This window comes from Brassica napus, chromosome C6 (assembly GCF_020379485.1).
Source record: "Brassica napus cultivar Da-Ae chromosome C6, Da-Ae, whole genome shotgun sequence".
NCBI classification, from domain to species: Eukaryota; Viridiplantae; Streptophyta; class Magnoliopsida; order Brassicales; family Brassicaceae; genus Brassica; species Brassica napus.
The window spans coordinates 37,037,054-37,107,659 of record NC_063449.1 but is presented as its reverse complement, the minus strand read 5'-3'; the positions used below and the strand labels follow the sequence as shown (position 1 = coordinate 37,107,659).

General features: G+C 33.3%; 4 protein-coding genes and 2 long non-coding RNA genes across 6 annotated transcripts; 3 read left to right on the top strand and 3 right to left on the bottom strand.

Annotated features, from left to right (window-relative positions):
* Positions 1–25,642: 25,642 nt before the first annotated feature.
* On the bottom strand, positions 25,643–26,610 carry LOC125588614. The gene is made up of 2 exons (XR_007324748.1): positions 26,045–26,610; positions 25,643–25,973 (listed from the first exon to the last, which is right to left on the bottom strand). It is a non-coding gene; the product is annotated as an uncharacterized LOC125588614 (long non-coding RNA).
* A 1,716-nt stretch (positions 26,611–28,326) lies between these two features.
* Positions 28,327–31,586, bottom strand: LOC106397816 (myrosinase-like). The gene is made up of 12 exons (XM_013838441.3): positions 31,381–31,586; positions 31,237–31,297; positions 31,105–31,166; positions 30,937–31,012; positions 30,673–30,838; positions 30,311–30,566; positions 30,108–30,223; positions 29,383–29,609; positions 29,232–29,266; positions 29,018–29,129; positions 28,815–28,917; positions 28,327–28,735 (listed from the first exon to the last, which is right to left on the bottom strand). Exons 1-12 carry the CDS (start codon positions 31,555–31,557, stop codon positions 28,480–28,482), a joined length of 1,647 nt encoding a protein of 548 aa, XP_013693895.1. The 5' UTR covers positions 31,558–31,586; the 3' UTR covers positions 28,327–28,479.
* Positions 31,587–44,943: 13,357 nt separating this feature from the next.
* LOC106399789 lies at positions 44,944–45,523 on the top strand. Its single transcript, XM_013840242.3, has one exon. The coding sequence runs from the start codon at positions 45,092–45,094 to the stop codon at positions 45,362–45,364; it is 273 nt and encodes a 90-aa protein (XP_013695696.1). The 5' UTR covers positions 44,944–45,091; the 3' UTR covers positions 45,365–45,523.
* A 1,985-nt stretch (positions 45,524–47,508) lies between these two features.
* On the top strand, positions 47,509–48,892 carry LOC106400068 (E3 ubiquitin-protein ligase AIRP1-like). Its single transcript, XM_013840481.3, has 4 exons — positions 47,509–48,077; positions 48,194–48,281; positions 48,373–48,482; positions 48,568–48,892. Exons 1-4 carry the CDS (start codon positions 47,967–47,969, stop codon positions 48,610–48,612), a joined length of 354 nt encoding a protein of 117 aa, XP_013695935.1. The 5' UTR covers positions 47,509–47,966; the 3' UTR covers positions 48,613–48,892.
* Positions 48,893–49,223: 331 nt separating this feature from the next.
* On the bottom strand, positions 49,224–53,313 carry LOC106399896 (floral homeotic protein APETALA 1 A). The gene is made up of 8 exons (XM_013840341.3): positions 52,967–53,313; positions 51,553–51,631; positions 51,395–51,459; positions 51,157–51,256; positions 50,908–50,949; positions 50,769–50,810; positions 50,015–50,169; positions 49,224–49,596 (listed from the first exon to the last, which is right to left on the bottom strand). Exons 1-8 carry the CDS (start codon positions 53,149–53,151, stop codon positions 49,494–49,496), a joined length of 771 nt encoding a protein of 256 aa, XP_013695795.2. The 5' UTR covers positions 53,152–53,313; the 3' UTR covers positions 49,224–49,493.
* Positions 53,314–65,894: 12,581 nt separating this feature from the next.
* Positions 65,895–67,722, top strand: LOC125588613. Its single transcript, XR_007324747.1, has 2 exons — positions 65,895–66,279; positions 66,958–67,722. It is a non-coding gene; the product is annotated as an uncharacterized LOC125588613 (long non-coding RNA).
* The last annotated feature ends 2,884 nt before the right edge of the window (positions 67,723–70,606 follow it).

Sequence of the window (70,606 nt, the reverse complement as noted above, 5' to 3'; positions counted from 1 at the left end):
TCTTCTACGTCAACCTCGCCAAGGTACACACTTTTCTATTTATTTCTGGAATCAACGATCTGTTTCGATCGAGGAGATCATTGTCTGACTCTTATCCATCAAAAGGTTCAATCTTTCTCGAAATTTCTATACTTTAGCTGTCTTGTGAGAATCACAAAGGTGTAAGCTTTGATTGGTGTGTTGATTACTTATGTTATAGGATCTGTAAACGGCTATTTTCAGAGATTGTGCAACTGGGTTTTGTTTTTGACTTTTGTAGAAGTCGGTGGAACCAGATGGTGAATCATATCGGATTACCTGGAAGCAACGTTTGCAGAACAAGTTGAGATTTTGTCTCAAAGGTATTGCCCTGACATAGCTGAAGCAGAGAAGATTTTGACAACAGACCTTTTGATCCTGAAGATTAATCGAGTCTAGTAAGAGAGTTTCTTGTTCCTTTTTTGTGTTCTACTTTAAGGTCAACTTATGTTTTGTTAGCTTGAAAAACTATGTTAAGGTTTTTGATCGTGTTCATCTTTTTTTTTTCTTTGTGCATTAATGTTTATCAATCATAAGAATATCTAGTGGATATATCCATAAATTATTTGTGTTCTAGATATGTCGCAAGAGTCCAGCATTGATGTTGCAGTAAAAAGATATATGAGTTTCGTTACTTGTACTTTGCTTGGCTTGGAATACAGCTAATCGTCTTCTATTAGAAGGCATCTTCTAGTTCAAATTCTATCTATTTGGTTACAGGTCGTGAGGTTTGAGTAACCTTTGAATCTTGTTGATCGTTGAAAAAGAGAAGCGGGATAAAGATCTTTAAAACAGATTGGGTTTCTGCTTTCGTCCATAAACAAACAATAAACCAAGCAAAGAAGTTGTATTATTGATAAGATAAGTGAATAGTATAAATGATTAAACAGATGAACTTTTCGTGAGATATCAAGAAGCTTAGGTCCAGAGCTGAACATAGCTTACTCCTTATCTCTGATGCCTTTGTGTTTACTCATCCTCACACTCAAGTAGTGTCTCCTCCCCTTTTCTCATCTCACTCACACACTCTCTCTCGTTGCAGAACCTTCTCCTTCCATCTCTCTGGTTAGTTGATTTCATTACTTGGTTCTTTATAATAAGTCCTTTTAAGTGACAGTTCTGAAATTTCTCACTCTTGCTTCTTCATTGTCATAGATTCAATCATGCATCTGTTTACTCCTCTTCACTTGTTTTGGATAAGCTCTAGATTTTCATCTTATAGAAACTTCTACCTCTATGATCATTTTAATATTTTTTTTTTCTAAAAACCCTTAAGTAAGAGACTTGCAATGGAGGATATAAAAGTTGAAAGTTCTTAACTAAGTCTCTTAACCAAATTTACTACTTAAATAGTATTAAAAATTAATTAAGAGACCTTCAAAGGATCTCTAGGATAATGATGATCTTAGATACTCCATTGGAGATGGTGTTAAGAGACCTTCAAAGGGTCTGTGCATTTTTAATTTACTTTGTAACAATTAGCATTGCGTTTTTAATTGTAAATTGTTCATTTTTGTTACTTTTTAATGGATACTGCATTTTAAATATACTTTATAACAATAATTATATTTACTTTATTTTGTAATAATAATATATTTTTAAAATATGCATATGACACAGTAAAAGATAATACTGTAAATATGTTATGGAATTTTTTTTTTTAAATGAACTGTGCATTTTTTGGTGTAATGGACTGTACTTTTTAATGGACTGTGCATTTTGAAAGACAGATTATTCTCTTTCACTAAAAAAAAAATTATTTGTATATAAGACTAATAAATCAAGACAACTTTCTTGCATTGTAGTATTATGCTAGCACTAAAACACTTAACAACTTTTTGATGTAGTTATAATTTTTAGTGGATGATTATTAGATAAACTAGGAAACAAACCCGCGCGTTCGCACGAGCATATGGATTAATTAATAAAAAATTAAATTATTTTAACAATATTAGTAATATGTATCTATACTTAATATTTAGACTTTTTACTTATTAAATTTTTTTATTTATTTATCTCATGCATTTATTAATTTTTTATCTCATACACAAAAATTGAGAGATATTTACGTATTAATTATGTGATAAAAATAAAATATTAAAATCTGAAAGTTTCTCAAAATAATATTTTTTTTGAAATAAATGGTATTGTAAACAAGTAAAACAATAAGATAAAAAATCTCTCTCTCTCTCTCTCAAAAGGTGCGTCCTTCAGGAACCTAAATTTTTTGAAAAGGTGTGTCGTTCATCAACTAAAAGAAACATGTGAAATGGTGTGTCATTCAAAAATTAAAAAAGGCGTGTAAAAAGGTGTGTCGGAATATGACACATCCTCTGCTAAAACAATTTGATGATCTGTCTCTCTCTCAAGTGCTGCTCCATTTTTTTCCCCAAAACACTCTTTTTCAAGCTGGGGCTTTATAACTACAAAAATGTGTTTCATTCAGAAATTATCAGTTAGAGAATGAAACATCCTTTGCTAAAACAGTTCGATGATTTCAGATTTTATAAAACGAAAAAGATCTTGTATGTTCAATTACAAACTGTGATAAATATAACCGGTAAATAAAACTTATTTTTCTATAAAATAATGATGTTAGCGGAAAATAAAATCAAGTTTGTTATTATAGTACATAGACGATATGACCTTTCTGAGATTATGTAAATTACTTCAAACAAAAAATTTTATATCTGTTACGTAATGATCAGCCAACAAATATGGTTAATAAACGCTTCAAACAATAATCAAGAACTTTAGTGTCACAAGACAATTAAAAAAACTATCTACAATATATGCAACCAGCTAAATGCAATCTCTATATAACATGGATAACCAATTTGATTTAGTAATACAAACTGTCAAACAAATGATTTAGGCATTGATAGACAACCAACGACATTCCCCTTCAAAGTTTTCTATTAACAGAGCATCAAAATCTTTATTATTAACTTTTGTTAAATGAAATAATTATAGAAATTAAAAACATTCATTCTATTCCTTGCCGTTTTATCAGCGACTTAGTGAAGACATGTACCTTTTTATTTGGAGAACTTTGAACCAGGGATCCAGTAGATAAAAAGACTATGATATTCTGGATTGGTAAGGACAATAGCCGAGATCATTGAGTTTCTGAAAAAGATGATATTTTCTGATTGTAAATAACTCCATAAAAAAATAAATTTAAAAAGAAAAATAGTGAGGAAAGTATGAAGAAACCATATATGAGATTTTAATCTATTATGAAAACATAGAATGATTAATCTTTTGAAAATATACAACTTTTCTGTTATGAAAGGGTTCAGTGGTCAAGCTTTTAAAAAAATACAACTCTTCCAAAATGTGTAGACTTTTGTAAGTGAATTTACGGCGTCATACTCTAAATCCTCAATGAAATTGTGGTCGTTAGATTATAGATTAGGAAAAAATACCACCATTACTTTTTCCTATTAAAATGATGATATACTCCAATAAACAATTAATTAAAAACAAAACAAGTGGTGAATGAAAGGATGAAAGGAACCATATATATATTTTGTAAAAAAGTCTTTAATATCAAAGAGTCCCATGCTTAAACCTTTTAAAAATATACACCTTTCCAATATGAAATAGTTCAATCAAAGGCATGTTCATTAATACATTCGCGCAAGCAAATAATTTCTTTACTAAAAATAATTTATTTAATATTAATAGAATGTATATCCTTTTATTTAATACTTTTAATTTTTTCATTTAAGTATTGAATATATTAATTTAAAATAACAAAACTTAATAACTTAAGAATGAGAATGTGAGATGTATGTAATAAAATTAACCATAAATTGACTGCTCAGATTATAGAAAGATAAATAAACATTTTTATTAGGAATATCGGGTTGAGACAATGGCAAAAACTGGCCGATATCCAGTATTAGAAATATCAACCTCTTTGATTATCCTTTGCGCAGCTATTTTGACATGGTGCAACTCTTTATATACAAAACAAATATTGTTTATATATATATATATATACAAAGCAAATGCTGTATCAGTTAAACATACAAAACTGTAATAGTTGAATACCAAAAAATACAAATCACCAAATGTTGCAATTGTTAATCCTTAAAGATTGTAATGGTTTTTATAAATAGTTGTAAATGTTTATCTAAGCAACTGCAATGATTCATTTAATTGGTTATATCCATTAAATTTCCAACGGAATACTTTATTTTCTCACAATTAAATTATCAACTTTTTTCTTTAAATATAAATTTATTTTCTATACATTATAGTGATATTTATATTTTTCAATAGTTTTAAACTATTTTTGAAAATTCTATTACTTTCAAATTATTAAGATATAATATAATGAATTATATATCAAAAATTTACCTGGGAGCATTTTTTAAATTAAAATTTAGGAAATGTTTTTGTACAATGTAACACATAGATTTGAAAAATATTAGTTTTAAAAGATGCAGCTTTTCAGGTAAAAAATGCAATTATAAAAGAAAAGGTATATAATCTATACTAAAAATAAACAATCTTAAATGACATTATTGAATAAGTTACAATATAGAGACACATTTGTAAAAAATTATTTGTTGGGATTTTATGATTGTATTTGATAATTTGACCATTCATAATGCATAAGCATATGTACGGTATAACATGAAGAGTTATTGTATTTGTAGTTTACTAATTTCTAACATTATATATAAAAGTGTAATTTTCCTAGAAACTTGCCGATGAAGTATCTCAACTTCTTTTTCAAGTCCAAACTTCCCCACTTAAACACATGTACAAACAGAAGAGTGAGAATGTCGTTGAGGCTGTGTTAGACCATAGTAATTGTTCTGGTCCTCCTAACCAAATCCCTCATTTACAAATTCTCAGGGATCTAGATAATTTATAAATTATACATACAGGTCTAAAAAGAGAGATGAGACATAAATAGAACTTGGAAACGCTAACAAACAAAAATTCAAAAAAAAAAAGCGCTATTTGAGATTCTCAATTCAGTTTTTGGGATGTGTCAATTACAATGTACAAAAAATAATTTAGGAGTTAAACTTTTTGAGAAAGTATCATTTTCAAAGACGAAAGATGTCAGCATTTATAAATAATCTGAGAAAAAAAGCTAAGTGAATTGTCGATCGTTCGTTGGCCACAAGTAGATGCAATTATTCGCTCTTCCTCCCACGCATTCCTAACCATTCAAAAAGAGTTACATTTCTTAAAATAAAATAACCACTGAATTGATTTCTTTTCCTGTTAATATGTAAACTCAAAAAATGAATATTTATGAACAGTGAACAAAAAAAGATATAATTTGAACCAGTTAATCGGCTACTTTGCATATATCTACAATTTATGCTATCGATGCATTTCACGTTTGTCAAGATCTATTTTTTTATTATTTTTCCTTGCATGAAAATTATGGGATTACCCTCATCTGAATGCCTTTTGGGTGGTTTATGCCGTTGTTTTGGGTTATGCTTTGAACCTGCCTCAGTTCGTACTTGTTCGGGAGTTCGTACTTGTTTGGGGTGATCTGTATGTGCATTGTTTGTTGTTGCTTCAAGTGGTGAAGAAGTGAAACTGAGGAGTGCTTTCTCGTGGTAGTCTTGGTTCAACGGTTCGGTCACGGTATTGATCGTCGCTAATCTCCGGCTCCAGTCTAGCAGTTTGAAGCTTTGCCTCATATTTACCTGTCATGGAAATTTGCAAGGATTAATAGTTTCTCTCCTTGTCTTCCTCGATTGATTACCAAGCTTTTGATCTCGGTGACTCCTCAGTTCTTTGGAGCAATATAAAGAGTCAAGCTTGTGTTTCAAATCCTAATAAAGTTCAGCTTTAAATGTGCAGAACTACAAAAATTACATCATGGTTGTTCTCCTTCAGCTGCATTTCATCTTGATGAAAATCCCCTGAATCAAGGATTGAAGTTTATTACATTCTCCTTTTTGAATGGTGCCTACTGGCATTGATTTAATGTTCTTTCACTTTTGTACTGCTGTAGTTATGCAGTTTTCATGCATCTATGTATGACATCATGAACTTATTTCTTTTTTAATAAAATACATGATTCAGTGTTAAAAAAAAAAAAAGGCCGCCGTCAACTTCTTTCAAACGCTGCCGTCATCATTTTTCTTGTTTTTTCTACTGGATTTAGTGAAACTCCACTGATTCATAACATGAAAAGCTACATTTTTTATATAGATTCGATTTCTCAACCGTATAACACCCAATCTGTGCGTATGCTTGCCGCCGAACGCCTGTCTGCCGTAAACTTGGCCGCGTACTTGGTGTTTTCAAACATAGGTTTTAACCCCTTTTTACACTATGTCTTTTTTCAAACGTTTGACTCGGTTATTTAAAGAGAATTATTCATTTCTTTCAAAACCTAATTAGGAGTTGTTGATGAACAGATAATCGAGAAACAGTGAGCAAATTGATTTAGTGGAAAGGAGAGAGGGTGAGAGGAACAACGATCGATCAGCAGCCACGAGTGTCCAACGAATTTTTTCCCGACCAGGTTTGGATGTGGAGGACAAGAGACAATGAGCGAGAGACAATCTGATGAATAAACTACAATCCATTCTATTAATAAGTTTATGAAAAGAGATGACTTTTAAGGCAAATGACGGTTCTGCCGTTTCTGTAAAGCGGCACCATTGAAAAGCTATGAATTGGTGACCATTGCTCAAAGGGAAGATGACGTCATAGTTTTATCTTAAACAAAATCTTATTCGTTAAATTATAAATTCAAAACAAACTACACCTTTGGATCTTTATTTTTTTTCCTATAAAGAAGAAATGACGTCAGAGGTTTGGAAAAAAACGGATTGCTATTATATATAGATTAGTTATTTTAATGTATTTACACGTTAGCACTAAACCAATTTTGTGATAAAAGACTAACTAATCCTTATAAACTATTTATAAAGATATATAAAACATCTATACAATGTTTCGAAAATTGAATTCAGCGTTATAAATGGATCAATGGTCGACCGGTCCAACCGACTCAACCGAATTTTATATTTTAGTCTTAACTTTAAATTAACTAAAGAAATATATATGTATGTATAACTATAAAATTATTTTCTTAAGAAAGAATGTAAAAAATCTTTTTAGCTCTCATATGTTATTCTTATTTTGTTATACTCATAAAATTTAGAATTTTAATTGTAAAAGTAAATAAATATCGTAATATTCACTTTTTTATTACATATAGCTAGATTTATACTTATTAATTATTTTTCTAGTTAATAAAAGAAAACATAAATTATATTGATTTTATTGATATTTTTGTTTAACATTATTTTTTTTAATTTTTTCAATTCCGCACTTGTCCCATAAACCGCACGAGCCGCACTTGGACTGTACCACACTTAAATTCCGTCCCGCTAATATTACCAATTCCGCGGTCACCATTCGGACCCTAAATCCGACTGGCTCTATTAATCAAATCAATGTACTGTACCAAGTCATAACGTTTATTAAGCAAGATGTCTTTCCACAGTCTCGTCTAAACTTATTTATGTGGTCTCATATAATTGCGTTATGATTACTTCTTTAGAAGGTTATGAGCACAACTAAGAAAATCTTTGAAAAAAAGAAAGAACAATTTTAGTAGAGAATTCCGAAATCCATAAACCAATATTCAATTATTGCACTTTGTGGATACCATGATACAGAAGAAAAAAAAACACAAAAAATGGCAGAGAAATATAATCGAAAGTTATGATGTAACATCAGAGTTTTTTGTCATCTTATCTAAGATGGTAACCAAATCATGAAAAATGGTTTTAAGAAGTATAGTGGTGTGTCTAATTTAAATGAGGGAACATTCCAAAATATATACACAAAAATACAATAATATATGCAATAATTTCACATGGGAGACTTATGAGTAAGAGACAAATCAATCCATGGAGAAGTATACCTCACAGAAGCAGGCATTTGAAGTAAAGCGAAAAGTTTGGTGCAAAGGGACATACCCACTTAAAAAAAATTTTAACAGCATCCAATTAACATGACATTTATGGTTTAGTTTTAAGAAACATATTAGCATAATTTGTTCTAAGTTTATAGACTCATCATCATTTACCAACAACATGGGGAATCAATATTCTAGAACCCATCGAAGCCCTTTTCAAAAAAAAAAAATTCTAGAACCCATCAATAGAGAGTGAAATAGAAGCAAATTCAAATTCTCTCTTTTTAATCTTTTTCTCAACTACTCACCCACCTAAGTGTCGAAAGGAAGTTAAAAGTTAAGAACTAGTTCTTAAAACTCTTATTTAAGAGCCGGTTCTTAGCTTTTTTAGTTAAAAGTTAAGAGACGAATTCTTATATTCTGTTAAGAATTTTACCTTAAGAACCCCCAATAATCACGCTGTCGAAAGGAAACAATATCAAATCAACAAGTTATTTATATATATATATATATGTAAATTAAGCGAGTTGATTTGGATCAAGGGACTTCTTAAGGACTTGCAATTGAAGTTACAACGCCAATCACGATGCATTTTGATAACCAGGCTGCTACACACATTGCTAGCAACTCAGTCTTCCATGAAAGGACCAAACATATAGAGGTAGATTGCCACAAAGTGAGACAAGCCGTGGAGCAGAAGATCATATTGCCGTGCTACACAAAGAGTGAAGATCAGCTAGCTGATATCTTCACCAAGGCAGCAAGCACTAAGGTATGTGAGTCCATTCATCCAAAATTGGGACTCATAGACCTATCATGTCAATGATCTCTCCTTCATGAAGTGTTCTACTCTTTTTCTTTGACTTGGGTTTTCTCCCAAAGGGTTTTACCTAGTTGAGGTTTTAATGAGGGAATACTTCATGGCTTCCAAGCTTGACTTGTTCCACATGGTCAAGCTTGAGGGGGAGTGTTGACATGAAGCAGAATTAAGCAGCTAGACTTGAGAATTAAGCAGCCAGACTTGAAAATTAAGCTGCCAGACTTGAGAATTAAGCTGCCAGACTTTATAAGGTTTTATAAGGCTTTATAAGGGTTTTATAAGCTCGATTTTATTGAAGAGAAGAAGAAGAGAGAAAAAGATATTTTCTTATATTGTGTACTGAGGTCACTTGTTTTTAAATACTTGTACCCAGATCCACAATTAAATTAAGGAAACTATTTTCTCCTTCTTTCTCTTACATCTTGAGATCTACTTTCTCTCTCTCTATGTTCTTCATGTTCTTCATTCTCCATTCTCCATAAATAAATTCTCAATAATTCTCTCATTGTAACAGTAAATTATCTAACATTGGCCAAAAGGTTGTGTAAGATTAATCCCATTACTAATGAAATAACGATGTTATAGAGAGAAACAGTAGTCACACGTGTAGGATCAAGGATGAATGATAGTACAAAGACCCACATGAGAAAATACAAAAGTCTCCCAAAGAAACAAGCTTGGAGGCATTTACGATGTGTACAGTTTCCTCATATATTTCCACTCATGAGACCCACAAGGCCACAATGCGTATTATTATATGTACTGTGAGGATCAAATTTCGTAAATTTCAAAATTGAATTACTTAAATGCTCAAAAGAAGGGTCGTCAAAGTCTTACTACACCATCCCCGTCGTTGATGTTATATATGGAAGCTACCACACTTGATTTGCTTAGCTGTAACCAATATGGATTCCAAATGACTGATAATATGAATTTTCTACAGTTTTCACATATATATTAAAAATATACTAAATATTTACAATTAAATATATTATTTTTACTATATATTTTTCAAATAACTATTAATAAACAATATTTAATCAATTCAAATATTTTCAATTAATATTATTTTAAAATTTATGTCTTATTAATGTCAATTTATGAAAATACTTAAGAACTTAAAAATTATATATTTATGAAACAATTTTTGAATAGAAAATCTATCTTTTGAAAACACCAAAGGAGATCAATAGAAAATCTATCTTTTCAAAACACCAAAGGAGATCAATAATCCGTTGCATGACCTTCAATGCAAATGTAAGCATTTCTATATTTTGGGAGGGAGAGACACCAAAAGGCTGCAACCCTTTTATGACCAAGACAGGACTGGGAAAGAAGAAGAAGAGTATTAAAGGAATGAAGAAGAGGAACAGCTCCGAACCTAATTAAGAAAATTGGTTTCATATTCCTTCTTGTTTCTTGAGATTTTTTTTCCACCCCAAGAGCTGAATCTTTTTACAGTTGTGAGATTGATTACAGGTAAGACCATCTGAAAAAAAAACTCTATTTCGAAGTTTCTCAGACTCTATATTTGAAGTTTAAAAGTGTTCTTCTCCAGAAGCAAAATTTTAAACTCAACTTCAAAACTATTTATATTTTATAATATGGTCCTTATAATTGTCATAATCAATTTGAATTTATAAAAAATTTGTAAATAACTAGCACATGTATAAACATATTACAACAATATTAATTAATAAAATATTATATTACATATATAAACATATTACAGCAATATTAATTAATAAAATATTATATTAAAATATAAAATTTTAAACATAATAACTTAATTAATATGAAACTTCAACCAAAATACCATATTATTCCATAAAGTGTTTTCGTAATGCATATATGATCTACTAATGCATTTCGAAGTAAAAATGGTTCTCCTCATTTTTAATTTGTAGATTAGAGATAAAAATTGTTGAAATCAGGTGATATTAATACTTGTAAATACATTAGATCAGAACAAGAAAGTAAAAGAGAAACATAAAATATTGCTAAAAGACTAACTTTTACCGATGATATTAATATATTAATACTCGTGAATATATTCAATATGAACAAGAAAGAATTATACGAAAAGACATCATCAACAACAACAACAACAACCATCTTCAGTTACACAAAACAAATTGGACAATATTTAGAAATTTTGAAGGTTGCGGATCAAACTTACATGACTATTAGTATTGTTGTAATATTTAAATATGTGTAATAGTTATGTCTTCATGTAATTTCTTAAAAGCTTTTTTTGTTAAGTTTGTTTTGTATATTTTTGTTATTTAAATCTAGTTTTAAATATTTTAAATCTTCTTTTAAAGTTTTATTTAATTTTATGTGTAAACTTAAATTTTGTAAACAAAACTTAAAATATTTATGAGTTATAATTTTTATAAGGATTAAAACAATAAACAAGAAAATATTTATGAATCATAAATGTGATGTGTAATTGTAGGGATCAAAATGCAAATAAAAATATGGAACTTCAAATTTGAAGTTTTAAAGTTCTTTTTTGGAGAGCAAAAACACTTTTTATTTGAAGTTATAGAGTGTCTTTTGGAGATGATTCAAGCGAATGAAACATAGAGGGAGATAGAAGGAAAAACTAGTAAATGTTTTGTCAACTTTCAATCCCGTATAGATATCTGTAATAAAAGGTTTGGGAACTCTAATATTCAATCCCGTATAGATATCTCCAATAAAAGAAATGGGTAAAAAGAATTAAAATTTATAGAAAGTGTACTATTTTTATTTCAAGAAGGCTAACCTTTCTCCTTCATATATATCTGAAAATGACTTGTCTTGTAGTTCTTCAATTGAGAAAAAACAATGGTGCTAAGTTTGCCATGTGGTGATACTCACTTATGGTATTCATTTATATGAGTGATTCCATACGCTCCAGCTTTTCTTGATTCAGAAACACAAGAAAGGAAATAGAGCAGACAAAAAAAGACAGTTCTTCAAAGCCAAAGGCAGCGAGAGACACAGAGGGTAAATAGATTAGAAGAAGCCGAGGTCGTAAAGTTATAATAAAGAAAAAGCTTAGTTAACCTTTTGTGTTGGCAATGGAGTCTCCTAGTATCCATGGAGGTGCTGAGGAGAAGAGTAGTTGTGAATCAGGATGGACCATGTACATTGAAGACACCTTCCATGGGAGCCATCTGTCACGGCCCGTTTTAACCCAAAACGTCCTTGAAGACAACCAAAGATCGGGTCGGGCCAAAGGGGAATCAAGCCCACTCCACTAAGTATTTTCTTAAGTTTTAAGACTTTTGTAAAATATCTTAGGGATGGAGAAGTGTAGAGAAGTGTAGAGAAGTGTAGAAAAGTCTAGAAGGTTGTGGAACACTTGAGAAGAAGCTTCACAACCGTTAGATCGGTTTGATCTGAACCGTTCGTTGAGGAAGAGAAAGTGTATATAAAGGGGATCATCCCTCACTTGTAAAGACACCAAGTTTTAATAAGAAAACACTTCTACAAACTCTCTCTAAAACGTCCATAATCTCTCTCTAAGTGCTGAGCGAGTTGTCCGAAAGGCTGACTTAGCAATTCATAAGGGCGAAAGTTGCTAAGGCCGCACGTCCTGATTACCGTGAAGAAATCAGTCCGTGACAGTTGGTATCAGAGCCGGTTTACGATCCAGACAAGGGGAAACTCTGGCCGAACGGAGAAAATGGCTAAGGGAGACAAACAAAAAGAGGTGAGTTCACAGTCCGGCGTGGAGGAGCGTGGAAGGGAGTCCACGGCCACACGTGCTGGCACCCAGCGGGAAAAGAGTGTTTCCCGTGAGGCTTTGGGTGTGGCTGTGGGTGAGATGGGTGATAAGCTCGAGAGGGTCGAGCATACCGTCACTGAGCTGGAGAGTGTGGTGTTCGGTGGGCTTGAGGAAGTCAAGCAAAATGCTGCCGACTTGGACTCTCGGTTCATTCGGCTCGAGGAGCTGGTGACGGGATCCATGCAGGCTTTGCGTGATGACATCGAGGGGATGAAGGCACGCTTTACTGCGATGGAGGAAGACATCACGCTGGTCAAGAGGGCAAGCGCAAACGCTGAAGCCGTTGGCGGAACCAGTTTCGGTAAGGTTGAGCTGCCGAAACCAAACCGGTTCAACGGTGTGCGGGACGCCAAGGAGGTCGAGAATTTCCTTTGGCAGATGGAGATATACTTCGACAATCTCAGTGTGGTGGCTGAGAATGCGAAGGTGAAGACGGCGACGTCCTACCTGTCGGACACAGCCATGCTATGGTGGCGAAGGAAACATTCTGAGATCGAGCAAGGAACATGCCGGATCGATACTTGGGATGATTTCAAGAAGGAACTGAAGCGGCAGTTCTACCCGGAGAACGTTGTATATGAGGCCCGCAAGAAGTTGAGGGAACTTCGACAGCGTGGCTCGATCCGGGACTATGTGAAGGAGTTCACAACTCTCATGCTTCAGATTCCGAATATGACCGCGGAGGATCTGGTGTTCTACTTCACTGATGGACTGCAATCCTGGGCCAAGCAAGAGTTGCAGCGTCGGGGAGTCAAGACGGTGGACGAAGCCATCGCGGTGGCCGAGTCGCTAAATGACTTCCGTACCTCTGGTCCGTCCGAGTCCTCAAAGAAGAAGGAGCAGGTCATGGCCAAAGGTGGGGGAGCAAAACGGGATACTGTCCGGCCATCGAACTCAAGGATTTTTGAGAAGGGTGTTCGTCGGGAAGACTTTGAGGCAAGGAAAAAGTCCTTTGTTCCTAAGGGAGGATGCTTTGTGTGCAAAGGGCCACATGCAATGAAAGACTGCCCGAAGATGGGGTCTTTATCGGCTATCATGGAGAGCCGGGACACCGAGACTCTAGAAGGGGAACCAGGAAAGATGGGGTCGTTGCAGCTTCTCAACGCCCTAAAGGCTAACCCGGTAGTGAAGCCGGTGAGCAAAGGGCTCATGTACGTGGAAGCCTGGATCAATGATAAGCCGACCCGAGTGATGGTGGACACGGGCGCCACTCACAACTTCATGGCGACAGATGAAGCAGTGAGGCTTGGCGTCAAGTGGTCCAAGAAGGATGGTTGGATGAAGACGGTGAACGCAAGGGCTCAGCCTGTCAATGGTATAGCTCGAGGTGTCGGGATGAAGTTGGGAAGCTGGAGCGGCCCGGTGAACTTCTCAGTCATTCCCATGGACGATTTCAAGGTAGTCTTGGGTATGGACTTCATGAGACAAGTCTCAGCCATACCCATGCCTGCATTGAGCTCGGTCTGCATCCTTGAGAAGGGTTCACCGTGCATGATTCCGACCTTGGAAGAGAAAATCGATGGAACGAGGCAACTATCGGCGATGCAGCTCACCAAGGGGGTGAAGAAGGGTGAACCCACGTTTCTGGCCATGATGAAGGTTGAGGATGAGCCCAATAACGTTGAGGACATCCCTCAAGTCATCAAAACGGTCCTTGAGGAGAACAAGGACGTTATGCCGGCGAAGCTGCCCGAGAAGTTACCACCGAGGAGGGCGGTGGACCACCAGATCGAGTTGGAGCCTGGAGCCAAACCACCATCTATGGCGCCTTATAGAATGGCTCCATCCGAACTGGAGGAGTTACGGAAACAACTCGACGAGTTATTATCGACGGGGAAGATGAGACCGTCGAAGGCACCTTATGGGGCCCCGGTTCTGTTCCAAAAGAAGCATGATGGCTCATTGAGGATGTGCGTGGACTACCGGGCCCTTAACAAGGTAACGATCAAGAACCGTTATCCCATTCCGCTGATTGCTGACCTATTCGATAGACTTGGTGGGGCAAAAGTCTATACAAAGATGGACTTGCAGAAGGGTTACTATCAAGTCAGGATAGCGGAAGGGGATGAGCCAAAGACTGCATGCATAACGCGGTATGGGTCGTTCGAGTGGTTAGTAATGCCATTCGGTCTTACGAATGCCCCAGCCACGTTTTGCACCCTGATGAACCAGATCCTACAGCCCTACTTGGATCGGTTCGTGGTGGCCTACTTGGATGATATCGTTATCTACAGCAACTCGATGGAGGAGCATGTGGAGCACTTGCGGACCGTATTCCGGGTCCTCCGCGAGAATGAGTTGTTTGTGAAGCGAGAGAAGTGTACTTTTGCCACCGAAGAAGTGCAGTTCCTTGGCCATGTTATCGGTCATGGAAAGCTGAAGATGGATGAACCGAAGGTTAAAGCAATTATGGAGTGGGAGGCCCCGACCAAGGTAACAGAGTTACGATCTTTCCTTGGTCTGGTCAACTACTATCGTCGGTTCATCGAGGGATACTCAAGGAAAGCGGCACCACTGACGGACCTTCTCAAGAAAGGGAAAACTTGGGACTGGTCCGGACCGTGTCAAGAGGCCTTCGAGAAACTAAAGACCGCGGTAAGCCAGGAACCCGTCCTGGCCTTACCCGACTTCAGTCTCCCTTTCGAGTTACACACGGATGCCTCTGACTTTGCCATTGGGGGAGTGCTCATGCAAAATGGGCATCCAATTGCTTTTGAGAGCCGTAAGCTGAATGAGACTGAACGGCGGTACACGGTCCAAGAGAAAGAGATGACCGCAATAGTCCATTGCTTGCGAGTTTGGAGACACTACCTTCTTGGGGCGCATTTCTCTGTCAAGACGGACAATGTGGCAACGAGTTACTTCCAGACCCAGAAGAAGTTGTCTCCGAAACAAGCAAGATGGCAAGACTTCCTGGCTGAGTTCGATTATACCTTGGAGTACAAGCCAGGAAAGGTGAATGTGGTAGCCGATGCACTAAGTCGGAAGGCAGAGCTGGCAGCGATGAGCCAAGTCAAGGGGACTATCATGGCTCGAATTCGCGAGGGGCTAGAACGTGATCCAGTCGCTAAGGAGCTGGTGAAGCTATCCAACGAGGGGAAGGTGCATCGATTTTGGGTAGAAGACGGGTTACTCTACACCAAAGGTCGAAGGCTTTATGTGCCTAAGTGGGAAAGTCTTCGACGAGATATCATCCGGGAGTGCCATGATACGCGATGGGCGGGCCATCCGGGACAGAAAAGAACAATGGCACTCGTCGAAGCTGGATACTATTGGCCACGGATGAGGGACACCGTGGAGCTTTATGTGAAAACTTGTCTAGTCTGCCAACAAGACAAGTCAGAAAACAAGCAGCCCGGAGGATTGTTACAACCACTACCCATCCCGGAGCGACCATGGGACTCGGTCTCGCTTGATTTCATCAGTGCGTTACCTAAGTCCGAAGGGTTTGGATCCATCCTGGTGATTGTGGATCGATTCTCTAAATATGGGACGTTTGTGGCTTGTGATCGGGACTGCACTGCGGAAGAGGCAGCAAGGGCGTTCTTCAAGAACGTGGTAAAACTTTGGGGACTGCCTCGGAACATTGTAAGCGACCGGGATCCCCGGTTCACTGGGCGCTTATGGACCGAACTGTTTAAAATACTTGGGACGGAACTGAGCTTCTCAACAAGCTTTCACCCGCAATCTGATGGGCAGACCGAAAGGGTGAATGCCTTACTTGAAAGTTATCTCCGTCACTTTGTAAGCGCCAACCAACGGGACTGGGCAAAGTTGCTGGACATAGCCCAGTTCTCATACAATCTTCAACGCAGCGAGGCGACGGGAAGGAGTCCGTTCGAGCTGGCAACGGGTCAACAGCCATTGACTCCGCACACCTTGGCCACACCAAGGACTGAAGGGAAAAGTCCCGGAGCGTTCATAATGGCTAAGCAGTGGGAAGAACATGCTGACCTTGCCCGAGCATGTTTGGAGAAATCCCGAAAACGGATGAAGAAATGGGCAGATGAGAAGAGACGGCCTTCGGAGTACTCAGTGGGCGACCTTGTACTTGTGAAATTACTTCCACAACAGTTCAAGGCATTCCGGAGCCTGCATAAGGGCTTAATCCGGAAGTACGAAGGACCGTTCGAGATAGTTGGGAAGGTGGGAAAGGTTTCCTACCGACTTGACCTACCGGATACACTTAAGATCCATCCGGTCTTTCATGTTAGTATGCTGAAACCGTACCATGCTGATGAGGACGACCAAACCCGAAGGGTTTCGACTCGAGCACCACCCGTGGTGACTAAGTCTTATGACAAGGAGATCGAAGAGGTTCTGGCGTCCAAGGAGGTAAGGAAGCGGGGAGTCCCGAGACAGACCCATTTTCTCATCAAGTGGAAGGGACTTCCAGAGGCAGAAGCAACATGGGAACCGGAAGAAGACTTGTGGCAATTCCGGGACATGCTGAAGGCATACACGGTGACGAGGGCGTCACCGGCTTAGGTGGGGGAGGATGTCACGGCCCGTTTTAACCCAAAACGTCCTTGAAGACAACCAAAGATCGGGTCGGGCCAAAGGGGAATCAAGCCCACTCCACTAAGTATTTTCTTAAGTTTTAAGACTTTTGTAAAATATCTTAGGGATGGAGAAGTGTAGAGAAGTGTAGAGAAGTGTAGAAAAGTCTAGAAGGTTGTGGAACACTTGAGAAGAAGCTTCACAACCGTTAGATCGGTTTGATCTGAACCGTTCGTTGAGGAAGAGAAAGTGTATATAAAGGGGATCATCCCTCACTTGTAAAGACACCAAGTTTTAATAAGAAAACACTTCTACAAACTCTCTCTAAAACGTCCATAATCTCTCTCTAAGTGCTGAGCGAGTTGTCCGAAAGGCTGACTTAGCAATTCATAAGGGCGAAAGTTGCTAAGGCCGCACGTCCTGATTACCGTGAAGAAATCAGTCCGTGACACATCACTCTGAAGAATACAATGACGATGATGGTGATGATTTCCGTGTAAAAGAAGTCGATGATGATGGTAGTAAAAATGGGAGCGATGACTCCATGACTTCTGATGCATCTTCATGGCCTAGCACTCAGCTTCCAAGGAACACCAAGAATCATGCAGAGGCCAAGAATAGTAATGCCAAGAAAGTCAATCATCAGACAAAGAACAGAGCTAGCGAAAAATCCAGCAACCAAGAAGAAGAATCTGAGTTCAAGGCTAGAACAAGAACCACTGCAGCTAGCCGTGTTCGAAGTAGAGACAAGGTGAGCAAAACCAAATAAGACTCCTTAATACATGGTTTTAGTTTCCATTGCTATATCCAATGTTCTCTTTGGCTCAAGGAAAAAGTTTCTAGAGCTGATATCAAAATCATGTAGTTTTTTTTTCTTTTTTTTTTCATTTGAGATGTTATTTTGTAATTGCATTGCTTTCTTTAACAGGATTATGTATTCTTGCTAAAAGCAAATCCCGTTCCTGTAACTTTAACAGGATTATATGTACCTTATCCGCACATACTCCGTTTTAATAACACAAAGGGAACGAGTTCTTTAATCAGTAGCCATTCAAAAGCAAAACAAGTATACTAATTAAATTACTCATCATTCAAACAGTATTCAGATCCAGACATTTGTGCTTTCAGATAAAACAAAGAAGTTGATGACAAAACAGGAGTTTCTAAGGTTTACCAAATGGTTCAATTGTTGTGGCCCCAAAGTAGCTAACACAGCTTAGCTTTGCCTGTCAAGAGGGAGTTCTTCCGCTTTCAATGCCTTCACATGATTCTTTTTTTTCTTTCAAAAGAACAAATATTAATCATTCAAGATATTATCAACTTTCACAAAACTTTTCACTAATCACTAGTATTTCACATAATAATAATAATAATAATAATAATAATAACAATAATAATATATTTAATTACGATATTCTTCTCAACCTTTCTTTTTTCTTTTTTTTTTCTTCTTTTTTTCTAATTAACTTTTTTTCTTCTTCTCAACCTTTCGATAGTAAGTGCTAATTGCGTTTTACCGATTTTAATTTTGAAGATAGAGGATTTTATTGAATAATTATGTGTTTTAGATTTTATTGATACTTTATTGAATTTCTTTTTTAGTTTTTAGATCAATTTAGGGTAAAAGTAGGCATTTTTTGTGTCAACGAACTATATATAGTTGTGCAACATGTGTCACAAATTAGGCACTGGATGACTTCCCACCGAATGATCAGGATCTGTTTTATACATAAACTATATAACTAGATCTTGATCCGTCCTTAAAAAGCGCGGATTTATTTTTGAAATTAAATAAATTCTTCTTATATAATTTCTATATAAGATAATGTATAGGTTTGAGTACATTTACCGGGTGCACTGAACCGTATCAAACTAAAAAGACCAAAATTAAGCTGAATTTCATAAATAATCTAGCATATCCTATATTTTTGGAACCGAAAAAATAGAAACTGAACTGAGAACCAAATAAGTACTTAAATTTTTAAAATATAAATTATATACCTACAAGTATTAATTATATTTAATTTCTAAATAACCAAATATCCTGAAAATACTATTTATAAACCAACTTATGCAACAAAAAGTTTAATGACTTGAATATTTTTATTCAAATAATTAATAGTTAATTATTTATCCTATATTTTTTTCCAAACAACCTAAACTACTCGATTTAAAGAGCAAGATATATTACATTTGTGAAAATTCAATAAAACGTATCATATGCATTGTTAAAATTTGTAATGTACATTAACATGTTCTATTTAAACCAGTCTTTTTTTTACTAATTCCAATTAAATCTTCAACCCGTTTACACCCATTTGATATTTATTTATGATAAGATTAATCATTTAGTTCATTTATATAAGAATGTAAGATCAAATCTTAATAATTGATTGCATGTAATTAGTCAAATTAATATTTCATAGTTGAATAGTTGATGTTAATGCTTTTAGTTTCCAATTCACGTAAAAAAAAAAAAATTACATGAGGATTCTCCATTACAACCTATATTAAAAATAACTAAACCATTAAAAAATTATATTATTAATGAAACTATATGTGGTAATAATCACGTCATGTGCAAACATGTTTAAATAACCTGTCATATATTCATGGGAATTTCTTGTTAGAATAATTATATAATAGATTATGGGAGAATAATAAATGAGTTCATTTAAATTATGTAAAGTATTTAAATAGTTAGAAAAATATAAGTCAAGACCAAAAAAATAGTTAAGTCTTATGAAAGGGTCCAACAACCTTGTTTAAAATGAAGAAAATTTACATTGTACACTATTTATATACGCTGAAAACATTAAATAGGATTCACGTATAAAAATACCATTAATTAAAACATCAATATAACTATATTATATAGGACAACACATTATGTTATTTACCCAGTTTAATGTTATTTAATATAAGACAACACGTTATGTTATTTAATATGAAACAAAGTATATATAATGTTTTAGAGGGTAAATGCTCCATGACATGTTAGGTCAAAAGAGCAACAACATATATAACTCCAATAATAATTGTATTTACCAACTTAATAAATATAATATATACGAACATATCTGGAATCATAACAGCATTGATCCTCTGCTTCAACATCAGTTTCTGGTTCTTCTCTTGTTTTCTTATCTCTCAAAACTGGTATATACATTGCTCCTCAGCGGTCCTTTTTTCTACTCTCATGGCTTTAGATGCTTTGGATTTGAGATATTCGATCATGGTCTCCATGTCTCATATTGCTGAATACGACATGTTTTGCTGTTTTTGACTTGCTTCTGATGATACCTTAGAGTTTGTTGCAACGTCCCACATCGGCCACAAACCAACATCACTAACTCTATATAAGTCTCATTGGTAGTGTTGTCAAACAGGTTGTTCCGTCCCGTCCCGGCCCATACCGCAACGGGCTCTCTTTCTTGCGGGTTAGGGCGGGTCAGGCCCGCGCGAGCTGCAGTCTCCAAAAGCTCGGCAAATCCCGCCCCACCGAAATGCACAGTTCAGTTCATATCAATTCTCTACTAAGATTGTATGTATTAGATGAGAATCTGTATCAAGTCATAACCAAATCTTAAAGTGCATGTAGAAGATGAGATATGTTAAGTCTTAACCAATTTTAAATAAAGAAAAATACCAAATCATAGCAGTCAAAACAAAACCAAGCAAGTAAAACAAGATGAAGCAGATTGTAAAAAAGAAAAACACCAAATCAAGATAACAGTTTAAGCTTCCTCATCTTCATCTTCCCCATTAACAATGGACTCAAATGATGGTACTTTCTTTTCTTCACCATCACCATCGATTTCTTCATCTGTAAATATCAGAAATTTCATTTACTTAGGATTAAGAAGTAAGGGATAATGGTACTCTACAAGAAATAATAATGTGAATTAATTACCATGTTCACAAGATTCGTATCCCTTGATCCAATTTCTAGTGCATATCAAAGCTTGCACATTTTTTAGGAGAAGAAGGCTCATGTATTTGTTAAGAACTCTGGATCCAATGTTAAAGGAGGACTCCGAAGCCACTGTTGTGATTGGAATACTTAGCAGATCACATGTCATTGCAGGCAAATCACCATATCGATGCGCATTATCTGTCCACCAATCGATGATGTCCAAGCTCTGAAAATTATTAATGTCCAGAGGTGGTTAATCAAGATAAGCTTCTAGAGGTGTTTTTCCACTCACAACCCCACTGTCTTTGCGAAATGCAAAGAAATCCTAAGAAGGTTATTTAGAAAAAAAATTAGAAATGAAAAGAGAGATGAACAAAAGGTTTTAAAATTAATAAACACTCACATCGTAGTTCCCAAACAGTCCCATTGACCCTGCTCCACAAGCTTTTTGCGAAACAGTCTCACGTGGCTCTATAGAAGGTGAGTTGTTCTTGGATTTTTTGTCGTATGACTCAAACAAAATACTGAGCTTCTCACGCAAGTTCTTTAACTTTGCATCACGTGTACTCATGTAAAGCTTTTCCAAAAAACATTCGACAATGGAAAGCTTAAACCTTGGATCGAAGACTGCTGCCATTGCAAAAAGACCACTGACTTCACCCCAATATTTATCGAACTTCTCTTTCATCGGTGGCACCATGTATCTCACAATCTCATCTTCGCTTCCTCATTGATTCGAAGCCAATTATGGATCTGGAAAACCTGATAGAAATACAAGTTCAAAGTCGGGTAGTTTTAACCAGACATCAAGCTTGTGATCACAGCAAACAGACCCAAAAAACTGCAGATATTGGCAGCTCTTGTCCGTTCCTCAGTCGTGGGAGCCATTTTATAACCCTTCTTATCAAATGTCTCCAACTTAACAAATGCTCTATGGTACTTGATGGCTCTTTCAAGCATAAAGTAAGTCGAGTTCCATCTTGTCGGCACATCTAGTATTAGGCCGTCAGTTTCTACTACACCCACAGCCTCGACACATTTCTAGAACAAGTTTTCACGCGTTTCCGATGACAGTACATACTTAACACTCTTTCTTACTTTGTGCAAAGAGTCTCCAATTACCTTCAACCCATCTTGAACTATGAGGTTAAGAATGTGAGCTGCACATCTGACATGGAAAAACTCTTCTCCACACAACAAAGCATCATTCAAATTCAGCTGCGATTTCACAATATCTTGCATCGAGTCATTACTGGTAGCGTTGTCTCACGTCACTGAGAACACCTTCTTATCAATTCTCCACTCTTTCAGTGAATCAAGGAGCTGAACAGCAATATTCATACCGGTATGTGGTGGTGGTAGAGCACAAAACGTCAGGATCTTGCTGTTCAACTTCCAATTCCGATCAATGTAATGTTCTTTCACACACATATATCCTTCCGGTTTCACTGATGTCCACAAGTCAGAGGTGAAGGAGACTCGTCCAGGAAGACTAGCCAATTCTCTCTTCAGCGTGTCTCTCTCACTTTCATATAATCGATACACATCAGCTCTCGCTGTGTTTCGACATATGGTTTGGACATCAGCATTCAAATACTTCCATGTGTCTCTCACCTTTTCATACTCCACGTACGAGTATGGTAGATCATGCTGGACTATTGTCTTAGCTACCAGTTGCATGAACACAGTATGATCATACTTGCGAGACACAACTTTCCCATCGACATTGAGTTGTTGCTGCTTTCCTCCATTCCTTGGATACATTTTACATCTCATACGATGCCTTCTCAACCCACTGGTTCCATGCGAGTGGGACTGCCATGCATACTCCCTCTTGCAATGATTGCAAGCAGCTTTCATCTTTCCATTGGGTTTATGGACCACCGTGAAATCTTTCCACACATCTGATCGTTGCCTCTCTTCCCTTTCCTCTTCACCGAGCTCATCCTCATCAAGCGCTTCTTCATCCAGTTCATCCTCAAGCTTCGGTATCTCCTCTTCGATCTTCTTCTTCTTCTTCTTCTGAGACTGACTACCGGAGCCCTTAGACAAGCCCTTGTTTCTTCTCCCTCCACGAATCACCGACTTCACAGGAACATACTTCTTCTGACTACACGCCTGCTTGGATGAGCCACTACCAACTTCTAGTGTGGATTGGATCATGGGTTTCTGCGAAGCTGTTCCAAAACTGGTTTGTCTGCGAGGCTTTGTCGTTTGGGTTGTTGGAATGATTTCAACATCAGAATCCTCTTCGGAATGAACAAGACTGATGAGCTTTCTTTTGCTTCTCTGCTTCTCTCCAGCGTTAACACCTTCATCAGCGACTTGACTTGCGATCTCATCAGCTGCAGCAAGTCTAGCCATGACTTGTTGAGTCTCGAAGTCCAACGTATTAGGTGGTGTGTAGCTAGTATCGAAAGTGAATTAATCTTCTGAGTCGCCTCTTAATCCCATATCGTCTCTCAGCTCTCACGTTTTGGTTGGTTTGTTTAATGTTTCGATAATTCTTAGCTAAGTTACGGCTCCGTGAACTAAGCTACGTGGGTTAGTGGTGTTAGGGTTTTTTTAAACAATATTACCAAATTTTGCAATTAAATTTTATACTTAAATTATTAAAATTTAAATTTGCTTGAGGACAAGCAGCATAAACATTCTCAAACCGTCAAAGGAAGTTCTAAGCTACATGACATCAAGTTCTTCCATCAATTCTTCCTATTTCTAAGCAAGACAACGAGTTCTCCAATCAACTCAGCGAGTTCTAACTTCTAAGTTACATCAAGTTCTCCAATCAACTCAGCGAGTTCTAACTTCTAAGCTACATCAAGTTCTATCAATTCCTATTTCTAAGCGACTAACCGGAGGTCCTAAAGCTGGTTTGTCGGAATGAAAGGCTGGTCCACGACACTTCTTCACGCTGCATGCTGCTCCAACACTTCTTAACCTAAGGTCCTGACGCCTCCTTGTTTTGTTGTTCACCAACACTCCAACAGCTCGACAAAGAAACCAACCAAAACCAAAACACATATCAGAGACTTGTCAAGACAAGTAATCGAAACAACAAGCAACTATATGATTATTGTCTTAACTTCGCAGTGGATCTTGCCGTGTAGCCAACGAACAATCATCCTAACGGCTACTTATTATATTATTATAAGAGTAGTAAAACCTTACAATTTACAAATCTTTCAGCTTGGTGTTGTATCTTTTTTTCTTGAGCAAGGAGGCGTCTGGTAATAACCGGAAAAGCCGGTGTGCGATCAACACATAAATCAAGTCAACACCATAACATGCTATATCGTTTTGAGCGTACACCAGCTTTCACGGTCATTACCAGTCGCCTCCTTGCTCACCTACAAAAACAAAATACATATCAGAGACTGAATCAAGTGAACATCTAAGAGTCTTAGAGAGTCATACATCTATTTGGATCTTGCATGCATCTTACGGATATCTTTCCTTAGGTAGCTAACAACCTGAACATGTTATACCAGAGTAAATCGTTAGAGGTGTAGAGCAGAGAGTTTGATGGATAAAGAACTTGAAAATATAACATGAAAAACTTAGAAGAAGAGGTGGAAAAGCTTATCTCTGTTGATGCGAGTTTGATCTGTGAAGTTTACAAGCCGAGATGGAATAACCGGAGCTTCTCTGTCGCCATAGCTCAATTTCTTCTGTCGGCGACTCGTCTTTCTCTCACTCTCTCTCTCTCTCTCTTGTTTTTTTCAAATACCCGATGAAATGAGGAGGCAAGACGGTGCGGGACATTAGGGTTACCCGCGGTTCTTTTGGGCCATCCCGCTTTAAGCCCAATACCGCACAGCACCAACCCGCGAGGCCCGCCATTTTGCGGGATACCAAATCTTCAACCCAAACCCGCCCCGCCCCAAGCCTTAACGGGCCTGTCCCGCGGTCCAAGTTCTCAGTTGACATCTCTACTCATTGGTCCCCTCACTTAAAAAGTAGCTTTTGAGTGGGTTTTACCTTTTAGTTTAATATGGGATTAGTTAGGATAGATTGTGGAGAACTTGCACCAAATGATTAACAAATGTAAGAATCTCGTAAGCAAGACCGCAGTAAAAAATAAACACCGTCTGTTGAGCTCAACATCCCAGAGACCTTCAAACACAATTATTATGATTTTAAGGAAGTGAAAGAAGCTGAAATGGCACCACAATCTACGTAGCTAATGAAGTTTTATTCTATGTTGTTTAATAAACTAATCAGACTGAGAAGATCATGATGTACGACAAGACTATATACTCCAACTGGAGAATATGCACTAAACTAGCAACATGTGTGTTTTATTCAATTAGCAAGTGTAATGAGTTTTTTACCAAAAAAAGTGTAATGAGTTTCTTCATACATGTTCTTTCTCATATCATCATCGGATTAAAAGAGAGGATTGAGTCACACACTCTGAATATTCATTATCTTCAGATTTTTGAATTGCGAATAGCTTTTTTTTTTTTTTTTTTGCAACTTTGAAATGTTTTGGAGTTTGAAAGAAGAAGAAGCAGGGAGGGTTGAAACTTGAAATAGAAGCAATCATTAAACATGAAGATATTGTTTGATCATGATTGGGCTTGTTTCATGCATTTTTAGTCAGCGCATGCATTAATACTAAAACTGTATCAACTTCCAATGGTATTGTTAGTGGTGCAAATATGTGTTTTCAAGGGGAATAATAAGTTAATTTAAACAAAAACAATGTTATTAAAAATATATATTTGAATTGTCTATTGCTCCTCTGTCTTATTAAAGTTTTAATTACGGTGGTTTTGGATCGCTTGACACTTACATAAACATTGTCCTAATTGAGTACACGTACAGACACATGGATTACTAGGCTTGCAGCCTTTAGGACAGTACTTTTTGCAGTCGTCATCTTTGTGGCAAACCACATTGGTCTCCACCATAGGGGTTACCGGTGACAAACAGTTACAATTTTTCTTTCCTTCAGGACATTTGCCGCCGAGGCAATTCACTTCTGTCATCTCTCTTGCATCAACCAAATATGAACCTTCACATATACACACCACAAACTTCAATACAAAACCAAACCAAAAATTATATAACAAGGAAGAAACATACAAAGCGGTATGATGAGGGAGAGCAAGAATACAAGTTTGACAGACGTGTTCTCCATTGCTAATTGTAATTAAAAATATTTTCTTGTTTATTTTTATTGTACAATAGTAATGAAAAGAGAAGTCTGATTGTCTTTTTTATAAAAGAAAGTCAAAATATGAAATCTACTGAAAATGTTAAGATTCACTAATAATATTAAATATAATATTTTATTGGTAATAATATTTTAATTTTCACCTAAAGATGATAGATAATAATGACCATATATATATATATATATCATTATTTAAGAAGTGAATTTGCTAATTTGTCATTTTCTCCATAATTTTAAGATAATTCATTAGTTTAATTAATATTATTATTATTAAAAATATATTTTAATATATAAATTTAGCATAATATCTAAGATAATTAATAAACAGATATTAATGTACTTTAAGAATTCTGACTTATACCTTAATGTAGTTTAAGAATTCTCAAGAAATATAATTTCTTACAGTTGAATCTGACTTATACCTTAATGTAGTTTAAGAATTCTCAAGAAATCTAATTTCATTAACTATAATCATAAATAAACATGAATATTACTAGTTTTATCATTATAAAAAATTAAGTTATAAATCTTATTAAAAAAATGCATGTGAATTAATAAAAATCTTAAAACTTCATTTTAAATACGGAGAAATTGCAAATTTACTAAAACTAATGGAGAAAACTTTTCAACAACTACGCTTTCATTACCTAGAAAAATAAATAAACATGAATATCGCTAACTTTATAATTATAAACAATTAAATTGTAATTTTTATTCAAGAATTCCAATTGAAAAATACACATGAATTGACAAGAAAATTTTAAAAATTCATTTCAAATTTGGAAATGAATTTTTCGAAAAAAATCTCTTATTTAAGTTATTTTTGTAATTAAAAATTAACGAAAGAAGATTCTTCAATAAGTCTGCTCATTTAGAGGACCTTTTGATAAATTTTATTTTGTAAATAATTGGGTTACTTTTATATTTAGATTTTTTTTTTAATTTTACTAAAGAAATCTTTTCTAATAATCAAGTTACTTTTGCAATTGACCAAAATTTTATAGAAAATTGATTTTTCCTAGAAGACTTTTGGAAAAGTCTACTTTGAATGGACTTCTAGAAAATTTTCCTACGGTCACGTGAAGTCCTTGAAGTGTCACAAGAACTAGGTATATGTTAATTTTGCAATTGCAATGTTTGACTTTATATGAAAAAACTTTTGAAATTTTGTTAGTAGACTTCCCAAAAAATCTACTCTTAAAACCAAAGTTTGACCAAAATCTCAAAATAAAAATAGAAAATACTTCTCAAGAAGTCTTATAAAAAATATTTCTACAGAAACTGATAATTAATTACTTTTCATATTAAATAATTTATCATTTTTTATCAATTGCAAAACTAACTCTAGAAGACTTCGTGCGATATTTCGGAGACATCATGTAAAAGTAAGAAGACTCTCGAGAAGTTTAGTCACATAAAAAATCAGATTTCTTCAATGAAAGAGTGTTTCTTTTTTAGTCTACTCGATTTTTTTGTTATAAATAAAAATTAAAAGATTTCAAGATAATTCTTCTACGGAAAACTCACGAAATATTTAATTGCAAAACTAATCTATGTATTGACCAGAAGACTTCCCAAAAAAATCTTCTCCGTGAAGAACACTTCTACACGAAACATATCTGATTTTTTTTTTGAATATCATACATAGATCTGGTGAGAGTTTGTGCTTAGCTTCTCCAAGCATCCAAAACTTTTTAATGAAAGATATCCACTCGTTATTGACAAAAAATTATCAAAATTGAGTAACTTTAATGAAAATATAATCTTTAAATCCAGAATTTTTTGTTTTAAAGATGAAATAAGAAAGAATATATAAGATAAATGATTTATGTAAGAAATGAGATAAGAAGAAGTATAAATTGATTTCTAGTACATTTAGAGATTAATTTGGTTGTTAATGGTGGTTGGTGATATAGAAGACGATGACATTTTCGAAAAAAAGTGATGAAAATGAGGATGTTTGAGTAAAATCAGCATATTTTGGAAATAAAAAGTAGATAACTAACTGCATTTTTGTAGATTAGTTAAATTTTTAGGGTCAAAAGAAAAACAAATCTTCAAAAAGGGATAGTTTTGTATTTGACTACAAATTTAGGTCATTTTTGAATGAACACCTCTCATCTGTATATGTTAATTTTTTTACTCGAAAGCTTGTTTTATAGTGTACTATTTGAGGGTATTTGCCAAAATATTATTCATTAATATGTACTTTTTTATTTTATTGGGAATATGTTTTATTTAGTTACAGTACGATAGCTAGGAAGAGCTCCTTTATCTACTACGGAGCAAGTAGCTAGAAAGAGTGAGATGACATGAAGGTGATCTTGATGGGGATAAAAGTGTTTCATGCATCTGCGAGCGTCTTCAAAATCTTGTTCTTGAAGGAGAGGCTTGAACGTAGGAAATCTTCGTTTGCAGTGTTCTTGGAGGTAACGTTGATGAACCTCTGGTACCATCTGCCAGAATCTTTGAGGTTTCTATCACTAACGTCTGTCCAATTAACGTAAGTGAGTCCGAATCTGACGGCAAAGCCTTTGGCAAATTCATAATTATCTCCAAGAGACCATGCAAAGTATCCTTTTATGTTGACACGCTTCTCCCTGAAAACCAAAATAACTATTAAAAGCCTACAATTGATTATGATGATCGAAAATAGTATAGTAACATCCACTGACTCACCTAATGACCTTACGGAGAAAACATAGGTGACTGCAGAGATAATCAATCCGCTTGGAATCTGCGACAGCCTCCGGACGGTTTTCAGAAGCGGGGGTAGTAAATCCTAATTGAATCGTACAATAACTGAGTCAATTTCTTGAAAATATGTTAGCCAAAAAAAAAATTCTTGGAAATACAATTGACATGAGAAGAGTAGAACTCACCGTTTTCGGTGATATAGATTAAAGGGTTACGGTATCTGGTTCTAAAGTGGTCCATAACGTAATAAATGCCTTTTGGGTAGTAATAGATTCTGCTGCCTTGAAAGTCTTCAAACTGATCAGAAAGGGAAGCAGCATGTGTATATCAACAATCATAAGAAAAAAGAGAAAAACGAATGAAACAATAGATCCGGCTGGGTGGATCATGCATATATACCAGTGGACCAATTTTTTCACCACGTGCATTTACAGCTGCAAACATAAGCATGAAATATTTGATGGTCACAAAATGTAGTATAATCGAAAAGGATATATATATATATATAATGTATATGTTGTTTCTAAGTGAAAATAGAGTGGTACGGTACATGTGAGCCTTGTCCCTGGGTCCATCATGGCAGTGTATCTTTCCGATGTAACGGGGAGTGGGTTCGGAGCTGGCTGTACGTACTGACCGACATAATAGTTTAGACCAAGAAAATCATATGAACCCGCAACAAGTCTGGCTTCTGCTTCAGTGAAGTTGGGAAGCCGACTACCTACCATTCGCCTCATGATGTCTGGGTATCTACCTCTTGTTAGCGGCTCCATATACCTGATCATATACAATTCATATATATTCATTAATTAGTTTATATATACACAACATAGTAATAATATAAGACCATGTTCTTTTTGATGTTGGATGTTGCGTCTTGATGTAAATGCTGGGATGTTGTTAGTTTAGACAATATTGCGTATGATAACATCTAGAAAATCTAGAAGTTTTTAGATGCAAAAATGGAAAAATTTAGATGGAAAATTTGCATCTAAAAATCCAAAATACTTAAATACCCTTGAATACAAATATAAAGTAAGTATTTATATTAACTACTTGATTATTAAGTGATATATTTTTAAACCCTAAAATCACGTTTACCGTAAAACCCTTAAAATTACGTCAAAACTACAAAGTCAAATTTTTCACAAAAATTTTGAAATCAAGTTTTCACATCAAAACTAATATAAATCACATCCCCCCTCCCAAATACAAAAAAAAACAATACGGCTTAAATTTTGTTGTTGTTTTCCTTGATCATATATGTAGACGTACCATCCAAAGAAGAATTCTTTCATCCTCTCAGTTGCATCTATGCTGGCTCTATCAGTCTCATTAAATGGAAGAAACCATCTAGTTATCATCACGGGTCCGATTATCCCTCTTTGGAACTGTTGGTCACGATATACAGGATGATATTGTTAAATTATCATCAGATAAGTTAGATTACACCTATTTGAAAAATGGACAATACTCGCCCTATATTTTGTTCTGTAAAGATTGACAACCGCGGCATGAGCAAGAAGCTGGTTATGTGCAACTATATAAGGTTCTGTTGAAGAGTTTCCGCCGTAACATCTTTCATCAACCTTGGGAGAACATCGACCGGGTGCATCTGCTCCTGTTGAATAGCCTCTCGTAGGCACTGTGTACAGCTGGTTGAGAGTGAGCCAGTTCTTCACCTTTCCACCAAATTCTTTGAAACATAGATCCGCATAATCTCTAAAATCATCTCTGTGCATAGCATAGAATCATTTCATTAATGTGCGATCAAATCTATATATGTTTTTTCTCTTTTATCTTTTTTCATAAGATTATTGTCATGGAACTAACAGCTTACATGACTTGGCGGTTCAAGAAACCTTGATATTCATCTTGCAGTGTTTGAGGAATGTCCCAATGGTAAAGGGTAACGAAAGGCGTGATATTCTTCGCGATGAGGCCATCTATGAGTTTGTGGTAGTAGTTAAGCCCTCCTTTGTTCACTCCCCTACTCACCTTTCCTTCTGCTCATGTATACATAACATATATTTGATTTTCCAAACAATTACAATCAATATATACCACTACTTATATACAGTACTGATCGACAATGTGCACATACCTGGAATGATTCTTGACCATGCAAAGGAGAATCTGTAGCCAGTAGCATTCATTTCGTCCATAATGTCTATATCTTTCTGCAGTTTACATATACAATTGCATGTCATTAATCCACACGTAGAACATATGTAATTCAGTGGGTATATATATATATATTTTGAGAATTAACCTGCCATTTCGTATATGACTCGCAAGTAGTATCTCCATTCCCAAGATCGGGCCCTCCTTTCTCTGATAGTAACCAAATACATTACTATTAATGTATAGGGACATACATATATATACCGGGCAAACGGTATACCTGGGTATCGGTGAGTGAAGCCATCCCACACGTTAAGACCACGTCCTCTGCCACCTTCGATCTGAAATGAAATGGAACAACCATGCAACGTTAAAGTTAAGTGTTTTTAAGTGGTGGCACCATGTATGATGATTTGTTACATGCCTGGTAAGCAGACGATGCAACGCCGAAGATGAAGTCTTTTGGGAAGCCTTTACTGTTTAAACGAGCAGTGTTATTACATGTGAATGGCTCGTTCTCTTCGCAAGTAATTTCCCCATTAGCTTTGCAACTTACCACAGCTAATAGAAAAATGATCAAGAGGAGTCCACGAAGTTTCATGGTTAGTGTATGTGTTTGTGTTGGATGGAACCTTGGGAAAATCTAGGGTTATATAGCCTTTGTAAAGAAGAGGTGACGCATGCATTTTCTTGTGCCAATTTAGGATTTAGAGCCTTGATATTTTGGAGACGTTCGGTGGGATGACTCCCGTGGTGGCTTCACGTACTTTAGCTCGATATTCACCGATAATGATTATATTTCTAACTTCTCGTTTTGTTTTCACTTTAATTTTAGCATGCTCTTCAATAGCCGATTTTATCAGAAAAAAATGTTGCCTTCTTTATCTGATTAATGTGAACTGTTCAGTTATCATTTCTAGAGTTAATATGGTGAACAACGATGGTCTACATTTTATTTGGAAATTGCAAATTGATGATATATAATAATATTTCCTCCGTTTTGAAAATATTCATGTTTTATAAAAAATTGTTTCAAAAAGCATTTTTTTTTCATTTTTAATGCATTAATTAAGAGTAAATTATTAATTTCAAAAAACATAATTGGATTTACTGAAATTCTAGAGGTTAAAAGTTATAGTAAATAGTTAGTTATAAAAAATAATGGATTGGTAATCAAAAATTTATTTATTTTCTTAATATGTGTGAAAGATCTAAAACATATATATTTTTGAAAAAGGAGGAGTAGAAAATAACAAATGGGCATTAAAAATAATATATAATAGAATTAGCGTCTTGTTTTATTAATTTAATTGATGTATTTATTACCCTAGAACAATTTTTAGTTTTGTAAAAAAATTTCTAAATATATTTCTAAATAATAAATTTATAAAGATGTGATTAAATTTGTTAAAATTATTCAAATAATTATCCCCAAAGATTCGTTGAGAGATAAAATGTCTGATAACCATCGGAAATCTAAATCGAAATCTTAAGCCACTGAAAATTTGTCGTAACAATTATGATAGATTTCTCAAGTCAATTTTTGAAGGATTTTAATGATTTTTCGCTAACCATTTTACTAATAAAATTTCATCAATGCAGTAGCTATAGAAATTTAGAAGGTGTATTCAACTGAAAGTTTGAAGTGATTTGTATTAAAATGAAATTCATTGTTATTCAAATATGAATATCTTAAACATTTAAAATCTACTTATTAAATTTGACGGTTCATAAAATATTATGAAATCAATTATTATTAAATATATTTTAAGATGTGGATTTAAAGTTTTCAAATTATTTTATACTTTTTGGATGGAGTTTCTTAGTTTTTTTTTCAGCAACATAAGCAGGCTCATGTAGATTCTGCAAACCACACCGGTAGCTCTGCATCTATAAACGACAAACGACAATTGTTTTCTTGCACTGCGTGCGATACTGTCCGCCTTTGAGTTATGTGTCTGTGGTATATGAATGATCTCTGAGCTGTTGAAACTTCTCATGTCTTCAAAAATGTTATGTTTTCCAAATAGCTTGCAAAAGCTGGCCACTACTCTGGTTCCGAAACCATCTTCACCAATTAAGCACAATCCGTTGCAAAAGTAACCCAGAACTGTCTAAGATTCCTCATACATTCCATTACCCATAAGAAAACCTCTATCTCCGAGTGTAGTGGAGACTAACACTCTCTTGTATTCCTTGCTCCCATTAGTCCATCATAACCTTCCAAAGTACTATTCCATACTTTTCTTGAATATTTTATCCTTTTAGATGACATTCTAAAATAGTTTGACAAAAAAACATATTAAATTTTTCAATTCATATAAAATAATCTAAAAACTCATTAAAATCAAATCATCTCAATTTTAAGATTGAATATATTCCCTAAGTCTAATCTTTTTGATAGAAAAGTTTTTGGACTTCCTCAAATATTCTGGCGAGTTTCTCACAAATTTCAAATTTCGGTTAATTAGGAGGGTGAATGGTTGTTGCTGTGAGTGTTTTCTAAAAAACTAATTTAATCTACTGCTGTATTTATAAAGCAATCAAACTTTATTTAACAAAAGTCTGTTCACATCAGCTTAGGAAAGAAACGTCTGTAGAAGTGATTTACAAAGCCAAATACCTGAAGCCTAGTTTTATGGTTTTCAAATTGTCCTTTTGCCAACCGGAACCAACAAAAAAAATTAGAGAGATGGTTAAAATTCAAAACATTCGTATATATATTATTGATTTTCTGTTATGCAGAAACTTATGTTTTATTTATTAAAAATTGTTAAAATGTTTAATCTACGTTATGGAAGTTTTAGAATTATTATTTTTTATTCATCCAGCAAAATTTAAAACAATTATAATTTTTTTTTTCATATTTGTTTAATATATGTATATAATATTAATCTACAACTAATCTATACTAATCATGCTTTATAAAAAAACTACAGCATAAATCGTACATCCCAAAATTCTACAGAAATAAAATTTAGAGCTATAACAAAAAAATTACAGCTTTAATTCTACAACAAAAAAATTAAAATTACGGTCTTTACCAATTAGGCTCTATATCTAACTTCTAATTCGCCTCAAACCCTTTGGAAAAGCTATTTCTCTTCAAACTTATAATTGTTTGTTTGTTTTATACTCTTTTCGTTCAGAAAATATCTATGTTTTATAACAAAATGTTTCAAATTACATTTTTTATTTCAATGTACTAATTATAGAGAAATTCTCTAGGATAGCCATTTTAAGTTTTTGTCACAAAAATAGCCCTCAATGAAGAAAATGACCAAAATAAGTTTTATTAAAGGGTAAAAATGACTAAAATATGTATTTTTACCATAGGGTTAAATAATTTAGACTTAGGGTATAGAGTTAAGGGGTAAAGTTTTGGGGATAGGGTTTCAAATTTTAAAAAATAAATATTAAAAATTTCAAAAGAAAAATAAGCTATTTTGGTTATTTTTTTAAAAGACTATTTTTGTGACAAAAACTTAAAAAGAGCTATTTTGAGAGAATTTCCCTTAGTTATATGGTAAATTGTAATTTTAGAAAACATAATTATGAAGAGTAACTATTGGTGCATGAAAGCCCTTTTTTAAAAAAACAAGGAGTAAACCATAAGTAAACGCTCCCATGCACGGTTACCAAAGCAGCTCGTTCATCCATGGATTCCGACGCCGGCAGATCCGTAGCTCACCGGCGTCGCCGACATCTCACTGTTTCTATTTTTCTTCTTTTTATCTTTCTTCTCCATGAGTTTCTTGTGGGGCTGGGATTTTTCTCCTCTTTCGTCGTCGCGAGTTTCAATAGAAGTTGTCGGTGCCGTACGTACTTATATCCTTTGGCTCCTGTTTAGCTCTTTCTCATCTCTTATGACGGCACAAGTTCCAGATCTGACTCTTCTGACCTTCAATTCTCTTCCTCTAGTTAAATCTTCTCAGATGCTGCGACGTACGTTACTCTCCTCATCTTAGGATGATGAACTTTCTCCCTTCAGGGAAGATCTATCCTGTCAGGTTCTGGTGGGAGTGTGGCTCTTGCACCAGTCCTCCTTGTCCAATTCTCGTCATAAATATAATTCTCAACGGCTCTGAACACTACTATCAAACTATTCCGGCGAGGAATCTCCTCTTCGAAGACCCAGTAACTAATCTCTGTTCATCACGAACACCACTCGTAGCTGCTCCTTCCGACAACTGCTCACCCCTTCAAAGCTTGTTAGAGAACAACGACCAAGGGCTCAGCTTTGGTTCTGAAAAATCTCCATAGATCCAACACGGTAATGCTGGAGTTCACATGTTTTTCTTGGAATCAATGCTTGTTCCCTTGGAATCTGAAGTCAAGTCCACCTCTCTGTTCGTCCGTGTGAAGGAGTCAAGTGTTTTAATGTCTGAGTTATCTCAGGAGAAAACCATCTCAGCTATGTTTTGGTGTGAGCGTGGCATTATATTCGGTGGCTATATCTCTGGTTTTGTCAAGGTCGATTGCTGTAGCTGCTATACATATGTTGGTCACTCTCTCCAGCGGTGCTCTTTTTGTTGAATGGCAGAACCCGTTCCCTACACGTTTGACTGTACTTGTTCAATGCTTTACGGAACATCTTTTGAAGTCCTCACAAGACAGTCGCAGTTTCTCCACCAACAGCTTCTGGCCTACTCTCCCAAAGTGTATTCATAGACCACAGTTAGCTACCTCAACCTCAAGTCAGTTCTCAGTTTCATCTCCAAATTTGAGACTCCTAAAGCTCGAAACAAACAGCCCGCTGAAACTGTCATTTATGGTTAAGTTTCATCAACCTTCCTCTTGACAGGACCGAGAGAGATTCTCGTCCACCTCCTCCTTCTCAAAGGATAGAATCATTCTACAAACATCTCTCTTTGTAAGAGATCGTCTTATCCCGATTGAAATATCGGAAAATCTTTTCAACTCCTTCACCGTTTTGCTATCTTGTTTAGTGATCTGTATGGGACCAGAAGATGCAACCAGACTTGTCTTAGTGATGTGTTCTGGAGGTAAGGATTTGTTTTCAACGTCACAACATATACAACGTATGGTGACTAGGGTTTATGAATCCGGTTTTACCGTGAATCTCCTATTGCGGCATTTGAGCGTTGTCTCATTTTTGCTGTCAATCTCTTTGGAGAATTTACCTGCTTTAACTTCCTATGGTTTTAAATTTCAAAGAGGAGGGATAATTTCCTCTAGCTATTGTATGTTTGAAGTTTAAGTTAATGAAATGAAAGGTTGCATACAAAAAAACATAATTATGATTATTGAAATTCTATTGGTTTAAAGTTATGAAAAATAATTAGATACAAAATAATGTATTGGTAATCAAAATTTTATATATATTTTTAATATCTGTATAAGTTCTAAAACATATATATTTTTGAAACAAAGAGGGAGTAGTTACTAACACCAAAAATCGATTTTCTCACTTTACAAAGATCTAGAATTCATATATCTCTCAGTACTACAAGAAAGGATAGCTATTTCCGAGGGAACGTTTTTACTGCTTTAGCTCCTTTTCTGACAATTTATATAAATTTCTAACACAGAATAATGTTCATTTTTTTATTTTATTAAATTTGTGGAAGTTCTGTCAATATTTTTTGCAAAATTTCTACTGAAATCATTTTATTTTAGGGAATCAAAATTTCATTTAAAATTATTATAAGTTTAAATTATTTATCGAAAGTCCATTAATATGTCGTTTGTTAATGTATGTGCTTTTGTTGGATGGAACCTTGTGCCAAGCTAGTGTTTATATTATCCTTTGTAAAGAAAACGATGAAGACGCATGCATTTATACATGTGTTTGAATTGGATGGTATAGGGTTTATTTAGCCTTTGTAAAGAAGAGGTGACGCATGCATTTTCTTATGCCAATCTAGGGTTTATTTAGCCTTTGGGAGAGGTTTGGTGGGATGAGTCCCGTGGGGTCACTTACTTCTCGATGTTCACCGATTGTGCTATATTTCTAACTTATTATTTTGCTTCCATTTTTTAGCGTGGCTTGCACCCAATTTTTTGTTTTAAATATTGTATTCTTTATTTGAAACCTGAATAATAAATTGTTCAGTTGATTCTAAGGTTAATTTGGTGAATAATAAGAGACTATATTGTATTTAACAAAATGACAAACTCGCAAATTTATGATATACACAGTCCTGGATATACATTAGCAAATAACAAATGAACTTGCTGATTTTTCATGTCTCCCTGATTTTAGATAATCTAACTTATTTATCATGTTTTCAGTAATTTTAGTTAGTAGTTATAAAAATATTCATTTGATATTCAATTATAAATTAATATCACAAAATTCGGCCAACACATAAAAATGTAGTTTAGCTTATAAAGATAATCTCTATATATATTGTGTTGTTATCTTAAAAAATATTATTTCAATTATAACAGTTAAAAATTAGTCATCCTTCAATTTTCCTTTATTTTTTACTATTATTAATTATCAAAATCAATAGAATTCACTTTAGAATTCACCTTGTGAAACATTGTTGATTATCGATTTCCCAAATATTATTTATATGTTTAAAATATCCTAGATATATGTATTTTTATACATCTCAAACCAGTAAACAAATTCAACTTTAAGATATTGCTAAAATTCTTTAAAATATTTAAATAATTATTTTTAATAATTTAGATTTACTATCAGTAGAAATTGGCAAACATTTTGTTGAGATTTTTTTTTTTTGTTTTGCCACTAGAATCCTTTTTTTCATTATTCAAAATGAAATATAGGTAATTTCATGTTGTATGTGTTTTCTGATGAATATTAATGAAATTTAATGTCATAGTTTACAAAAGGTCGATTGTCTTTCCTAAAACAAATATGAAATTGAAAATCTTAATAACTGACGAATAAAAAAAACATACTGAATATAGTGTAAAATAGATTTTCTAAAACCACTTTTTCATATATAAATAATTTGATTTTCAATTTAAATGTTTTGAAAACATAAATAATAAATTATTATGATGATCTTTGAACTAATACTTAGGATATGTATTAATAAATATCCGTGAGATAATTATGCCCGCATGGGCGGGTAAAACACATAATTTTAAGTGTTTAAATTTTAATACATTTTTAGTTACTGGTGGAGTTTTTTACATAAGTGTATTTCTCTAATTTAAAAAAAAAATAAAATAAATTCAACATTAAATATTAAGATCTTCAGTGTATTATAAATTAGAATGATTTTATTATATAATATCCACTATATTAAAATAATAATATCTATAAATCTAACATAAAATTTAATTTCTTATTTTCATCTATTAACAAAACTAAGAATAATGTGATAATATTTAATAATAATTACATATAAAATGCTACATTATCTACGAATTTAATATAGTCGTGTGTTTCTATAAAATTTAAAAAATGAAATTTTTTAAACCATATCTCCTGCTTAATTTTCTGAGAGAGAATACAATAGAATGTAAATAAGCAGCAGGTACAAGGAGAGGGAGAGACATAACAGAATCAGAAAGACTCTTACGTATTTTCTAAAGTGACATTTTTGGAAGATTGCTTAAAAGCAGGTCGGATCTCTGGTGGACCATCATCAAACTCTTGGACTGGAGGTTGTATATAATCAGTTTACAACAAGAGCTAAATCAAACGTGCCCCAACCTTCACTTGAGCCTCTTGACCCCATGGCTTGAACGTGCCTTCACTATTCCACTTACTCGCCTCACCTTTTGTTTTTTCAACAGTGTGTTTATTTGTTTCTTCAGCTTTACGGCATCTTTACTCTGAGTCTCTCGTGAAGCATCCACAGCTTCTGTAACCGTCTTGTGACTCTCATTCTTGTTCTTCTTACCTTTCTGCATAAAGCTCTTGATCCTGGCCTGATCCAAGTAACACATCAGCAGAAAAGAATCAAGAGCACACACCTCCTGCTCAATAGCTTCCCCAACATTAGTAGCAGCATTCACCACCCTAACAACGCCAACACCTTCAGCATTCGCCATCATCATATCAGCCATATAAGGAGCATAAGGGATCTTCCGTCTCTTGACTTTGAACGCACCCGAGAAACAGAGACTTCACGTAAGGAAGATTCGGAGCAAGCTTCTGCTCGCACATAATCTCACGACACTCTCTCGCCGCTTCAAAGAGTGGTACCTCTGAACGCCACTTCCTTCTTGCGCTAAAAGTGTCGCTTTCTCGGTCTCCGTCATCAATTCGTTGACTTCTTCGGACCCAGAAGAGGAATCTTCTTTGATTGCTTGCGCAGCTGTAGGGTTCTCTTACCCAGGAGATCAATCGACGAAAGGATGCTATGGATTTTGTTGCCGGAGGTGGAATCGGAGAAAGGTTTCATCTTTCGCAAAGTAGCTCTTCTTCCTCAACATTTTCTAATCACGGATGGTCGTGAAGTAAAGGTAAGAGAATCAGAGTTTAAAAGTGAGTCTTGGGTGAAGAGAGAAGACGCCGTGCAGCACAGCAGCCTCCGATATAAACCCTTCGTAAAACCTTCTTTCTGCCTCACGTTTTTCATCGATCTTTCTAAACCCGACCCGGTTATACTATTAATTTGGGCATTTTACCACGAGTTATTAATTTAGAAATAATTGTTATTTCTAATAGTGTTATTACTAAATAAATATATTCAAATCAGAGTGGCGCACCAGAAGTGTGGTGCATAACCCACAGGTCCCCGGATATAAACCTAGCTCTGATATACTTTTGCTTATATGGATTATGGGTTTGCAAAGACCCAAATTGGGCATAGCCATAAAATCCATAATCCCAAATCCCAACTCAAAAACCCGATTCGTACCCAATATAATTATTCAATTTCATATGGTATCTATTAATAAGTATTTTGAAATTTAAATAACTACTTTAAATACTTAATTATATATACATAAGTATATATTTCTTATGTTTTGCTTTTAAATTTTAGATTTTATTTCGGATATATCTGAATTTATCCGATATAACCCGAATCCGAATGATATATGGTTACTTTATGGGTTCTATGATGTGATACAAAACCGATCCGAATCCGATGTGTTATATCCGAACCCAGCCCGTACTTGCAAATTTACTAGAATGGAACCTAGGAGATGTTATAAAAAAAAACCGAAATTCGAAAAACCTGGTCCAAATGCCAACGGGTACCCGAACGCCTAGGCCTAACCCAAATGATCAAATCCATGCCCATCATAGTCCAAGCTCGGTAAAACCCCACATCTATTGATTTGAACTGAACCGGATATAACTTGGTGTCATGATTCAACCTAGTCCAATTGGTTGGACCATATGTCCTGTTAATTAACATATTTAAAGACAAAACTAAATTTTGACTCGCGCTTGTTATAAACAAAGTTTGATATGAATTAGTGTTATGAGATTGTGGTACATTATTATGTATTATATTGAAGAATAAAATGAATTAATTTATTTAAAAAAATTTATGTACACTTTTATGTTTTTTTAATCCTGGGCAATATATCTACATCAAAAAAAACAAAAAAAAAAACAAAAAGAACCGACTCAAAGTATAGTTCAGTACGGGTCTGGGTCTAGCACAAATTACCCATTAGGTATTTTATGGACCAGCGTGTCTCTCATTTTATCCGAGATCCGATCAGATACTCAAAGTATAGTTTTGGATAATAGATTTATTAGGGAATTTCGAAAAACAAATTGGTATTACATATATTCTTTTACGTTTTGGGTTCAGCTTTTTGGTTATAATTTTGGGTATCAGGTAAAATTTCAATTTTAAAAAATACATTTCAAGTATTCGTAGAAAATATTGGGTATTTTTTGTCCCTTGGGTTAGATTTTGGGTTAAATTTCAAGTCTTTGGGCAATTTAATATTTTAGGATATTTGTTGGAATTTTCAGATATTTTGAGTTTTCGGATATTTTGGGGTTTCGGTTTTTTTGAGATTTTGTGTACTTTGGATCTTTTTGGATTTTAAATACACGAACCCCGGACACGTTACATATACGAAAATTACAGGTATATTACATGTGTTTGAATTATGGACCCAAATCAATCTGGACACCTAAAAGAAATCGATCCAAGTCTAAACCAAAAAAAATAAAATACCCGAAAAGACTTGAACTTTTACATGAAATCTAATCTTCAGGTAATATCGCTTTTTAGCGTCTTAACACAAACACAACAAAATGTTATAGACGGTTGCGACTAATATATATTTTCGTGAAAACAACATTCATTTAAAATGCATGATAAGTAAAAATTTAAATAATTATAATTACAAATACATGAATATATTTTATATATTACTCCTTTCGTTTTAAAATGATCCATGTTTTAGAAAAAAAATTGTTTCTAAAAGATATATGTTTTACATTTTCAATGTATGTAATAATGGTAAAATGTAAACTTCAAAAACATTAGAATAAATCAACCAAACATACAAAATCTCAGGTTGACAAAATCGACATAGGAAATCTCAGAATAATAAAGACAAAAGTCAGCATAATAAAGAATAAATTATTTAGATTATAGTATAGTTAGAGAAAATAATGGAAGGACCAAAAAATAACAAATAGATAATGAATATGATGAATATAATGAATATAATGAATAGGTGCAACAACTTTATTTAAGTAGATATTTTCAGAATAATTTTCTTTTAATAGTATAGATAGATCATACAAAACATTAGATAACTAAGCTAACACTTAGATTTGTAGAAATTTCAGAATTTCAAACAAAAAGTTGCCATACAATAACATTTTAGTAATGTGAAATATTACAAGTCAACGAATTAAAAATATTATAGGTGTTTAGTAATGAAAGTTGAATCATATGGAGCATAAGTTCGGTTTCATAAGTCGGAAGTGCTGCACATGCTCAAAGTATGTCAATGTATAAAGATAGAACTTGAAAGTATGTCAATGCGTATTTCTTTTTCTTTATTTTCGCCACAATGCATTGACTATCCGAGGGAAGAATGCTGGTTTAGATTGTTCGGTTAATTATGTTTTGATTTATCTGAAATTTATGGGATGTTATTGGATTATGTATTTATAAAGAGTTATAAAGATTTGAATTTATCATGATTCTAAATTTCTAGTGTTATTCAACTAATACTTTTCGAAACTATGTTAAAATTTTGTGTTATTGGTTTGTGAATTTATATTCAGTAGTTTAAAATCTATAAAAGTGTTATCGGATTCATTATTGTAAAAAGTCAGTGAAAATTTTGTGTTGTTCAAAAATATAAGAAAGCAATTCCTTTTGCCATTTTCAAAATCTGGTATTAGCTTATTGATTTTATAGAGTTTTATTTACCCAAACTAATTCACAAAGTATTGCACATTGATTAGAGATTGTTAAAGTATGTTTTCATAAAAAAATGAATTATTATAATTGACAAACTCATATTCTCTTAACCAAAGCAATCTTATGCAGTTTTCTTCGTAGTGCATCTTTGTGACTTGGTCAACATCATTGAATGTCGTAATAGTTAACAAACTCTGAAATTTGTTTGCTCGCTATATTACTACTCATTTAAAACTTCAACCTATACAATATTTTGGTTTCAAGTTTAAGGTTTAAGAAATACACTAGATCTCCATCCGCGCGGATTTTTGTTTTCATTTATTTTTATATAAACATTTTGTTTTCAATTCTAAATTGGTATATATTATAATATATATATGTTTATCAATTTTTAAAATATAATAAGTTTACGGTATATTTTTTCATTGAATAGATTGTTTCAAACTTTCACATGTATTTGTATCTTTTTCTATATATATATTTTCAGATTATTATTTCATTATTAAAATCGTAACTATATATATAAAGATTAGTAAAATATTGTTTTATTGTCATATTCAAAAATATTGTAACATTTCACAAATTTAGAAATTTTTTAAAAAATTAAACTTTTCGCTTCATAGATTTATATTATCGAGTAAATAATTAAACATTTAGTTTTTGTTTAATTTTTAAAATAAACTATATAGTTCAAAATTTGTTTTCATTGGTTTAAGGTAGTAAAGATTAATCATTATTAGATAATATGATTTTTGTTATTTAAAAAAAAAATCTTCATAATTTTAAAATTTAACATCGATAAATATTTAAATAATTAACATATGGAGGTACAGTATTACAACATTAAATTATATCTATTTAATTTATACTATCTATAAATCCAATGGATCATCTATTGTTTAAATCCAATTATTGATAGACCAATAAAAATTTCTGGTAGGCCCAAAATTTAAATGATAAGATTAAAGATTAAATGTAACATAACTTTCTAGGAATATGTCCATTAGGTCAATTTTCTAAAAATCACACATAAATCAAGGTTGTGACTTCTGTTTTAATATATAAGATTTCTTAGTGATCTGTTCTTTGAGACTGACTGCGAAAATTTTTATATCCAAATGCAACTTTGATATCAATATGAATAGTATGTGGCAAAGAGATAATGTATAATAAATCACAACACACAACAAATTTATATTCTGCAGTCTGCACTATATACAAATAAATTCTACAAAGTCTACAATTATCTTATTAGAAAATCTATAATAATCTAGAGAACGTTTTGACAAAACTTTAAAGAAATGTAAAATCTCTTAAATTTAGTAAAATGTATAATTTTTTAAAAAAGTATCAAAAATCTTTTAAATAAACAATAATAGTCCCTTGCTAAATTAAATCAGAAAACTAATCAAGTGGTTTTCGCATATTAGTAAAAGGGCTCCAGATATAATTTTCGTCTTGTGTTTGATTCTTTTTGGCCACCTAGCCGTGTCATTTAGATGAGATTAGTTGTGTACTTGGATGCAAAGTATCGTAGGATTAGTTTTTGAGCCTAAAAAATTTTTGGGATCCCTACGGAAATAAAAAAATAAACCAGACATTTCCGTCCAATGTACGGTTAGTTCGCCGAATTTATAACAAAATCTGAACTAAAAACCGAACTTTTTGGTCGGTTTAATTGACTAGTTTGGCTCAAGTCAAAATATATTAAGATTAATATGGGAGAAAAAAACTATACAAACGAGACAAATATCTTCCAAGGTATGTATAATAGAGGGAACATGTGTGTGTGGGTGTTTACCGAAAGTGAAACTATGTCGATGGTCTGTGTGATTAAATTTTAAATAGTTTCGTCATATTGATAGATCAACAAAATGAAACCTCCCCACCACAACAGCTTTCATATGTTTACATATTCTTACACCGCCCACTTCTTCACATGATATATATATACTATCAAATGGGATTATGGCAAGGCAGTTCTCGCTTTCGTTTTTTTCTATAATTTGTCTTTTGCACAGAAATATTAATTTCCTATTTCAAGTAAGCAGAATTGACTAGCGCAATCACCAGCTTTAAAATAGTAAAAGAGGCCACTAATCTCACATCACTTTATTTGCAGACAACAGTCTGTTTTTCTGTAGAACGTATCAATCTCAATGTGACGTTTATAGAAGAGAAAACTATCGTCGAATAAGAAATGGGTGATTGGCAGGTTCTTTCGATTGCTATTCTTAAGTCGGTGATTGAGTTAGTGGATTTTGCTTCCTTAATGTGGGAAATTAACACTTCCATGCAAAAGATAAATAAGAAAAATGAAAGTGGATCACCTTGTCATATTCCCTCCGTCAGTTTGAGATTTTTTTTTCTAGAAGGATTAGCTAAAAATACCAGCCGGTACGCGGCTACATGTTTCCAACAACGACAACAATAACGCCATTCCTCATGCCAGAATTATTCCAAGACTAAACATAACATAATGGTGATGTTGATAGATCTCATACCTATCCAATTTATTGACCATTGACCAGTTGAAATTGTTTTTTTCTGCCATATTGAGTCAATACACGCACCACACAACTGCCAAACTTTCACCCAACTTCTTTTCTTTTTATTAAGCCATTTTCTTAGTTGTTATTGTTATCCGTTCAATTAATTACTCTATTAAAATCCTCAAGTTAAGCAACCCCTAATTTCCCAATAGTTGTCCTCTTTGAAATCATATTTAAACCCTTCAAAGAAGCTGAATAAAACAAAACAAGCACCAACACTAACATTACAAATCCAAAACACCAGTTCAGAAAAAAAAAAAAAAATCAAGAACCAAGATGAAAAATGGAGGAAACAGGGCGTAAAGGAGTTACATTTCCAGGTTTTGAGATGAGTGTTCACAACGACGACTGTGTATTCCGGCGATCTTTAAGCTGCCGTCTTCAGAGACGAGCTCCTTGTCCTCTCTTATTACCACCAAGACCTCCTCCTTCCGCCGTAGCTCCTTCGGCGTCTGCGTCTGAGCTCTGTCAAAACGGCACAGATCCAATCCCTCTATTGTCCCCACTTGTTCTTCCTTCCATGCTTCAACCTAATCCCACCACGACCTCTCGTTGACTCTTTCTCTTTCCAATCTCTTAGGTTTTTGTTTTCTTTTTTCCTGTAATAACAATGTTCTCAACTCACTTATCTACTTTTTCTTGGATAATTTTTGTTTTTATTTGATTTTTTTCATAATCTAGATTAATAAAATGTCATTGTCTCTATTCAGATTCACATTTCATCGAGTCTTGACCCTTGATTTTCTATTTGTACATTAATATGACTATTTTCATTGACCCAATAATGTTCCAGCAAGTTTTTCTTGTTTTTTTTCATGATGGCCTTTACAAGCGTTGTCAAGAAGAACAAGACGATCATAAGGTTGATTAGGGAGCGTACAATGCAATTCTATTAGACGATATTAGCAATCTTTTAGGAAGTATTGAGATATCGATCAATCCTATAATTGATAACATATGCAATATGTAATCAACATCATATCCTTTGTAATTCTGTCTTATCATTCTTGATTGATTCTATTATTAACTCTAGATTGATTTTCCTTTGTACACGTATAAAAGAATTGTAATTATGTTGGATATTGTACATAATCTTTAGTTTCTGACAAAGTCTAGAAAGATAAAAAAAAACTTATTTTAATAAGAATTTGGATGAAAATATTAATTTTCTAATTCTTTTAAGAAAATAACAAGAATTTTGATTGAGTGAGAATGAGTTTCGCATGTCTTTTTAACACATTCTTATGAAAAATTGATACTTTGCTTAGTTTTTATTTAATTTAGATTTTTTTACTGTTGCTTTGGAGTCAAAGACTACAAATGAATACTGGAGTTTAACACTTGGTGTGTCTTTTCAAATAAGAAAATTTGTTGATTATTTTAGGTAGCCAGCTTTTTATATCCTCCATCCTGAGCAAAAAAGCAAATTTTGTAGTTAAAATGAATTTGGCAAATAGAGGTGGGTTATTATCTCAATGAAAAAAAGAGGTGGGTTCTTTTTTTTCCAACTGGAATTTGATTAAAAGTAGTTCCGAACCGAATCTTACAAGCAGAATACCACATCCATATTTAGCAAACAAAGCCCGAATGATTTACGGGAACCAGCACCCAAGATATTAATGCGGATCAATATTTTTAAACCAGACCCGAACACTAAACCGGATGATTTACTGGGTTGATAGGTCACTGGGTCGACCGCGGGTGAACCGCAGGTTAATAAATTAATTAATTTTATTATATAATAATATATCAGCTATGTAAATAAAAATATAGAAACTAAAGTTTAATATTTTGTAAATGATTTTTAAGAAAGTAAAATAATAGTTTGGATATGTATATATTTTTATGTTTAAAAACATTTAGAAAATACTTTAACTTTAGTTTCTATATTTTTATTTACATAGCTGATATATTATTATATAATAAAAATTGTTTAAACTATTTAAAATTTTCTCTAACAAGGTAAGATGTATGACATCTAAAAAAATCAAGACATAAAATTTATAAATATTTAAATGTGTAATGTGAATAATAAATTAAACTTCAAATACAAAATAAACCAAAAGTAAAAGATCATTATAATAAATTGTCAATAACGAAAATAAACTAACACCAAATCACATCAACTAATTTTGATTCTCTCTACCATCGTTCATTTCATTTTCTTCAGGTGGCATAGTGAAATCTTCATCAAAATCTAAAAATTACAAATATAAAATTGAAAATGGAAAACCTAACTTTTTTTTTTTAATCATCACCTAATTTCTTAATTGGAAATTTATAATATAAAACATAATCTAAAAACATAATTAAAAACTAAAAAAAGAAGTTAAAGTTATTTATTGGTTCAACCGGTGGTTCAACCGGTATCGAATTCCGGGTTTTACTGGGTTTTTACGGGTTTTTGCGGGTTTCTAAATATTGGATTTTTCACAAAACCCAAACCGGATTTTTTCTGGGTCAGCGGGTTTACCGGTTCAACCGCGGGTCCGGGTCGGGTTTCAAAACACTGATGGGGATCAAAAGCCAGACAAAGGGCATCTTGAGAAACACATATAACAACACTGATACTAACATTAAACATACGAGGCTAATCTCTAGAGAGTCCAAATCCATGAAACTCAAACATACCAAAGAGGTGGGTTCTTATCCTTCCTTTTCTAAATTAAATAACCACCATAATCATCTTTCCTTTTCTAATCCATTAATATCTTCCCTTTCCGTGTGAATTTTATACTGTTTACAAATTAATAACAAAATTTTTTCAAAGAAATAAAAATTAACTCTTCAATTAGTTTAACTTTTAACTTTTTGCATTTAAGAATAAAAAGCGGTAACTGGAGTTTATAAACTGGAGAACGAAAAAAAAAGTACATTCCAAAAAGCAGTCAAAATTCCAAAACTCTTTTTAATAAAAATAATATCCCACAAAATCTCCACGTTGCCTTGTGCAGCTCTCCAAAGAATCTACATCGCTGCAATTACGGACCAAAGCTTCCTAAGTTTGTTGCTTTTTCCCCTGCTTAATTGATTTTTATTTCTCTCTCAGATCGATCCAAAGATTCAAGAACAGAAAGAAAAACATTGATCAATCTTCTTCTGTTCCTCTGTTTTTCTCCCATATTAGTTGACCTAGGTGAATAACCCAAATCAGATCAATGGGTATTTTACTTTGCTGTCTTCGTGTTCCGGAGCAAGGTAATGAGTCTCGAAACGTACCCAGAATCACAGCCTTCAGCCACCCAATAATGAATAACTTTCCCCTCAAGGTAACGCCCACATTATAAAACCTACTTTCCTTTTATAGGTTCATTACTTTTTTCTCCCAGAAAACTTATAGAAATTGCAGAACTAATCAAACTCTAACAACTTCGTGTTGATCCAGTACGAGCAACTATCTCGAAACCTGGAAAGAAGGGAATTTTCCTCTGTCGCTAACAGAGAAGAAGACGTTTGTCCGACATGTTTCTATGGTATAACTAGTAACTCTACAAAAAAAATATATTTATTTTTGTCTAAAGATTGTTGTGTGTGTTAACTCATTACTATTGTCATTGGAGACAGAGTACGCTGAGGATAATCCGAAAACAGTTCTACAATGTGGACATATCTTTCACCTTGCCTGCATCTATGAATGGATGGAGAGAAGTGCAGCTTGTCCCTTTTGTTCCAAGGTTTCTTTTATCTCTATATGTATTTTATTAACACATATATGTCGGTTATATCTATCTTTTGACGTATGTTTTGTGATTTTCACAGACAATGCTTTTCATGGAGGATGAAATTACAGAGCAGGTGGACTAATAAGAGATATCCTTAGATTCTTGGCAAAAATTTCCTTCATCACCAATTCTTTCTTAATTTATGTTGTAACTAAATTTTTATAGATTTTGGAAGACTTCGGCCAGATTCTTTTTGGCTTGTAATTTGGAAAAATGATAAGCTATTTATATGTGGTACTTAATCAATTTATATGTGATAAAATCCATTTGGGATAAGGACTGGGTTGAAAATGTACCTTTATCTCTCAGTCTATTCCTGTGTATACTCGTATTAATGGATATTTTTTATTTAGCAGTATGTATTTTAGTTTTTAACATCAAGCAGAGGCTTGTTTATTTATGTTTTCTCATATGAATCAACCAACTGGGAGAGAATCAATAGATTCCTTTTTGGGTAATCATCCAAATGTTTTATGTGCATGGTTATCTTTAGTCGGCTGTTAACTGTTATTATCTCGCAGATTATTGCCTCTCGTTTCTCTTAATGAAGCTTTGATATAAAAATTTCAATAATTTTAAGCATTAGATTAATTTGATAACTAAAGTTGTTGCTATTTTTTAGTTCAAGAGACCTACAATATAAAAGATCCTAAAGGAAAGGTAACTGAAGATTCAGTTTCGTAGACACGGGTGAGACTTAATTGCTGACTTTGGACACTGATTTATTAGAAGGTTCAATAATATAAATTCAGATATTGAAATATATTACAATTTTGCCACATACTGAAGCAAAAGAACTTGAGAAAAATATATAAAAAGAGACAAAATAGAAACTTGCTAATTATAAGAACATGGAGCTTGCCCACATATATTAATTAGTTGGATAAGAAGGGCTCGCCAAAATGTATATGTAGCGCATATTGTTTTATTATTGATGATTATAAATATTATTATTGAATTGCTTCATGCGGCAAAGCAGCCAAGGTTGCAGTTGTAAACGGGTTCAAGAGACAGATCGAGATCGTTCCTCCTCATTGCCATTTGATCTTCTTCTTGATACAGCCCCCTACATTTACATTCATATGCACATGATATAGCTTACAAAATTATCTACATAGGTGCTGAAAATATCACATGTTTTGTAGTGAAATTGGTAAAGGCCCATATCAAAGATAGTTTATTTATCTAACTACCTCAAGTTTAATTTGAACAACAATAAAAACGACCTGCTCCCAAAGGTTTCTTAGACTTTTAGCAGCCATTCCATCTACTTTTCCCAAAAATATAAGTCTGTTTCTTTTACGACCATTTGATTGATGATCAATACGTTAATATATACATGAAAAATCTTAGTACTTGTAATTCACAATTTAGACATCTAACCATCACTAACACAACTTAACTCACTGGACATATAACACCTAACTATCTTGTATATATAACACATATGTACTTGAAAGTAAGAGGAACGAATTTTTAACTACCCCATGTTGAGAAAAGGAGATGGCTGATGAGAGAGCATGTAAGGATGCTGGATTTGATGCTGCTGCGGGGGTGGAGGCGGAGGCATATTATGGCCATGGTTCTGCTCGTCCCATTGCTCTTGTTGCGCCCTAAGAACGTTTTCCCTCTCCTTAATCTGACAAGTTTCAATTTCACACACCAGTTTGTTACCAACTTATACCATACCATATCATCATCAATTTTCAAAGCCACGACTTCTAAATAGATATACATATAAATAGCATCAAATGTAGGTGTGTTTAGATCTTTAATTTGGTTACGAATAATTCCTTGCATCATGTAATAAACTCGTATACATGTCTTAAATATATATCTTCTCAAACAATTTTCCTTCTGTTGCCAAAGTTTAGCCCAATATTTTTTTAAATAAGAGTATTGTCTATATTCACATACCCTATATATAGATGACGAAAGTAGAATGATATGAGACGACTTTTCAAGTTTAAATATTTTCAATCCGGAAAAGAACCTTAAAACTAAACGGACAATACCCATCTACGTACTGGCTGACGAGTATATCAATCATCGACTATAAAAATGATATTTTATCTATATTTTAGTTATAGTGGTGCCGAAGCTAAGTGGAGAAATATGTGAAGATCTCGTAGTCGTAGGTAGGTATAGCTTGGCTTGAAGTGTGGAGTAGAACAGTGGAAGCTAACAGTACTACAATAGAAAACATTTTGACGAAATAAAAATAATGACAAATGGCACCTGCTTGGAAAGCATGCTGTTTTGTTCCTGTATGGATTTCTCCTGTCATTTCCAAAACGGCACGATTGTTAGCTCCCCTATAGGATTCTTACACGCAGTTATTCTATGTAAACGTCAATTTGATAGGGTTTATACATACCTTTCTTTGGAGCTCATTGATGGAGTCGTACATAAGTTGGTTCTGCATAAACGTACCATTACATTGACTAATCATACTCTTATATACTAATTCTTTAAAAAGTCATACATTCTAATCGACGTGATTGATCTTTTCAAATCCAACCAATAAAATCACATATGTACTATTTCATATATATGTATTTGAATAATAAAATAATATGTGTTTAAGTTGTATACATGTTAATTAAAGAAATAGGAGGATTCATACTTTTCTAGAGCGGATGTGCTTAAGAGCAGTATCAAGCTGTTGCTCTAGATTCTGGAGTTCCTTAGGGCTCATTGCTTGCAAGTCTTCCCCAAGATAGTGCCTAAATTTCAATAGAGCATCGATGCATTTTTTTGTTATTTAAATGCATCATTTTTTTATAAGTAATCATGCATTTTTAACTAACATTAATCCTGTTTGATATTTCATCTATATATATAAATGATGAATGAAAATGTACCTCTGGTTTCTCTCCAAAAGCTCAATCTTAGCCTTAAGCCTATTATACTCCATCGACCAGTTCGTCTATATCTCACAAGTTTAATACAGATAAGTATATATCACTAATACTGAAATAATATTTAATTTATATAAGTTAATGGAGAGAAATTGGTTTACATTGGAGTCGGACTCAGGTGCTATAAGCTGTCTCTCGGCGTAAGAGTATCTCTCATAGCGTTCAAGTATCTTCTCCATACTGTTCAATTCACAGAATTAGGGCTAGCTTCTTATCATCAACAATTTATGATCATATTATATATATAGAGTATATACTGTGTAAAACAAGCAAATGATCATGTAAAATACAATCTTAGGGTAGATCTACCTAGGTCTTAATGATGGTTTTTTCCCTTAAAACCAAGATTTCCTAGATCAAATCCTGTAAGATATTTATAATATAGCAAAACAGTGAACCAAGATATAACCCTATACCTCTAGCTTAGAGTTGTAACTGCGGTTTCTTTAAAATTGTTATAATTGTGTACAGGAAATCTGGTTAGAAATGACACATTATAAAAAAAATTTATAATCTGATCAAATCACTAGTTTCATTTTGTACAGAATACGAATAATGCTTTTTAAAAGAAAGAACAGCTGTTGGCTGTTGGATTAAGTTTGACCATCGGTAAGAAGCCGAACATAGGATTAAGTTGGTTCTTTTCGTGGATCCCCAGAGGTCAAAAACCCCCTACTCAGATTTGACATCCTTATTTCCAGCCTTCCAATTTGTAAAATCTTATAAAACAGAAGCAACTACGTTTAATACTATAGTGTTTAAGATTATGAGTTAATACTTGTCGAAGCCGACGGAAATTAAATATTTCATTGTCTTAGGTTTGCAATATTTTGGAAAACACAACTGGGAGATCAAACGATTCACAATGATTTTAGGGCTGGAACACCCCCAAGCTCAAAAATTAAACACAAATCCTTTTATATAATCCCAATTTAACTTTGAAATATTATAAATTACCAGTATTTATGTTGCTTCTCATCACATTTTCGGCTTATCTACAATAATATACCATTTGCAAATTTATTTTATTAAAGCAACATTATTTTCAATACTTGAGTTCCTAGCTAAGAAACAAGTGAAATTAAGCAGTTTCTTTAAATTAACAGTTTTTTAAAAAAATTCTTACTTTGGCTCTAATTCAAAATTAGGTTTCAAAATTCTGAAGACATATCTAGAAGAACAAAACAATTCATGATGGTGATATACACCCACACACATATATCCAGACCGATACTAGTTAATAATGTTCTAGGGTTAAATTCACTCCAGTCCGTATATAACTTTTATTTCTCTAGTTAATACAGATCTAGGTAATAAACATTTTTCTGACGGTATATTAACAGATTCAGTAAAGATATCTAACTACTAATAATCCAAATCAAATGAAACCCCTAGAAAATACCTAAATAAGAACAGCAGTTACTAATTAGGGTAAATCAAGTAGTCAACTTAAGAAAAAACGTGAGACAAATCAAGTAATTAAACATATTTTTGTTTCTTAAATGAGAAAGTTACCAAGAATCAGTGGAGTATTCAAAGAGTTTCCCCTTATGGGAGAAGACAACAAGCGCAACTTCAGCATCACACAGAACAGAGATCTCATGAGCTTTCTTCATAAGACCAGCTCTTCTTTTCGAGAATGTCACTTGTCTATTGATCTTGTTTTCTATCCTCTTCAACTGAACCCTACCCCTTCCCATTTTTATCCCTTTTAAAGGAACTATTTCCTCTAAAAGAACCAAACCAAACAAAACAAGAAACTACAAGAAGAGAGATAAAGAAGAGCTCAGACTTTGGTATGATCCAATTAGGAAAGTTTTTCTTTCTTTCCTTTATAATATAAGACTTGTGTTTGAGTCTCGGGATCTTTCTTCCTCTCTTTATTTATGGAGAATTGGGTAATAGCGGTTTTAGGGAAAAGCTAAAACTGGTTTGTTCTTGTTTTCAAAACCAGTGTGGTTTTCTTAAGAATTCGTGTCGACTTCTCATTGGTATATTTTGTACTGGATGTTAGGCCCACGTTTCTAAAATGAAAATATATAATATAAAAATTTGATTCTCGACGTCTCGTGAGCGAGAAGTAACATTGTACGGACCACTGGACCATCCCAAGTGTCACCTTCGCTTTGCATTGACGGCGGAGATTTCTCTGTAGATATACGAAACGAAATCTGACCAACGAAAATATCTAATCATCTTCTTTTTAAATGAACTCTTCTAATACTAGATATGAGCACGTTCATTGCAACGGATTTTGTTTATGTTTTCGTTTCATAAAGAACATAAAAAATCATTTTATTATAATTTTAGGATTGCTTTTGCGTATGTTGTGTGAGATTTATTTTATAATTAAGAACTCGTTTTCACGCATAAGTTTCCAAATAATATTTTAGTTAAAATGAATTATAAAAAATACCGCATAGTAAAACCAAAAAAAAAGTAATAAGATGACGATGAAGCTTGATAATAAAACGCATATAAAGAGCACTTACGATCACAATAATAATAATAATCTATTTTATGACCAAACATGAAAATAATATCAAACATGTGTTTGATTTTATGACCAAACACATAAATACCAATCAAGACAACATCCTAGTTTTTGATTTTTTTTAACTAAATAGTTTTATCATCATATTTGTCATCAAATTATTTTTTAAAAATTGCAATTAAATAAGTTTTTGAAATTTTATTAGGATTTTTTTAAAATCAAAACATTCTATTTTATAAATATCCTTTTTGTCTACAATTAAAAACAGAAAAAATACTATCAAATACTCTTTTATATTTTTTTGTTTAGGGATTTTAGAAAAGGAAAATTACTATCATATAACCTTTTACCTGTATCTTCTGTTTAGTATTTCAGAAAATCAAATCACTATCAAATAATTATATATATATATAGAGATATATATAATTACTTAAAAATTACAATTTTTACTATTCATATCAATACTAATTTTACACTTCTTTTGTTAATAAAATAATTTTATTATCATGTTCATCATCAAATTCTCTCTAAAAGTATTATCAAATAACTCTTTAAAATTTTCTCATGGTTAGAATTTTTAAAATATGATACAAATTTCTTTTTGTTTAGGATTTTTTTAAAGGAAAACAACTATCAAATATTCTTTTAGAGTTTTTAGGGTTATAAAAAAGGAAATTAATATTACATAATCTTTGAGAATTATATTTGTCTAGGATTTTGAAAATCAAAATACTATCAAATCATAATTTCCAGTTAATAGTAACTATTTTAAAAAGTTACTATTTTCAAATTTCGTTTTTTTCAATATCACTAAAATTTTTACAATTTTTATTTGTTAATTAAATAATTTTTAGTATCATGTTTATCATTAAATTTTTAAAAGTAAAAAAAAACACTATTAGATAAAATTTTACAATTCTCTTTGGTGAGAATTTGTTTAAAAAAAATATTTGATTAATATTAAAAATAAATCTCTTTTATTTAAGAATTTAGGAAAAAAAGAGGTTATTTTCACATAATGGTAGGTTTTACTGACACATTCACAATCTAATTTTTTTATTTACATATTACACAATCATATCGGATGAAATATTTGAATTTTTTTTATTTATAAAAGAAAATGTTATTTATTAAAGTTAGTTATTTATGAAAAAATATGATTTCTTTTACAATATAATTTTGGTTAGACTTTTAAAAAAGGAAAAAAAATACTTATTTTGTAATTAGTTCAAGACTTTTCATTAAACAATTTCTTGTATTTGTAGGATACCATAATCCGTTTTTGTTTAAGACTTTTATACAACTAACTTACTTTTGATATAAAAATTCAGTTTAATTAATAATATATTTTTTCTTATTAGAAACACATATTCACACGACAACATCATAGTTAAAAAAAATATGTTAGCATTATAAGATGTAATAAAAATAATAAAAAAATTGAGTTGTATCAAGAAATTAAAACAAAATACTCAGGAAATAATTTTCTTGTAAACACTATTGTTTTTCTGTGAAAATAAAATAGATGTGAACTATTTGTAGATATTTTTGGTTTATATTTTTTTAATATATAATTATCTATCAAAACCAAATTTTGTTATTTATAAGAAATAAAAAGAAGTAATTTTACAATTTTCTTTTGTTTAAGCTTTTAAAAAATGAATATTACTTATTTTATAGTTAGTTTTTCCTTATGATTTTTATTAAATAATTTCTTGTATTTGAAGGATTTTATAATACATTTTTGTTTAAGATTTGTTTTTCAAAAACTTAAAAATTTTCTTTTATAAATATCTTTCTTTAAAATATTTAAAACGATTTAAAAAAAAACAGGAAATATTACTTTTAAATAGCTTTTTACAGTTATTTTCTTATAGGATTTTTAAAAATTAAAATTATCATCAAATATTTTAGGGGTTTTTGCCAAAACTAACCCCCAACATGATTTTAATCTCAAACCTATACCCAAACTTGAATCAAATGCAAAACTAACCTAAAAGCCTAGTGAAATTACAGCTCAACCCCTTGTGACCAAACAAAAAAACAGAAGTCATTTTTACGAATATAGCCCCAGTAAATCGTCTAAGTCGTCTGAGATGTTGGAAGTCGTCTGGACGACTGAAGTGTAAGTCATCTGGTACCAGTTTATTTTAAAAATAATTTATAAATCTTGTAAAAAAATATTTTGATGCGTGAAAAATAAAAATCAAGTAATTATAAATAGTTTTAAGTGATATAAATTAAGATATGATAAAATTGATTTGTTTTGAAAATATATGAGTGGAAGTAGTGAATCATGAAATACTTTGGTTTATGAGTTTGACAAACATATGTTGTAGTATTGTATGTATTGTTAGGGTTAGATTTTGGAAAACTAAAATGTTTTTTTCAAAAATTAGTTTTCACCTATATGTGTTTATTTCTGTGTATAGTAAACACTTTTCAAGTTTGATTTGGTTTTATGAAGTGTTTAATTAGATAATTAAGTTTAGGGGTTATGTTTAGGGTGTGGACTTATATTTCAGTCGTCTGTTGAATAATTTACCCGGACGACGTATATTTCAGTCGTCCACATCGTACCGAACCTTTAATTTTACCAATGTACGTTTTAACCTAACCGGATCATTTTACTCGGACGACTTACATTTTAGTCGTCTGGTGAAGAAATTAAAACAGACGACTTACATGTAAGTCGTCCAAATATTCCCGCCTAAATTTTTTTTTTTAAATTATTTTCCCGCTTAAATAATTTAAACCAGACGACTTACTTGTAAGTCGTCTGGAAAGTCTTCTATTTTAGTTTCCCGCTAAAAATATTTAATTTCCCACTAAAAATATTAAACTCTTCTGGACGACTTACATGTAAGTCGTCTGTTTTAATTTTTTCAACAGAAGACTGAAATGTAAGTCGTCTAGGAAGTCGTCTGAGTCAAAAATATTTAACCTAATTGGATTTTTTGTCTCCCTACATAAAGAAAAATTTACACATTTTCTCTCCTCCTCTCAAATGGCTGCAACAAAAATGTAATGTTCATCATTCTAAAACTCTCCAACCTCTCTCTAATCTCTTTGACTTGAAAACACCAAACTTTATATGAATTTTTCAGTTTTGTCTCATGTATTTCTTACTAATCTATCTCTTTTGCAGGTTTTTAATCAAATGGTACTCATCTTCCACTAATTTAAAGGTAGATCTATTAATTTTAGATATGTATTTTTGTGTGTTCTATAAATATAGATTTATCTAATCTTCCACTCATTTTCTCTATTTTTAAGTCATTTGAACGTTTTTGGAAATGCAGGTTTTTCAGATCTGGGTTTGATATGCAGGTTTTTCATATCTGGAAGACTTCTGAGATGACTTACTTGTTAGTCGTCTGGAAGTCGTCTGGAAGTCGTCTGGACTTCTTGGAAGTCTTCTGGACTTCCAGGAAGTCGTATGGACTTCCAAGAAGTCGTCTGGACTTCCAGGAAGTCGTCTAGACTTCCAGGAAGTCGTCTGGATTTTTCTCAGCGTTTTGGTAAGTTGTTATGTCTGATTTTTCTACATTTGGTAACTTCTTGTTGTATAAAGTTCTTACTTTTTTCTCAAACTAAAACTCTCCAAACCCACTCTAATCTCTTTGACTTGAAAACACCAAACTTTATATGAATTTTTCAGTTTTGTCTCATGTCTTTCTTACTAATCTATCTTTTTTGCAGGTTTTTAATTAGATGGTACTCATCTTTCACTAATTTAAAGGTAGATCTATTATTTTTAGATATGTATTTTTGTGTGTTCTGTAAAGGTAGATTTATCTAATCTTCCACTCATTTATTTCTGTTTTTAAGCCATTTGAACGTTTTTGAATATGCAGGTTTTTCAGATCTGGATTTAATATGCAGGTTTTTCAGATCTGGAAGACTTCTGAGACGACTTACTTGTTAGTCGTCTGGAAGTCGTCTGAAAGTCGTCTGGAAGTCGTCTGAAAGTCGTCTGGACTTCCTAAAAGTCGTCTGGACTTCCTGTAAAGTCGTCTGGAAGTCGTCTGAACTTCCTAAAAGTCTTCTGACAAAGTCGTCTGAACTTCCTGGAAGTCGTCTGGACTTCTTAGAAGTCATCTGGACTTCTTAAAAGTCGTCTGGTCTTGTCTACTCAAGTGGAATCCAAGCTTGTCTTTGTAGAGGAATGATCTATAATAGTTTTGTTTGTGGTCTGTTTTGTGAATTGCATGTCTACTCTTTTAGTTGTGAATTTTTTATAAAATCAGTAATAATGTTTTCCAAGATGTATTAAATGTGCTAACAATGTGTTTACACATTTACAAATCAATGAAATAATAGACTTCAGTAGCCTTTTTCTTATCTTTGGATCTCTCATATGCAATAATAAACTCCAATGGCCTTTTCTCATCTTAATAAACAAGAATGTTGGTAGCTTCATATTGATACAACATTTTAAGAAGCATTTAACCCTTCTTCCAACTCATAACAATAGTCATCATTATTGTCTATAACAATAATACTTAAGAGATGGAAACAAACAATAGTAACTAGTCAAAGCATATCATATTTTTTTATAAGTTTGCGTTGAAAAACTTAGTCAAATTTAGTAAAACTAAGGGAGAGAACATATTTTGTAAATATGAGTTTTACATATCTTGAAGTTACTTATCACTCTTAAAAATACAAGTTATTCAAAAACTAACGTAGAAGACTTAAAAACTAGCGGAGAAGACGCGGACGACTTCAATCTAAGTTGTCCAGACGACTAAACTATACGTCGTCTGGTCAACGCAGAGGTTATTTTTGCAATTGACTTTGAAATCTGTTATTTCGGACGACTGAAAAATAAGTCGTCTACTAATGTTTGGTTAAAAAAAAACTCCAAAAAAGCTAGACGACTTACATTTCAGTCGTCATAGGTTAGTTTTTCATTTGACTGGATTATTTCAGAAGTTTGACTTTTCTGGACGACTTACATTTCAGTCGTCTAGTGAAAATTAAAATAATAATATTTTTTTTAAAAGTAGACGACTTACAGTTAAGTCGTCATTGGTTAGTTTTGCAATTGAAAAAAAAAACTTCAAGATTTAATTATATACTGACGACTTATAATTCAGTCGTCCACGAGACGACTGAAATGTAAGTCGTCCAGGATTTACGAGGTTTGACCAGAATCTCGGAAAAAAATCCTCGACGACTTACAAGTAAGTCGTCTGGTGGACGACTGAATTATAAGTCGTCTGTGTATAATTAAATCTTGAAGTTTTAAATATGGGGAATGCGAATTCTACTAATTGTAAAGATCGCTACTTTTCTTTTGAATGCAGTTTCTACTTTTATAAAGTATTCTAAAATTTCAGGTATGCGAAATCTAAACTTAACACGAACGTCTACAAAAAGTAGAAATTGTATTCAGAATTTTTGTCATGGTTCTACACAGTGTAGAAAGTGCATTCTAAGGATAAAAAATCAGTTTTTCCGAAAATTAAGGAAGTTTCGGTTAAGAAAATATTCTAAAAATATTAAAAATATTCTAATTTCGTAAAACGTGTCCTGGTCAATTTTATTTGTCAAAATATCAAAAAAAATGATTTTGGCTTTTCTTCTTCATCAATCTATGATTTTTCCATAGTTTGTCTTGTAATTTTCACAAGCTCTTGTTCTATAATGCATATCTATACAATATGTGGTATTTGGGAATTTAGTGCAAGCACGGGATGAGTATTTTCGGCTGATGATAAAGGGGGTAGGCTACTGTTATTGGAATCAAGTTCTACTTTAGAGGATTTTAAAAGAATAGTTTTGGAGGATTTTAGAAACCAAATGCAACTGGGTTAGGGGATATTTTTATATGTGTCGTGTGTTCTTTTTAAAAAAAAAAATATATTTTTACATTTTTTTTTCCTAAAACATTATGGAATTACTTTTTTAAAAAAATTTTCCATTAAACTTTCTAAAAATGGTTTTAATTTATGTTTAATTTGATTAAGAAAAGGCTAGTTTTTGGATTATGAAAAATATTATACTATAGAGATAATTTAGTGATGGTTTTATACTATAGGGACAACTATGTTGTTTTTTTGTTCCGTTTTGGAAATTTTCCCTAAATTATTTTCCTTGGTAGTATTTAATCAAATTTGTAGATTTCATATATATTTTCTTCATGCAAGATATATTAAATCAGGTATGCTGTGACCATATACACTGAAATGATCGTAGTTATATAACTAAATTTAAACATGTACGTCTTGAGATTTGAAATGCTACACAAGACAGAGAGAATAGAGAACTCATTTTGATGATTAGTATACTATTAGTATAGAGAACTCCATTTAAACATGTACGTCTTGAGATTTGAAATGCTACACAAGACAGAGAGAATAGAGAACTCCATTTGATGAATAGAGAACATGTACGTATGATAATGTATACGGAGATGATGAGCAAAAGTAGTAAGCAACAAAAGGAAAAGTAGAAACATAACAAATTGAGCAAAACTAAAAGAATCTAAGCTCGTGGCCTTGAGGACAACGTCCCAATAATATACATTATCTTCGCCTTTGTTACATTTCCACCCTTCTTTTCTCCCATTTAATATCCATTTCTACTCTCTTTCGCTTCATTATGCATAGTGTACTACATTGTATACAATTTCTCCACTAAACCGTATCTTCTATTCCACATACTAGAAAACAATTTAGCTTTCTTTGAAAGGGCGTAATATCTATCTTCATCTCCGAAATACTGGTCATACATTAAAAATGGTTTTGAAAGTTAGAACCAGAAAAGCTTAACAGTCGCTTTAAAGCAGATCCCACGAATTGTCCTTGATGAGTGATATTTGTTGTGAAGTTGCTTTGAATCACGGTGACACAAGATTTTATATGAATTTTAGGAAATTGTATTGGAGGAGGATCTTTCGATGATAATTTTAAAAATTCTATCCATGTTAATTTCTGTTTTAGTAATCAAAATCTGTTTTGAGATCTAACAAGTTATAAACATTTAGTGTAATTAGTTTCATCAGTAATCTTTTTGAAAAAGTATTTTAGAGACTTTAAAACCTATATATAACATATATGCATAAGTTTTTAAAAAAATTAGAGACCAATTAAAAACAATGTTTCATTGAACTTGTTCCTAATTTTGAAGAATTTGAAAACATGTGAATTTTGTAGGTGAGTGTATTCAAGGTCTAAATAAATTGGTTTAAACTCAAGAGTTATCTACTATTACCACAAATTTCTCAGAAACTATTGTTTAACGCACGGATGATATTGAATTTTCAATCTCTGTTGTTTAAAAAGGTATAAAGTGCTTGTTGTGATACATTATATTCAGTTAATTCAATTATGTAGACCGGACAATGACAATAAGAAAGGAGGTGATGAGGTAGCAACTCAAATTCTCGAGAAGAAATGAATGAAGAGCAAAGCTGTCTTAGTTAGGTCTCTATCAAAGAGCAAGGTGGGGGTCCAATCCAGCCACATCAAATGTCCAATTAATGTACACATCAATACCCTTTATCCCCACCATTCTATATATAATACATGTACATGTATCTTTTAAAAATTCTCAATTCTAAAAAAACAAAAATTAAACGTTAAACCTTTATTGCTAAACAGATGTAACAATTCTTGTACCATAGATGTTAAGTTTTGGTGAAATTTGTGTAGAAGAAAATTTTAACCTTTGACATCTTTTTATCAGTTTTTTATACTGAAACATATTATGTTGTTTAAGAAAGAAAAATATATACATGTTGTGTATATTCAATCGAATATAAAATAATTTTTAACGTTAAAGCCCCTCAACTAAGTTTGTTTTAGGTAAAAACCACTAAACTAAGTATTTAACGAAAAAATCCTTAAAGGCTTAAACTAACTTTATTTAATGAATTAAACCCTAACAGATCATAATTACCACTACTACCGGTAAATCTTTAGTTTAGAGGTTTCTACATTAAGTAAACATAGTGGAGGAGTTTTAACATTAAAAAAAAAATCAAAAATTTATAATATTATCTAAAAAATAGTAGCTTAAATTTTCAAAATTAGCATATTTAATTTTTTGTTGTAAATATATGAGTTTTATGTGCTTTTAGCATCAACATTATATATGTATAAATTAAAAATGTAAAAACCTAGAAAATTTAATAAAAATATATCTTATCTAATAAAAATGTAATAATAAATCTTTAGATAATTTTAAAAAATGTAAAAACAAGAAAATTATCTAAAGATTTATCTGTAATAAAATTAATCAAATATTAAAAATGTAAAAAAAAAACAATAAAATGTAATAAAAATATAATAATAAATATTTAGATAAGTTTAATTATATTTTATGTGGTTTTACATTTTTAATTTATACATATATAATGTTGATGTTAAAAAAAAATCAAACTCATATATTTACAAAAAAAAAAATTAAAATGCTAATTTTGAAAATTTAAGTGACTAATTTTTAGATAATATTATAAAATTTTGAATTTTGTTTTTTGATTTTTAAAGGTAAAACTCCTTAACTATGTTTATTTAATGTAGAACCCCCTAAACTAAAGATTTACCGGTAGTAATGGTAATTATGACCTAATAAAGTTTAATTCATTAAATAAAGTTAGTTTAGAGGTTTTTACGTTCACTACCGGAAATGTGGATATTAATAGCATCAGATTATAGTGTTTTTGACAATTCTAATGTGGATATTAATAGCATCAGATTATAGTGTTTTTGACAATTCTACTATTATATACCAACACTTATTTTTTCTATAGCGTTTGTCAATTTTAAATGCTATATTTGTTATCGCGTGAAAATACTTCTTCATTTTTTTAGCCGCCTTAGCAAAATTTGGTTAATATTTCGATTTGATAAAAATTACTCATTTTTTCCTTGGCGCTGGTGATGAACGAGCCTCGAACGACGCACGCCTCCATCCTCTTTCACTGAGTTTGGGACCATCAACTCAGATCTCACCAGTGACGTCCCCGCCGCCGCTTCGTCTAGCAGTGGCACCACCATCACCTGCTGCTCTCTCTACCACCGTCTGAACCTCCAGAGCCACCAATGTAAAAAGTTTCTTCAATCCCCTGTTGATTCAATCTTTGGGATATTGATAATTGGGTTTGGATTATCCTCTTGTTGTTTGTGGTAGGCCTAGTTTGTGGGGTTTGATGCAGCGGAATCATAGGAGAAATCTGTGGAGATTATGATGAAGTTCTCGGAGAAGAACACTCGGCACTCAGCGACTTACTTCTGTGTTGACGAAGGAGTTACTTATGTCGTCTCAGATTCAATCGGAACAATGGCTTCCTCAAATTGAAGCTTCACCACCACACTCCTTTTGACACCGACGCTCTTTACCACCACCATCTCTCTCTCTGATTTTGTTTTGATTTTACAGGAAGGTGGGTCGTGAGCAACTGGATTGGGGTTCAGATTAGGATTTCCAAGGTCGCTCCTGCTCCTCATACGGTTTCTGCGGTTGGAGGCTTCGGCGCAGAAGAAACATGTTTCTCTTCAGAGACAGGCCGCCGTTACGGTTGAGGCTGCTGAGGATTACACTCGGAGGTTTTAGAGTTAAGGAGTAGGGTTTAGGGTTTAGGGTTTAGGGTTTAGGGTTTAGGGTTTAGGGTTTAGGGTTTAGGGTTTAGAGGTGGGGTTTAGGGTTTAGGGTTTAGGGTTTAGGGTTTAGAGTTTAGAGGTGGGGTTTAGGGTTTAGGGTTTAGGGTTTCGAGTTAAGGGGTGAGGTTTAGGATTTAGGGTTTAGGGTTTAGAGTTTAGGGTTTAGGGTTTAGAGTTTAGAGTTTAGAGTTTAGAGTTTAGAGTTTAGAGGTGGGGTGAGGTTTAGAGTTAAGAGGTGGGGTTTAGTGTTTAGCGTTTAAGGTTTAGAGTTTAGAGGTGGAGTTTAGGGTTTAGGGTTTAGGGTTTCGAGTTAAGGGGTGGGGTTTAGGATTTAGGGTTTAGGGTTTAGAGTTTAGGGTTTAAAGTTTAGGTTTTAGGGTTTAGAGTGGGGTTTGGGATAAGATTTCAAATTTTGAAACATAAAAAAAGTAAAAAAAAATTAAATTTTTCAAAAGATAAAATGTTATTTTGGTTATTTTTGTTTGAGGACTATTTTTGTGACATAAACTTAGAAATGTGCTATTTTGGAGATTTACCCTTTTTTTTTTTTTTGAACACAAACTTTCTTTCATTAAATCAATTCGAAGAACTGCAATAACAAGAGGGAATTAGACATCCTCTTGGAAAATAAACATAAGCTACAACAGCAATTAAGATTAAACATGATAATTCTTCGTCAGAGGATGACAGCGAATTCAAGACAAAACTTGAATGCGTAGAGGAAGCATGTAAGACAAGGTCCGACAGCTGAGATTTAGTCACCTTATGTTGTGACGTTGAAAGCCAACCCTCACCAACGAGAGAAACTGAAGTAGTCTCGATTGCACCTTCTGGCCCCGTGCAGACCGCTACACAAGGTGGCAAACCAGTGAGTAAGTTGAAGCAAACTCTCGGTATTAAACCCGAGGAATCATCTCCTTTCACAGAAAAGAGGCATGGTAATAAGATTCTCTCCTTTGTAGAAGAGGATGATAGTACCGGTAACAAAGTCAGTGAATCCACCGAGCAATTCATCCTATAAGAGTGATATAACAATAAGGGCATAATATAGATCCCAAGGAACCCCTCAGAATTCTTTAAACTAGTCAAAATAATCAAACCCGTGCTTAGTTGACTCTCGTTGTGATACGCAGTGGGTATTGATTGACTAAGCAAATGGCCGCTTTCTTCCTTAGTGGTACTGGGCCAGGCCCAGAAACAATTGAAATTCGGCCCATTAACAACCAGCATGGCTGGAGAAACCCTAGATCCGGGATGGGAGGCGGAGCTGGAACGGAGAACATCGGGTCTGAGCTTGTAGACAAGGGTGTGTGCGGCAAAGCTAAGGAGCACTTCGTTGTCGGGATGAAGGATGGTGGCGCAAGATGGAGGAGAGAAGGCTATGATAGTTGGAATGTTGGGGGTTGAGCAGCCGTCGAGAAGAGAAACGGAACCCCGTTTATAACTCAAAGATGATGCACTGCGGTGGCCTGAAGTGTTCTTTATGGCTGAGTTTTGATCTTTATCCGAGCGTAGCTCAGATCCGGAACATCCCACGGAAGGCCTCTCAGATCTGGAGCGCATGTGAAGGGCGAACTCAGAGTAGGGAAGGACGTGAAAGGTGGACCTTGTACAGCTTTTTCGGGAGACCCCCGGTGAAGGATGCAGTTCCGGTGGTCTTGAAAACCTGACCAGAGACCACGAAGGTCTTCTCCAGTTTCGACGGCACCAAATTAGAGAAACTGATTGAGTAAGGGCGAAGCAAGAAACAAGACGAGAGCTTTGACTTGGAGCGAGAGAAACCATGAGGAAGATGTAGCAGATTTCCCGACGCCGGCGGCCTCTAGCCTTGCCGACGCCAAGAAGCAGCAGTAGCGGCGTTGTCTCGATTCTCGAACTAGAGAGAAAACTACACCATCAGTATAGCTAGATTTTGTTATAGAGATTTACCCTTTTAGTTATGCCATTATAAATAGAAAAAAACTCTGGTCTTTGGTCCAAAATGATGAAGTTCAAAAGCATGGATTTTCCATCATACTCAAATATTATGATGGTAAATCATTGATAATCTTTTTGATGCACTCTGAGTCTTCACTGTTGCTTTCAATGAGACTATTTAAAAATAAAAAAAATTATCTTTTCGTAAATATTTCGAACTATTGGCGTGGGACAGACCCAACCTTAAGAAGAAACACCAGACCTTGCTTGGCCTATTTTAAGTGAAATTGGCTTAATTCCTTTCGATTTAAATTATATGGATTATCATGACTTAACTGAAATGTAAATAAATTATACGAAGAATGATCATTAAACTGAAAAAGACAAATTAAGGAGATCCAAAGCAATATACGATAATAATACTCCCGTAATTTTTCTATATGTGCCGTGAAGGGTACATACGAACATATATAAGACTATATTACGCCACTTTTTTTATTACAAACAACAAGACCATACATGCACAGCCATTATAGTTATAAGAAACACAGAGGCCTACACATGTGACCATACCATTGACCGTATTTATAAACAACGTCACACTCTTTTTTACTTCATCTTTGGCGCTTTAGTTTACATTTGGGGTGTTGAGCTCGTCCCATGCTTCGGTCCAAGTGACCATTCCATCTGCAAACTTGATGAAGTAAGGATCCACTTTTCCAAGTTTCTGACGAGCTTAGCTAGCTCGAGGTAGCATTGCTTCACCGAAGTGCATTCTTTTGGTAGTGTCACTGATTGGAAGAAAGGTACAGCCTCTTCCTGCCAGAATATTCCATCTAACCTTCTTCTTCAGATTCTCAATTTGGTTGCTAGCTTTCTTGTGGTCTATGTAAGGAAGACCCGTCTTTAATTACTCCCCATCCCATATGGTCACATATCACCTTCCCAAACGATATATATATAAACAGATTAGAAATGTTTATATCTTCATTTCAAAGTTGATAGTTAGTACAAAAAATATATCAAGGTATACCGAAAAGGAAAGGGTTTTAAGTAATTAAACCCTTCAACTAAAGATAAATCGTAAAAAAAAACCATCAATTAAAAGTCATATGAATTAAACCCTCAACTTTACTTCTGTTAACATATGTTACCTTCCTCTAAAAAACCGTGACAGGGTGACATACTTTAAGGGTTTATTATGTTGAAAACTTAGTTGAGAAGTTTTTTTACGATTCAAAAATAGTTGTGGGGTTTATCACTAAAAGTCTTTGATATCTTGTGTTTTTCATAGCTCTAAGCATCCATTTAATGTCTATATTGATCATTTAGATTGCAATTTAGATGTACATATTGCATTAGTGTATTCATTTGCATATCTTAGAGGCTGGAGTGTACGTTTGAAACTTAAGGGCTGAATCAAGAGGACGTTTCTGAAATTTTGATAGTTTTGGGGTCAAATTTTAATTATCCGAAACGTGAAGGGCCAGAATTGCAAAATCCCCAAAACCCACCATTGGAGAGAATGATTGTTCTTATCGCCGGATCTTGTTGACGACGGCGAGCTTGATTCCGACGATGAGCACGACCACGACGGTGGAGTTGGGCACGGCGGGGAGGAGACGGCTTGGACCATAGATCCCGTGGTGGAGAATTGCGACAAGCTTGGAATGGTGGTCACGGCTGCTTGACGACGCGGCGAGCCTGTTACAGTGCAACGGAGAAGGAGACCACGAGATGAGAGCACGACACCGGGGCGAAGCTCGAACCCAACAGGCGATGGAGATTTGACGTCATGGATAAAGCTTGGTCGCGGAGAAGCTTCGCGGAAGGATCCAGCCGCGGCCATGAACTCGTCGCAGCAATGCCCCAGGCCGCAAGCAACGTTTGCAGGCAAACGATGACCGGGTTTCGCACGCGACCGTCGCAGGAAGAAGCTGACCGCGGCAAAGTAACGGCGAAACGAACCTTAACCGCAACCATCCTTTGCGAGCAAGTCATGACCGCGGCCGTGTGTCGTCGAAAGTGTCCAGTTGATTTTGCGGTGTATGATCGCATGATGTAGTGGTCGCGGGTAAAGACCGCAGGCTGGAGACGGTTGCGGCCGAGACATTATATTGCTTTGATCCATCAGACATTATACCGCAGGCTGGGTCAGCCCAAGATTGTTGGGTTTAGACCTAAGGAATGGAATATCTGGTTATCTATCAAATCAAAAACCATTTTGGAATAAAAATAATCTTGTTTTATATCATTTGTGTTTGATTGATTACCTTGATCATTAGTCATATTTAGTTTTAAATAAATCAACCAATGATTTAATGTCTATCATTGATAACGAGTGAGTAGTCATCTTTGGATTCATGGGTTAGGATGATTAGGATGATTAAGTGATGATCTAGGGTGTTTAGATTTAGATTAATATGTTTCCTTGCTTGATTGAGTGATCTTAATGCTAGTATAGAGTTGGCCTCTTTAGATAAGAACTCTAGACATTTCATTACCTAGAAGGTGTTCGATGAAATGTATGAGACAACTCAACTTGCTCTTAGCTTCCCCTACCAAAGACATTTGATGTTAGGGAAGCTTCGATAATTAATAGACTCACTCTTAATGATTACTTGAATGACACAAACAAAACGCATTTGATGTTTGATCAATGAGAGTAAATGAGCATTTATCTTGACAAAGAGCTTGTTTGGCTTTGTTGTCTAGACTTAAGGGAATATGTTGATTGATACCTTACCATTCTAGATTGGATTTTAATCGTTTGAAGTCAAATTCCTAGACCTATGAGTCCTCATTTATCCTATTGCTTGAAAGTTGTTAATTTATTCTCTTAAAGTCTTGTTAGTTAAATCATATCATTACACCAAGCGCACTTAGATTAAGTATGAACATGTATTCTCTTTGCATTGAAACCACTTAGAATTGGATTGGCTCTTAAATACTACATTGATTTGAATTTGGATAGAAACATCCTTATCAGTCATTAAATGTTTTAAAATCTTTATTAACATTTATACATTGTTTTAGATTGATATAAGCCTTTAAAACTAATTTATAAATTTTAATACATTACTTTATATCCGATTTGAAAAGCTTCATAAATATTTTAATACTTTTACATATGATTTATACTGTTTCACAATGATTTTATAAGTTTTTACAATTTATGCGACTTGTTAGGATAAAATAATCTAACATTATTCGTGATACTACTAAAACATAAAGTAATACAATAGATAAGGAATAATATATCAAATATATTATTTTATTGATCAAGAAAACAAAAATATAATGTATTTGTTCAGAAATCAAAGGTTTTTAGTAATTAAATCCCTCAACTAAAGATAAATCATAAAAAAAAACTCAACTAAAAATCATGTGAAATAAGCCCTCAACTTTAATTCCGTTAACATATATTACCCTCCGTCTAAAAAACCGTGACGGAAAGTGACATACGTTAACAGTTTATAAGTTGAGGGCTTATAATGTTGAAAACTTAGTTGAGTGGTTTTTTTACGATTCAAAAATAGTTGATGGGGTTTTATCACTAAAAATAATTGCATGCTTAAAATATTTATTATCATTTATATAATGTTTTAGATTGATTTGTAAGCCTTTAAAACTAATTTATAAATTTTAATACATTAATTTATTATAAAAATAATTTATACATCCTAAGTTAATAATTTTCAACACTACTTACAACTTAATATAACTTCAAAATATTAAATTATTTGATATTTGGCAATAGTGATATAAGAAAATTTGTCTATTTATATCGTCATTGTCAAATATCAAAAATATTAAGTTTTAAGTAGTGTCGAGGATAATTCATTCATGAAGTCAATCTTTCTATTTAGAATAGGACGTTCTTTTTCTATTTTCATGATTTCAGTCTTCCGGCTCATACTTTTTCCCTATCCGCCAAAGATAATTCATCCATGAAGAGATCAAATATTCTATTTGTACAAATAACTCTTTAAGAATTTAGATTTCTGAGAATTTGAGGAATATGTTTCCAAACATAAATTGCTGATGTTTGGTTCCCAAAAGTTAATTTAATGAACGTTTTCAGTTCTACTTAAAAACGGAAAGGTCCATATTATTAAAGAACCAAAACTACTAACACTTTTGGAGCAAGGTTAAACCTATGTTGCATGGAAACTCTGTTGAAGGTCCGTTTCATGTTTCAGAAACGTTTTGGAATCGGAATCTCTCGGAAACTCGCGGAAACGCATTGGAAACTCGTTTCTTAAAAATCTCGGTTTGGAAACTTAATGGGAACTTGCATTTCTATTTTGGAAACTCGAGACTCTGTTTTGAAAACGCTTAAAACACTTTTTTTTTATTTTAGAACAAATTATATAAATAATTAATAAATATAAGGATTAGTTTGTTATTTGGATAGCGGTCATGTTTGATGGAGCTAATAAATATGAGGTTGAAGATGATGTTATTGTTCTTTGACTTGCTGTTATGTTTTTATTTTAGTGAATCTATTTAATATTTAAGTAATGGGTTTTTGTTATTTTGAATTTTTATATGACGTGTATATATATTTATAGACGTTTCTAGAACGTTTCCAAAGCAAAAAAAAAAAAAAAAATCAAAAATCACGTTTCCACGTTTCGATTCGTTTCCGCAAATCCGTTTCCATGCAACCTAGGGTTTAAACCATATCTCAAGTATCTACATTATCTGAAAACCGCAATGCGAACCCCTCAGTGAACTCTACAACTTAAACTAATCCAAGTAGAGAGTTATCTTACTGTGAACAGAGAAATGCAGCTTGATTCTCAGGTCCTTTTGTCATTTGCTTTCAATGTCAATCGTTACTTCACATAGACGTGTAAGACTCTTCGACTAATCTAAAAGTATTTTAACTACATGCAAAACAAACTATTAGGATGGTGATGAAATATAAATGCAAATACTGTATATAAGCAGTAAACGAATACGGTTAACCACTAGGCGTAAATTGGAAAGCGTCTTATGATGGAACAACAAAAGATACAAAGATGATAGAAAAGAATTATTTACTATCCCCGTAGCTAGATAGACATTAAGTCAGCCAAACCAAATTCGCATGGAGCATATTAGTTTTGTTCCACATCAAGTATCATA

Bases quoted from the DNA above. Each gene is read 5' to 3' on its own strand.
- LOC106397816 (XM_013838441.3), bottom strand. From the start codon at position 31,557: ATGAAACTTCGTGGACTCCTCTTGATCATTTTTCTATTAGCTGTGGTA. The intron at 31,298-31,380 runs GCATGTAACAAA...ATTTCATTTCAG, and splicing joins TTGCATCGTCTGCTTACCAG to ATCGAAGGTGGCAGAGGACG. The intron at 31,167-31,236 runs GTATACCGTTTG...GGTTACTATCAG, and splicing joins CTTCACTCACCGATACCCAG to AGAAAGGAGGGCCCGATCTT.
- LOC106399789 (XM_013840242.3), top strand. From the start codon at position 45,092: ATGGAGGAAACAGGGCGTAAAGGAGTTACATTTCCAGGTTTTGAGATG.
- LOC106400068 (XM_013840481.3), top strand. From the start codon at position 47,967: ATGGGTATTTTACTTTGCTGTCTTCGTGTTCCGGAGCAAGGTAATGAG. The intron at 48,078-48,193 runs GTAACGCCCACA...GTGTTGATCCAG, and splicing joins TGAATAACTTTCCCCTCAAG to TACGAGCAACTATCTCGAAA. The intron at 48,282-48,372 runs GTATAACTAGTA...CATTGGAGACAG, and splicing joins TTGTCCGACATGTTTCTATG to AGTACGCTGAGGATAATCCG.
- LOC106399896 (XM_013840341.3), bottom strand. From the start codon at position 53,151: ATGGGAAGGGGTAGGGTTCAGTTGAAGAGGATAGAAAACAAGATCAAT. The intron at 50,170-50,768 runs GTGCCATTTGTC...GAAACTTGTCAG, and splicing joins ACAGCATGCTTTCCAAGCAG to ATTAAGGAGAGGGAAAACGT. The intron at 49,597-50,014 runs GTAGTTAAAAAT...ATGTAAATGTAG, and splicing joins TCTCCTTTTCTCAACATGGG to GGGGCTGTATCAAGAAGAAG.